We start from the raw sequence: 72,089 nt of genomic DNA on the forward strand, positions 1-72,089 counted from the left end.
TACTGCATTGTCGGAACTAGAAGCACAAGCATTTCGCTACACTCGCATTAACATCTGCTAACCATGTGTATGTGACAAATAAAATTGATTTGATTTGAAAAGGCTCCCTAAACTCTTTTGGCTTTGGTAAACTAATGAGAATGCAGAAATAGCTTGGCTAGAGGGCAGATTCTCTTTATAGTTCACCTGTTAATTAAAGGGCCAAGGATCGGGCTGGAAAAATGTAACCACTCAAATTCATAGATGGAGCTACAGATGCAAGGACTAACCAAAATTATAGTTTTAACCATGCATTGAAGCTATACAATATTTGTTTACAATTATACATTGATTTCAAACAATAAAGTGAAACAACCTTACATGTTGTGTTCTGATGTTGTCAAACAGAGGTTAAGTTATGTTCTTCAAGAATCAATGGTCATATATCATTCAAATTAAAAGTAAAACAATGAATGTACCAATCCCAGATTTCCCCTTTAAGAACTTCTATGTGACAGCAGGTACATTCTGCCTCAGGTAGAAATGTGAATGGAGTCAAATCAGTCAGTAGAAGCATTTGGAGAGCAATGGGGTTGATGAATAATGACTGTTCTGCACTGCTAGACAATACGAATGCTTGGTTGTGGTTCTTTATAGAACATTTTGAGGGCTATATGAAACAAACCATTTAGCACTTTTTGGTTCTATTTAGCACCATTTACTCTAGTAGTGTGATGCCTCCTGTTAGAACCCTGTGTTTAGTTGAGTTTAGTTGGATTTTAGCCAGCCGGCTAATTTTCAACCGCAGTCCCTGGGCAGGTTATTAAAAACAATGACAATATAGACAATCATTGAGCAGTGAGCACACGAAGAGCAACATAGGACAAGCAAGACGTAGCATACAGACAGAGCAACATAGGACAAGCAAGACATAGCATACAGACAGAGCAACATAGAATAAAAAGCAGCAAGACGAAGATGTAGTCAAACAATTTCTTATAAATCGGAAATTAGCTAGGTTGAATTTGGTTATTTGAATGACCTTTTTCACATGCTTTTTAAAAGAGAGGTTGGAATCAAGTATGATGCCAAGGTGGTTAAACATGTTTTAATTGCACCCAAAATGTAATGATAGAGAATTTAATCAATCTCCATTTGTATGTTAACTGTTGATATGCAGTACATACCCATATTTCCATCAGTAAACTATTAAATTACTGTAACGGCGTTCTTCGTTTGTAGAAAGAGAGTCGGACCGAAATGCAGCGTGGTGGTTACTCATGTCTTTAATAAATGAAGAGCGATACATGAAATAACTTAATACAAAAGCAAAACAACAAACGGAACGGGAAACCTAATTACAGCCTATCTGGTGAAACTACACAGAGACAGGAACAATCACCCACAAACTACACAGTGAAACCCAGGCTACCTAAATACGGTTCCCAATCAGAGAACGAGAATCACCTGACTCTGATTGAGAACCGCCTCAGGCAGCCAAGCCTATACAACACCCCTACTCAGCCGCAATCCCAATAACAACAAAACCTCAATACGAAATACAACAAAATAAACCCATGTCACACCCTGGCCTGACCAAATAATTAACGAAAACACAAAATACTAAGACCAAGGCGTGACAGAACCCCCCTAAGGTGCGGAATCCCGGACGCACCTCAAAACCATAGGGAGGGTCCGGGTGGGCGTCTGTCCATGGTGGCGGTTCCGGCTCGGGACGTGGACCCCACTCCATTAAAGTCATAGTTCCTCCCCTTCCCGTCCTGGGATAATCCACCCTCGCCGCCGACCATGGCCTAATAGTCCTCACCCAGAACCCCACTGAACTGAGGAGCAGCTCGCGACTGAGGGGCAGCTCGGGACTGAGGGACAGCTCGGGACTGAGGGGCAGCTCGGGACTGAGGGGCAGCTCGGGACTGAGGGGCAGCTCGGGACTGAGGGGAAGCTCGGGACTGAGGGGCAGCTCGGGACTGAGGGGCAGCCCGGAACTGAGGGGCAGCCCAGTACTGAGAGGAAGCCCAGTACTGAGAGGAAGCCAGTACTGAGAGGAAGCCCAGTACTGAGATGAAGCTCAGGCAGGTAGTAGGCTCCGGTAGATCCTGGCTGGCTGGCGGATCTGGAAGAGACTGGTTGACTGGCAGATCTGGAAGAGACTGGTTGACTGGCAGATCTGGAAGAGACTGGTTGACTGGCAGATCTGGAAGAATCTGGTTGACTAGCAGATCTGGAAGAGACTGGTTGACTGGTAGATCTGGAAGAGACTGGTTGACTGGCAGATCTGGAAGAATCTGGTTGACTGGCAGATCTAGAAGATCATGGCTGACTGGCGGATCTAGCTGTTCTATGCAGACTGGCAGCTCCTTGCAGACTGGCAGCTCTTTGCAGACTGACAGATCCTTGCAGACGGACATCTCTGGCTGCTCCATGCAGGCTGACAGCTTCTTGCAGACTGACAGCTCCTTGCAGACTGGCAGCTCTGGCTGCTTCATACAGACTGACAGCTCTGGCTGCTTCATGCAGACTGACAGCTCTGGCTGCTTCATATAGACTGACAGCTCTGACTGCTCCATGCAGGCTGACAGCTCTGACTGCTTCATACAGACTGACAGCTCTGGCTGCTTTATGCAGACTGACAGCTCTGGCTGCTTCATACAGACTGACAGCTCTGGCTGCTTCATGCAGACTGACAGCTCTGGCTGCTTCATACAGACTGACAGCTCTGACTGCTCCATGCAGGCTGACAGCTCTGACTGCTTCATACAGACTGACAGCTCTGGCTGCTTTATGCAGACTGACAGCTCTGGCTGCTTCATACAGACTGACAGCTCTGACTGCTCCATGCAGGCTGACAGCACCCTGCAGACTGGCAGCTCCTTGCAGACTGACAGCTCCTTGCAGACTGACAGCTCCTTGCAGACTGGCAGCTCTTTGCAGACTGGCAGCTCTGGCTGCTTCATGCAGACTGACAGCTCAGGCTGCTCCGAACAGGCAGGAGGCTCCGGCAGCGCTGTAGAGGAAGGCTCTGATAGCGCTGAACAGGCGGGAGACTCCGACAGCGCAAGAGGGAAGGAAGGCTCTGATAGCGCTGAACAGACAGGAGACTCCGACAACACAGGAGAGGCGAGGCACACTGTAAGCCTGATGCGTGGTGCTGGCACTGGTGATACTGGAGCGAGGACACGCACAGGAAGCCTGGTGCGTGGAGCTGCTACCAGAGGACTGGTGTGTGGAGGTGGCTCTGGATAGACCGGACCGTGCAGGCGCACTGGAGCTCTTGAGCACCGAGCCTGCCCAACCTTACCTGGCTCGATGCCCACTCTAGCCCGGCCAATACGAAGGGCTGGTATGAACCGCACCGGGCTATGCACCCGCACTGGAAACACTGTGCGCTCCATAGCATAACACGGTGCCTGCCCGGTCTCTCTAGCCCCCCGGTAAGCACAGGGAGTTTGCGCAGGTCTCCTACCTGGCATAGCCATACTCCCTGTATGCCCCCCCCAATATTTTTTGGAGGCTGCTTTTCGGGCTTCCATCCGCGTCGCCGTGCTGCCTCCTCATACCAGCGCCTCTCCGCTTTAGCCGCCTCAAATTCCTCCTTGGGGGGCGATATTCACCAGGCTGAGCCCAGGGTCCTTTTCCTTCCAGTTCTTCCTCCCATGTCCAATTCTCCAAGTGGTGCAGCCTCTCCCACTGCAGCTGCTTCTGTTGCCTCTCCTTTGGCTCCTGCCTGTTTACACGCTGCTCGGTCCGTGTGTGGTGGGTGATTCTGTAACGGCGTTCTTCGTTTGTAGAAAGAGAGTCGGACCGAAATGCAGCGTGGTGGTTACTCATGTCTTTAATAAATGAAGAGCGATTACATGAAATAACTTAATACAAAAGCAAAACAACAAACGGAACGGGAAACCTAATTACAGCCTATCTGGTGAAACTACACAGAGACAGGAACAATCACCCACGAACTACACAGTGATACCCAGGCTACCTAAATACGGTTCCCAATCAGAGACAACGAGAATCACCTGACTCTGATTGAGAACCGCCTCAGGCAGCGAAGCCTATACAACACCCCTACTCAGCCGCAATCCCAATAACAACAAAACCCCAATACGAAATACAACAAAATAAACCCATGTCACACCCTGGCCTGACCAAATAATTAACGAAAACACAAAATACTAAGACCAAGGCGTGACAATTACAACAAATTCAAATGCAGCAAATATCTTCATGACTAGGCAATATTGGCTATTACTAATCAAATACCTCTGACACAGGTACAACAAAATCCATGACATGTGCACAATGACCTAGCTTTTATAAGCATATGTGCAGGCACAAATGACTCCAACAAAGACTTTTCTTTCAACACAAATGAAGCAATGAAGTAGTATTGCTTCTAAACCATTCTTCATACTGAACAAGAGGCTGAGTGAAGATTTAGCCATTAGGTAACAGCCAGGGTCAGGGGGTTAGTGAGAGGGAGCTGTATGTCTGTCTCCCTGTCTGAGTCCACACACGCACGCACGCACCCCCCCAGTCCAGGAGTTGGTTAGCGTGTTTATCCCTGAAATATATTTATGACAGCTCAAAGAGGCTCCCTGGATGAAAGGTCTGTTGCTAGGAGACTCTGGCTGTCACATCTGAGAGAGGCCATTATTACAGAGAGCGTGGATACGGATATGTATGTTCCTAGTCTTCCCCATCCTCCACTTTGTGTGTGCAGTGTGAGATTGAATGCATATGAGTGTTTGTTTGTTTGTGTAGCTGATTTAAAATGACTAGCTAGTTAGCGCAAGTAGTTGTTTCCATTACTCTTCAAGGGATGCGGCTTTTGTGGAGCAATAGGTGATGATGCTTCTTGGGTGGCAGTTGTCAGTGTGTTCAGAGGGTCCCTGGTTCAAGTCCAGGTTGGGACAAGGAGCGGGACGGGAGCAATAATGTTACGTGTGTGTGTAGTATTGTAATGAAACAAACAGGTGGCAGGTCTCGAACCCTGGACCTTCTAGCCCGAAGTCCAGAGCGCTACCGACTGTGCCCCAAAAGCATGCTCGAGCGGCAGAGTCGATATCCACACTTATAAACCCAGGTCTTACATGATGCCTGCATGTAAAAGGGCCACTAAAATGGGGGTCTAACCACACTCAGAGGTGGCACCTATTGATGTGTGTTGTTAATTAAATGGAAATGATAATTAAATGGAAATGTTGTGCCATGTTAGCCAGAGTCCTCTCTCAACCCCCTCCCTTCCCCTCCCCTCCCCTCCCCTGCCTTTCATCTCTAGCGCTCCAGGTTCATTAATTGGCTGGAAAGTGAAGTCTATCATGGGCTGTGAGAATTTAAAGAGCAGATTGATCTGTCACCTTTCCACCTCGCCTTGTTATTTCAATCTTCTTCATTATCCAAAGGAAATGGAACAGTTATGAAAAATTGTTCCACTTCCATTTTTAGCTTATCGTATACTAAAGCTGCTTTGATCTGAAGTTTCTGTTCATTCCTTTGTGTAAGTACTTTCAAAAAATATAATTTGTGACACTATAATGACAATAATTGATATTTTTCTTCAAATAGATTGAAAAGAGAGTATCCCTTGAAAGCCTGCCAAAGCTCAAGCTGGCCTTTGAGGTACATTTCTGCTATGGTTTGAGAATGTGTTGCTGGGATGACCTAGTATGGTCATTCCTTGTGGATATATGCATTGAATTCCAATCGAACCTTAGCCAATCCTGTAGATCTGAGAGGATTGGTAGGCGGAAGAAATTTGGCGACATTTCTATCTCGCCAATCAGAATACAAGATGAAGCTATTACTATAATGCCTATCCAATCCTCAAATCGGAAGTAGCTAGGATGTAGGGGCTTGGGGGCGATTTGGAATTCAGTGATCTAATGTATTTAATGACACCTTCTCCTCTGCAGGAATTTGAAATGGGTGTCCAAAGACCACTGGATGTGCTCAACTTTGGACTGATAGTGAAGAAGTGTTTGGGCTTACACAACATAGTACATTTTCATCGGGCGGCAGGGTTGCCTAGTGGTTAGAGTGTTGGACTGGTAACTGGAAGGTTGCAAGTTCAAACCCCTGAGCTGACAAGGTACAAATCTGTTGTTCTGGCCCTGGACAGGCAGTTAACCCACTGTTCCTAGGCCGTCATTGAAAATAAGAATTTGTTCTTAACTGACTTGCCTAGTTAAATAAAGGTAAAAAATATATATTTAAAAAATGGAACCGGAAAAGCAGCCAGAAGAACCAACTTTTAATTATTGGACAGATAGATTAATAAATGATTAGCTCTCCCTCCCTCCCTCCCTCCCTCCCTCCCTCCCTCCCTCCACATAGCCTCTTGTGCTTGCCTCGTTGGTATAACTCCTCGTAATGTCACCTTTCCGCTTTCGCTGCCTCTATCTCCTCCTTAGGACGGCGATACTCCCCGGCCTGCGTCCAGGGTCCTTTTGCGTCCAGGGTCCTTTTCCGTCCAGGGTCCTTTTCCGTCCAGGGTCCTTTTCCGTCCAGGATACTTTTCCGTCCAGGATACTTTTCCGTCCAGGATACTTTTCCGTCCAGGATACTTTTCCGTCCAGGATACTTTTCCGTCCAGGATACTTTTCCGTCCAGGATACTTTTCCGTCCAGGACACTTTTCCATCCAGGATACTTTTCCATCCAGGATACTTTTCCATCCAGGGTCTCCTCCCAAGTCCACTCCTCCTGTACACGCTGCTTGGTCCATTTTTGGTGGGATCTTGTCACGATCGTCGTAATGAGTATACCAAGGCGCAGCATGAGTAGAGATCCACATGTTTTTAATAAATCGAAACACAGCAAAAAAACAAAAAACAAACAAACAAACAAACAAACAAACAAACAAACAAACAAACAAACACAACCGAAACGTGACGCTACTGTTGTGCACTCAGGCAACTAAATGTAGACAAGATCCCACAACAGAAAGTGGGAAAAAGGGCTGCCTAAGTATGATTCTCAATTAGAGACAACGATAGACAGCTGCCTCTGATTGGGAACCACACTCGGCCACAAACAAAGAAATAGACAACATAGAATGTACACAACATAGAATGCACAAAACTAAAGAACCCACCCTGGAACGGTGGACACCCTGGACTGCCTTAGGAAAACAATTGACAAGAACAATTTAATTTCAAAAAAATAATTACAGTTGACATGAAACTGTAATTCAAAATGTTTGGGTGTGATTCCATGTCTAACGAAGATTTTGTTTTAGCCTGAACCCAGGAATTTACTTGGATAGCCCATTTCTAGAGTATGCTATACATTTATGTCACAACTGCTGATGATCTTGAGTTGCATTTCTATCATTACACCACACACCACACATGCTTTTAATAACTAACTACCAATGTCTCAACTGTTGTCTCATGTTATTTGTCATATGTATTGGCACTGCTTGCCTGAATGATTTCCTATAACAGCTAGTAGGATAAATACATTAATATATTGATTTGACATTGCTCTATCTCCTGCAGGATGAGTTACACAGTGGAGGAGGAGTCGGCGCAGTGTGGCCAACAGGTGGCGTTTTCCCTGCCCGCCCCGGTCAGGGACCTGTGCCATGGAGAGCCCGTTGCAGCCCTGATGGCACCATTTTCACCGTTTGCGAGGATGGTGCTGTCTACTACTGGAGCCCCGCGGTCATCCTGAAGAGGAGCAAGAGTGAGTGTGGGTAGGTGTGCGGGTGCGTGTGTCAGTGACTCAGTGAGTAGTTTCGAAGTGTGAGGATGTAGACATGACCTTTCTGATGAAGGATCACACTGCTCAGAGGAGCATGTATGCTGTTATAGTTGGGAAATTAGTTTAGAAGTTTGCATAAATTACATTAAATGAACCATGTAATACCAGATACCAGATCACACAGTGGCAGTCTAAACCATATCTTACTAAAATAAGATATAAGACACCCATGTCTCACTAATACCAGATCACACACTGGCAGTCGAAACCATGTAATACCAGATCACACACTGGCAGTCTAAAACATGTAATACCAGATCACACACTGGCTGTCTAAACCATGTCTTACTAATTAATACCAGATCACACACTGGCTGTCTAAACCATGTCTTACTAATAACAGATCACACACTGGCAGTCTAAACCATGTAATACCAGATCACACACTGGCAGTCTAAAACATGTAATACCAGATCACACACTGGCTGTCTAAACCATGTCTTACTAATTAATACCAGATCACACACTGGCTGTCTAAACCATGTCTTACTAATAACAGATCACACACTGGCAGTCTAAACCATGTAATACCAGATCACACACTGGCTGTCTAAACCATGTCTTACTAATACCAGATCACACACTGGCAGTCTTAACCATGTAATACCAGATCACACACTGGTAGTCTAAACAATGTAATACCAGATCACACACTGGCAGTCTAAACCATGTAATACCAGATCAAACACTGGCAGTCTAAACCATGTAATACCAGATCACACACTGGCAGTTTAAACCATGTAATACCAGATCACACACTGGCAGTCTTAACCATCCATGTAATACCAGATCACACACTGGTAGTCTAAACCATGTAATACCAGATTGTAACAGCGTTCTTCGTTTGTAGAAAGAGAGTCGGACCGAAATGCAGCGTGGTGGTTACTCATGTCTTTAATGAAGAAAAACGGAACGATACATGAAATAACTTCTACAAACACAAAACAACAAACGGAACGTGAGAGGCTGTAATAGGTTAGCTGGTGAACACTACACAGAGACAGGAACAATCACCCACGAAATACAAAGTGAAACACCGGCTACCTAAATACAGTTCCCCATCAGAGACAACAAGAATCACCTGACTCTGATTGAGAACCGCCTCAGGCAGCCAAGCCTATACTAGACACACCCCTAATCAACCACAATCCCAATGCCTACAAAAACCCCAATAAGACAATACAATAATCCCATGTCACACCCTGGCCTGAACAAATAATTAAAGAAAACACAAAATACTAAGACCAAGGGGTGACACAGATCACACACTGGCAGTCTAAACCATGTCTTACTAATACCAGATCACACACTGGCAGTCTAAACAATGTAATACCAGATCACACACTGGCTGTCTAAACCATGTCTTACTAATACCAGATCACACACTGGCAGTCCAAACCATGTCTCACCAATACCAGATCATACACTGGCAGTCTAAACGATGTGTTACTTCTACCAGATCACACACTGGCAGTCTAAACCATGTAATACCAGATCACACACTGGCTGTCTAAACCATGTAATACCAGATCACACACTGGCTGTCTAAACCATGTAATACCAGATCACACACTGGCTGTCTAAACCATGTAATACCAGATCACACACTGGTAGTCTAATCAATGTAATACCAGATCACACACTGGCTGTCTAAACCATGTAATACCAGATCACACACTGGTAGTCTAATCAATGTAATACCAGATCACACACTGGCAGTCTAAACCATGTAATACCAGATCACACACTGGCTGTCTAAACCATGTAATACCAGATCACACACTGGTAGTCTAATCAATGTAATACCAGATCACACACTGGCTGTCTAAACCATGTCTTACTAATACCAGATCACACACTGGCAGTCTAAACCATGTCTTACTAATACCAGATAACACACTGGCTGTCTAAACCATGTCTTACTAATAACAGATCACACACTGGCAGTCAAAAACATGCAATACCAGATCACACACTGGCAGTCTAAACCATGTAATACCAGATCACACACTGGCAGTCTAAACCATGTCTTACTAATACCAGATCACACACTGGCTGTCTAAACCATGTCTTACTAATACCAGATCACACAATGGCAGTCTAAACCATGTCTTACTAATACAAGATCACACACTAGCTGTCTAAACCATGTCTTACTAATACAAGATCACACAATGGCAGTCTAAACCATGTCTTACTAATACAAGATCACACCCTGGCAGTCTAAACCATGTAATACCAGATCACACACTGGCAGTCTAAACCATGTCTTACTAATACCAGATCACACACTGGCAATCTAAACCATGTAATACCAGATCACACACTGACAGTCTAAACCATGTAATACCAGATCACACACTGGCATTCTAAACCATGTAATACCAGATCACACACTAGCTGTCTAAACCATGTCTTACTAATACTAGATCACACACTGGCAGCCTAAACCTTGTCTCACTAATACCAGATCACACACTGGCAATCTAAACCATGTAATACCAGATCACACACTGACAGTCTAAACCATGTAATACCAGATCACACACTGGCATTCTAAACCATGTAATACCAGATCACACACTAGCTGTCTAAACCATGTCTTACTAATACTAGATCACACACTGGCTGTCTAAACCATGTCTTACTAATAACAGATCACATACTTGTAGTCTAAACCATGTCTCACTAATACCTGATCACACAATGGCAGCCTACACCATGTCAAGCTAACATACGGGTTCACACACTGGCAGTCTAAACCTTGTCTCACTAATAGTAGATCACACACTGTCATTCTAAACCATGTCTTACTAATAGTTGGTAACACACTGGCAGTCTAAACCATGTAATACCAGATCACACACTGGCAGTCTAAACCATGTCTTACTAATACCAGATCACACACTGGCAGTCTAAACCTTGTCTTACTAATAGTAGATCACACACTGGTAGCCTAAACCTTGTCTTTCTAATACCATATCACACACTGGCAGTCTAAACCATGTCTTAATAATATCCAGCCTGATTTTAGACCTGCTTTAGTGGTATTCCTGTTCTGTCTCCATCCCTGCAGCTACAGTGGATCTGATGAGTGTTCTAGTCTGTATGACGACTCCCAGGCAGGGTTGGGGAGTAATGGATTACATGTAATCTGTTACATGTAAGGGAATCCAAGAAAGTGGTAGCTGTAACCTGTTACGTTACCAGCAAAAATATTGTAATCAGATTACAGATTCTTTTGAAAAACTAGATGATTACTTTGAGTATTACTTTTTTTATTAAAAAAGGATGTTGGCGAAAAAATAAATACATCTCGAACACATTCTAGTCAGCTTTGAAAAAAGGCACAATTTAAAATTTGTTCCACCAGACCGAGTCTGACCACAAGTCAGTGACCATTATGATGACACCAAATGTGTTTGATGGATTGCGGGAAAAGAGCAGGAATAGGCTTTTGTTGGCTACAGTCCAGGCCATGTCTTCCAATGGTGCGTCTGCTGTCGGCATCCAAAGATTTTCCTATTTGAACATACGCTTGGAGGTAAGGATGGCGGCAGTGGTGTCGTCTACAACGATATGGATACCTCTTATTATTGTTATCTACATAGCGCATTGATGTGAATCACACTGCTGCTCTGTCATTTAGCTATTTGCTCCTTGCAGATTGTGGTTGTTGTGGATGGCTGCTCACAAATCTAAATGTGTATTTGAACCCGATAATGGTTGAATTCAAGAAGTTTAAGTTGCCTATCAATAATTGTTTTTGAAACCAGTGGACAGCCAGTGAAAACAGCTGCGTAGTGCGGATCCCAGCCTATGGAATAAAGGTGGGGCTTTCATTGCTCAATCTAATTCATGCTGATAAAATACATCCATAGGCCTAATGGACACATGCTCAGACTCGCACACCATTGATATACTTATAGGGGCAATCTGTAGTTGCTACTTGCATTTTTGGACTTATAAATTATATATATTCATGTAAAGATATAATTTAATCGTATTATTATATGCATTAGAAAGCAATGGGTTATAATAAGCCTACATTACCAACCCATAAAGTAACATCTCAAACCTTCTCCAACCTATCTCCTGATTCTGCCTCCTCAACCCTCCTCTCCTCCCTTTCTGCATCCTTTGACTCTCTATGCCCCCTATCCTCCAGGCCGGCTCGGTCCTCCCCTCCCGCTCCGTGGCTTGACGACTCATTGCGAGCTCACAGAACAGGGCTCCGGGCAGCCGAGCGGAAATGGAGGAAAACTCGCCTCCCTGCGGACCTGGCATCCTTTCGCTCCCTCCTCTCTACATTTTCCTCTTCTGTCTCTGCTGCTAAAGCCACTTTCTACCACTGTAAATTCCAAGCTTCTGCCTCTAACCCTAGGAAGCTCTTTGCCACCTTCTCCTCCCTCCTGAATCCCCCCTCCTCCCTCTCTGCAGATGACTTCGTCAACCATTTTGAAAAGAAGGTCGACGACATCCGATCCTCGTTTGCTAAGTCAAACGACACCGCTGGTTCTGCTCACACTGCCCTACCCTGTGCTCTGACCTCTTTCTCCCCTCTCTCTCCAGATGAAATCTCGCGTCTTGTGACGGCCGGCCGCCCAACAACCTGCCCGCTTGACCCTATCCCCTCCTCTCTTCTCCAGACCATTTCCGGAGACCTTCTCCCTTACCTCACCTTGCTCATCAACTCATCCCTGACCGCTGGCTACGTCCCTTCAGTCTTCAAGAGAGCGAGAGTTGCACCCCTTCTGAAAAAACCTACACTCGATCCCTCCGATGTCAACAACTACAGACCAGTATCCCTTCTCTCTTTTCTCTCCAAAACTCTTGAACGTGCCGTTCTTGGCCAGCTCTCCCGCTATCTCTCTCAGAATGACCTTCTTGATCCAAATCAGTCAGGTTTCAAGACTAGTCATTCAACTGAGACTGCTCTTCTCTGTATCACGGAGGCGCTCCGCACCGCTAAAGCTAACTCTCTCTCCTCTGCTCTCATCCTTCTAGACCTATCGGCTGCCTTCGATACTGTGAACCATCAGATCCTCCTCTCCACCCTCTCCGAGTTGGGCATCTCCGGCGCGGCCCACGCTTGGATTGTGTCCTACCTGACAGGTCGCTCCTACCAGGTGGCGTGGCGAGAATCTGTCTCCTCACCACGCGCTCTCACCACTGGTGTCCCCCAGGGCTCTGTTCTAGGCCCTCTCCTATTCTCGCTATACACCAAGTCACTTGGCTCTGTCATAACCTCACATGGTCTCTCCTATCATTGCTATGCAGACGACACACAATTAATCTTCTCCTTTCCCCCTTCTGATGACCAGGTGGCGAATCGCATCTCTGCATGTCTGGCAGACATATCAGTGTGGATGACGGATCACCACCTCAAGCTGAACCTCGGCAAGACTGAGCTGCTCTTCCTCCCGGGGAAGGACTGCCCGTTCCATGATCTCGCCATCACGGTTGACAACTCCATTGTGTCCTCCTCCCAGAGCGCTAAGAACCTTGGCGTGATCCTGGACAACACCCTGTCGTTCTGAACTAACATCAAGGCGGTGGCCCGTTCCTGTAGGTTCATGCTCTACAACATCCGCAGAGTACGACCTTGCCTCACACAGGAAACGGCGCAGATCCTAATCCAGGCACTTGTCATCTCCCGTCTGGATTACTGCAACTCGCTGTTGGCTGGGCTCCCTGCCTGTGCCATTAAACCCTACAACTCATCCAGAACGCCGCAGCCCGTCTGGTGTTCAACCTTCCCAAGTTCTCTCACGTCACCCCGCTCCTCCGCTCTCTCCACTGGCTTCCAGTTGAAGCTCGCATCCGCTACAAGACCATGGTGCTTGCCTACGGAGCTGTGAGGGGAACGGCACCTCAGTACCTCCAGGCTCTGATCAGGCCCTACACCCAAACAAGGGCACTGCGTTCATCCACCTCTGGCCTGCTCGCCTCCCTACCACTGAGGAAGTACAGTTCCCGCTCAGCCCAGTCAAAACTGTTCGCTGCTCTGGCCCCCAATGGTGGAACAAACTCCCTCACGACGCCAGGACAGCGGAGTCAATCACCACCTTCCGGAGACACCTGAAACCCCACCTCTTTAAGGAATACCTAGGATAGGATAAGTAATCCTTCTCACCCCCCTTTAAGATTTAGATGCACTATTGTAAAGTGACTGTTCCACTGGATGTCATAAGGTGAATGCACCAATTTGTAAGTCGCTCTGGATAAGAGCGTCTGCTAAATGACTTAAATGTAAATGTAAATGTAACATTTTACATCCATATATGGCCAGCTATGTAAACTTTAACATTGATTTATCCTGCAATAGATGTCATTCAATTGGTACTTCCATATTTGTCTTCTTCCAATGTCTCTTAAGGGGAAAGTAATCTAAAGGTAACTGAATGTAATCAGATTACGTTACTGAGTTTGGGTAATCCAAAAGTTCTGTGACTGATGACAATTTTGGACAGGTAACTAGTAGCTGTAACGGATTACATTTAGAAAGTAACCTACCCAACCCTGCTCCCAGGTAATGTAACCCCTCTCTCTGCTTGACAACAGACTCAATTACCAGACGTTGACAAGTTAAATGCCACTCGGCCGATTAATTATGAAGGGTTATTTTCCTCTTTCTGCTTTCTAGGGCTGCATGAATATCATATTTACTTACCTCCGTAGGGAGACTCTGAGGTAAACATGTTTTTTTTAACGTTAACTTTATGCATCTATTGAACTACCACAGGAACGCAACAGTTAATCATCAAGGCAAATTGTCAAGGCAACAAAAAGCATCAGGAAAAAAGGCAAATATAACTTAAAATGTCTGTCTGCTGTTTCCATGACGATTAAATCGACTATTTCTGTTTTTTGATTATGTTTTTTTTAATGATTTGGAAAATGTGATTCAACCAGCAAAGTTACGTCTACTATATACAGATGACACAGTCATATAATCATGTGCTCCTTTTCTGGTTCAGGCTGTTGAAGAGCTCCAGACTGCTTTTCAGTCACTGCAGGCCCCCCTTTATGGTCTCAAACTGATCTTGAATGTACATAAAACTAAATTCATGACCTTTACCAGAGGTAGAAAGACAGAGAACGTTAACATTGTCACATCTGGTGGCTTATCCATTGAAAGAGTGTCATCCTATAAATACCAATGTATATAGTTGGATGACAAGTTGTCTTTTAAAGTTCATGTGCATAATCTTGTGATAAAGCTTAAATTGAAATGTGGTTTTTATTTTCATAATAAGGCTTGCTTCCCACTTATGGCTAGAAAGAAGCTTGATCAGGCCACTTTTCTCTCTTTAATTGATTATGGTGACTTGTTGTATTTGCATGCAACCTCCTCCATCTTACAGAGACTGGACTCTGTTTATCATGCATCCTTGCTCTTTATTACAAATGCCAAGTCACTGACCCACCATTACACCCTGTACCACCAAATGGTAGGTTGGACCTCTCTTTATAGGCGCAAAAATATACATTTGTTATACGTTCATCTACAAAGCCCTTTTGGGTAAACTCCCTCTTTACCTCTGTAGTCTGGTCTCCTTCACCACCAGCAGTTACCATACCCGGTCAGATGGTGTTTGCTACTTAAAGTCCCCAGGACATTCACAGTATTAGGCAAGACTGCCTACTCTTCATGTGCACCAGAGGCATGGAATAATCATCGATATAAACAACCACTCCCTGCCCGTGCAGGTCCCCGAGAATCTCGTCTACAAAGGATTGGAAAACGGCTGGAGCATTCTTTAACCCATACGGCATGATGCCGTAGACACCTAGACACCTGAAACCCCACCTCTTTAAGGAATACCTAGGATAGGATAAGTAATCCTTCTCACCCCCCTAAAAGATTTAGATGCACTATTGTAAAGTGGCTGTTCCACTGGATGTCATAAGGTGAATGCACCAATTTGTAAGTCGCTCTGGATAAGAGCGTCTGCTAAATGACTTAAATGTAAATGTAAATGATGCAGTACTCATAGTGGCCCGATGTGGTACTAAATGCGGTTTTCCACTCCCTTCCGAATACACACCAGACACACCAGACTATACGCGCTCCTGAGATCCAATTTTGTGAAGAACTGCGCTCCCTGAAATGATTCCACCTCCGTAGCAATGAGAGGTAGAGGGTAGCTGAACCCCACTGTGATGGCATTTAGACCTCTATAATCAATACACGGACGCAAACCGCCCTCCTTTTTCTTCACAAAAAAGAAACTTGAGGAGACGGGTGAAATGGAGCACCCAATGTACCCCTGTCCCAGAGACTCCGTGACATATGTCTCCGTAGCCAACGTCTCCTCTTGGGACAATGCGTACACGTGACTCTTGGGAAGCGCAGCGTTTACCTGGAGATCTATCGCACAATCCCTTCCCGGTCGATGTGGTGGTAATTTAGTCGCCTTCTTTTTACTGAAAGCGATTGCCAAATCGGCATACTCGGGGAGAATGCACACCGTGGGACCCTGGTCTGGACTCTCCACCGACGTGGCACCGATGGAAACTCCCAGACACCTTCCAGAACACTCCTCTGACCACCCCTGGAGAACCCCCTGTCTCCACGAAATTTTAGGATTGTGCCGGGCCAGCCAGGGAATCCCTAGCACCACTGGAAACGCAGGCGAATCAATAATATAGAGACTGATACGCTCCCTATGATTCCCCTGCGTTACCATGTCCAGTGGAACCGTGGTCTCCCTGACCACCCCTGACCCTAATGGCTGGCTATCCAGGGAGTGCACGGGAAAGAGAGAATCTATCGGCACAAGCGGAACACCTAATTTAAGAGCGAGTCCGCGATCCATAAAGTTCCCAGCTGTGCCTGAATCGACTAGCGCCCTATGCTGGGAAGAGAAAAATTGAAGAAAAAAAATCAAGACAAACATGTGACCAACAGGGAGTTCTGGGTGAGTTTGGTGCTGACTCACCTGGGGTGATCAAGAAGTGTTCCGCCTGCCATCTCGACTCCCAGACGGACCCCCCCCAGCACCGATCGGCCGTGTGTCCTCTCCGACCACAGCTGGTGCAGGGGGAGCCTCCTCCTCCGGTACCCCTCGGCACAGCCCCTCCCAACTCCATCATAACGGGAGGTGGATGAACGCAGTGCCCTTGTTTGGGTGTAGGGCCTGATCAGAGCCTGGAGGTACTGAGGTGCCGTTCCCCTCACAGCTCCGTAGGCAAGCACCATGGTCTTGTAGCGGATGCGAGCTTCAACTGGAAGCCAGTGGAGAGAGCGGAGGAGCGGGGTGACATGAGAGAACTTGGGAAGGTTGAACACCAGACGGGCTGCGGCGTTCTGGATGAGTTGTAGGGGTTTAATGGCACAGGCAGGGAGCCCAGCCAACAGCGAGTTGCAGTAATCCAGACGGGAGATGACAAGTGCCTGGATTAGGACCTGCGCCGCTTCCTGTGTGAGGCAGGGTCGTACTCTGCGGATGTTGTAGAGCATGAACCTACAGGAACGGGCCACCGCCTTGATGTTAGTTGAGAACGACAGGGTGTTAAATAATATAATTGTCCAGGATCACGCCAAGGTTCTTAGCGCTCTGGGAGGAGGACACAATGGAGTTGTCAACCGTGATGGCGAGATCATGGAACGGGCAGTCCTTCCCCGGGAGGAAGAGCAGCTCCGTCTTGCCGAGGTTCAGCTTGAGGTGGTGATCCGTCATCCACACTGATATGTCTGCCAGACATGCAGAGATGCGATTCGCCACCTGGTCATCAGAAGGGGGAAAGGAGAAGATTAATTGTGTGTCGTCTGCATAGCAATGATAGGAGAGACCATGTGAGGTTATGACAGAGCCAAGTGACTTGGTGTATAGCGAGAATAGGAGAGGGCCTAGAACCGAGCCCTGGGGGACACCAGTGGTGAGAGCGCGTGGTGAGGAGACAGATTCTCGCCACGCCACCTGGTAGGAGCGACCTGTCAGGTAGGACGCAATCCAAGCGTGGGCCGCGCCGGAGATGCCCAACTCGGAGAGGGTGGAGAGGAGGATCTGATGGTTCACAGTATCGAAGGCAGCCGATAGGTCTAGAAGGATGAGAGCAGAGGAGAGAGAGTTAGCTTTAGCAGTGCGGAGCGCCTCCGTGATACAGAGAAGAGCAGTCTCAGTTGAATGACTAGTCTTGAAACCTGACTGATTTGGATCAAGAAGGTCATTCTGAGAGAGATAGCGGGAGAGCTGGCCAAGGACGGCACGTTCAAGATTTTTGGAGAGAAAAGAAAGAAGGGATACTGGTCTGTAGTTGATGACATCGGAGGGATCGAGTGTAGGTTTTTTCAGAAGGGGTGCAACTCTCGCTCTCTTGAAGACGGAAGGGACGTAGCCAGCGGTCAGGGATGAGTTGATGAGCGAGGTGAGGTAAGGGAGAAGGTCTCCGGAAATGGTCTGGAGAAGAGAGGAGGGGATAGGGTCAAGAGGGCAGGTTGTTGGGCGGCCGGCCGTCACAAGACACGAGATTTCATCTGGAGAGAGAGGGGAGAAAGAGTAATCCTGGGCGCTCCTCTTCTCCTGCCTGAGATGGAATAGTCATTCTCCCGCCGCTCGGGCCATCTGGAGGGTGGTCAAACACGGCGCGGAAACGGCGGGAAAACTCTGGGTAGTGCTCCTTCGCTGAGTCTGGGCTATTTCAGACTGCGTTCGCCCTCTCCGGGGCATGACCCGTGAGGCAGGAGATGAGGACACTCACCCTCTCCGCTCCCGAGGGAGTGAGTCTGACGGTGGCCAGGTACAGTTCCAGCTGGAGTAAGAACCTCTGGCACCCCGCCGCCGCTCCATCATAAACCCTCGGGAGCGTAAGACGGAGAGCGCGGGAGCCGGGGGATGGGGAGTCCTGAGCTGGGAGAGCCGAAGGTGGAGAGAGGAGACCACTTCTCTCCCATCGGTCCATTCTCTCCATCACCTGATCCATAGCCGTTTCAATCCGATGGAGAACGGTGGTATGGTGTAGGACCCGTTGCTCCATCGATGGGAGATGGTTGGCCGCTGCTCCTGCTGACTCTATCTATATCCGGTGCGGGATTCTGTAAGGTCCTGGGTGTCGTGAGGGTGAAATCAGGCGCAGGAAAGCAGAGTTCATTAAAGTGCTACTTTAATGCACACACGGTGAACTACGGTCAACCCACTTACGGGTGCTCAAACCAAATGCTCCAGACACAGGGAAACGAAAACAGTCTTGCACTAAATACACAAACATGTACATCTAATGCAAACAATAATCAATCCCGCACAAAGAACCAGGTGGGCCGGCTGACTAATAAAGCCTCACTAATTATACCCAACTCAAAACAGGTGTACTCAATAAACACATAAGGAGGGGGAGAAAATAATCAGTGGCAGCTAGTAGGCCGGTGACAACGACCGCCGAGCCCCACCCGAACTGGAAGGGGAGCCACCTTCGGTCAGAGTCGTGACAGGTCTAGTTACAGTTTGACTTAAATTGGCTTCCAAAACTATGGCAAGACTTGAACATGGCTGTCTAGCAATGATCAACAACCAACTTAATAGAGCATGAAGAATTTAAAAAAGAATAATGTGTAAATATTGTACAATCCAGGTGTGCAAAGCAGTTATTAGAGACTTATCCAGATAGATTCTAACTCAGGGGTGAGCGTTATGTAAAAGAGAGATTTCGGTATTTCATTTTCAATATATTAGAAATAAATTCTATAAACATGTTTTCACTTGGTCTATTATGGGGCAGTGTGTGTCGATGGGCGAGAAAAACATATATTTAATCCATTTGAATTCAGCCTGTAACACAACAAAATGTGGAATAAGTTAAAGCACTCTATGTATATTTTCATGATATTTACACACAACAATACCTCAAGATTTCTTTTCAATTTTAGGTGAAATATTTTCCATATTTCACATCCATATTCTCATCTCAGCTGGATGTATTCAAGTTCAAATTCACTTCTGGTGTGCAGGCCCTTTGGTCTGGTGGTCTGGGTACATGTATGCTTCGATACCTGTCTTCAACTTTCTTACGTTGTCTCCTCCTAAACTTTCTCCCACGCTGTTTGTAATCTTTTTGAATGAAGCACATTTTTTTTATCTTTAAAAATTCAAATAAATTCACTTCTGGGATTTATGTTGTAGAACACAGGATTTGAAAAGAATATCAATCAATATCAATCATTCCACCTCATTATAACTTGAAAAGAATGTGTTTACCTGAAAAACAGCAATTAATCCAGCATATTTTATATGTGCAGAGGCATAAACAACGGTCTACATGTAATAGAATTTGTCTGTTCTGTATAACTATCTGGAGGGTGATGACTCATCTTTCAAGGTCAACTATCTGTTATGTGTGTGAGTGTCTGTTTCTATGTATGTGTGCTGTGCGTGTATGTTTGTGTGTATGCCTGTCTGTAAGAGTGTAGGTACGCTCATATATTTGTGCTTTTCATGCTTAATTGATATAACCGAATGAGTCACTCATGACTTTGAAACAACACGCCCAGGATGCGTTCTCCCATCCACCAACATTGAGCAGCAGAGGAGGAAGATCAAGGAGGTGTGTTGAGATGGGAAGGCCAGGAGGGTCCTTTCTAATAAGAATGGGCCTCCTCAGCCTCGGGCACCATGTGAACAGACAGTCTTCCCCGTATACAAGTGCATCATGACCTTTGACCTCAGCAAACATCACAACCTGCTGGTGCCCGGAGGGATGGACAGGGTGCTGCGTCTGTGGAACCCATATGTCCCTGGGTGAGGGAACACATAGGAAACTCATGTTTAGGAGAGCTACTGGGTGTGCAAGCTTTTCATCCAGCCCTGCAGTAAAGGCACCGACATTGGTAAAGGGACACTGTTGCTGTTCTCTAACAGGAAGCACACCGGTGTGTTAATTGGGACACTCTGCTCCTGTCGTCTACCTCTTCATCTCCTCAGAGGAACCATATCTTCTCTGTCTCTATGGACAACACTGCCAAGATGGGACACCATTTAATGCTCCTCCAAACTATAAATTATCGGCTGACTTTCCTCATAATTGGTCTTCTGTTGAGGTAAGTCCACATTGTAGGGCATCATTTTGGTAGATGCAGCTATAGGCCAGAATCCAAAATGAATGGAAAAGATGAGCACCATGTAATGTAATCCAGATTTGTGGTGCTCATCTTTTCCATTCATTTGGGGTTGAAAACTTGAGGCATATAGCTGGATCTACACAACCGATAGCGAGGGATATTAACTCATTTTGACCCTAGACTACTTTTGAGGTCAGAAAACATCTGATAAACTTGGACTTAAGTGTAATGTCCCTTTTAATAACTGGTGACTGTCTGTCTATCAGATCTGGGCTATCCAAGACCAATGCTGCCCCATTATAGACCACCCCAAAGCTAGGCTTGTCCATGGAGACATGTCTGCATGCCTGTATTCTCCCCCCACCAGAGCACTGTACATGGCAGCAGACTCTCTAGCGCTGCTGTCTCTCAGGACCAAGTTGGTTACTTTACTTTTGGTCCGTATCTTAAATTACCCCTATTCCGTGCCCTGATGCACTACTTCTCTCTGGTCAAAATTAGTGCACTTTATTGGGAATAATGTGCCATTTGTTACCATTAGGGTTCCACAAATAAGGGAATATACTGTCAAATTTGCCCCTGGGCATTAATAAACCATATTCCTTCAACTAAAGCAGGGATAGGCAACTTTTGTGGTGGGGGCCACAAAAAAACAGAACTCATCATGACGAGCCGCAGTGCCCCCACCCCCCACCTTGTGAGCAAAACATTTTAGCGGCCCCCGTGCGACAGTGAAGATACATCTTGTTTGGGCCCTCGGGTCTAGAGAAAATGTTGCCATTTTAAAGCCAATTTGCTGCAATTCTATACATTTTGCCATAGGTCGGAGAGAAGATTTAGCAGTTTTATAACTAATTTCATGCATTTCAAAAAATTTTGTTATGGGGTGGAGAGAAAATATCGTTTTACAGCTAATTTCCTGCAATTCTAAACATTTTGCTATAGGGTAGAGGCAAATGTTTGCAGTTTTTAATATGATAACTGGCCCCACAAGTTTAGATAGCTGGCCGCTAGACTAATTTATCAATCTAAAAATGTTTTGTTCACATGCGCTAATTCAGTGATGGCTGATGCACAATCTAATTTCGAAATGTCACCTTGTGTATTCTTTTATTCTAGCTCTTCTATTCTAAGTTGAGACCCCGACGGAATTCCAAAAACACATATACAATTGGAGTTTGCTATTTAAAAGAAGCATTGCCTGATGTGAACCATGGCTCGAACAAAAGAGATCTCAGAAGACCTAAGATTAAGAACTGTTGACTTGCATAGAGCTAGAAAGGGTTACAAAAGTATCTCTAAAAGCCTTGATGTTCATCAGTCCAAGGTAAGACAAATTGTCTATAAATGGAGAAAGTTCAGCACTGTTGCTACTCTCCCTAGGAGTGGCCGTCCTGCAAAGATGACTGCAAGAGCACAGCGCAGAATGCTCACTGAGGTTCTGGAACATGCCATCATCTCTCTTGACGAGCATACGATACGTAAAACACTAAACCAAAATGGTATTCATTCAAGTTTATCAAGACATTCCGCCGGAATGCTATCTGCTGTAAAGACATGAAAACGTATAATTGTTGATGTGTTATTAGTTTAAGCAGACTGTACTTACATACACACACATATACATACATACGGTCACGGTTTTCATGTGGTGAAGGAGAGTCGGACCAAACTGCAGCGTGTATATTGCGATCCATGTTTATTTAAACAAACGTAAACACGACTAAACACGAACACTACAAAACAATAAACGAAACAAAAACCGAAAACAGCCAATACTTGTGTCAACTAACATCGAACAAGGACATCAAGACACTCAGGACAATCACCCATAATACAACCAAAGAATATGGCTGCCTAAATATGGTTCCCAATCAGAGACAACGATAAACACCTGCCTCTGATTGAGAACCACTTCAGACAGCCATAGACTAACCTAGAACACCCCACTAAGCTACAATCCCACTATCTACACACCACATACAAAAAACCCATGTCACACCCTGGCCTGACCAAATACATGAAGAAAAACACAAAATACTACGACCAGGGCGTGACAGAACCCCCCTAAGGTGCGGACTCCCGAACGCACCTCAAATCAATAGGGAGGGTCCGGGTGGGCGTCTGTCCATGGTGGCGGCTCCGGCGCGGGACGTGGACCCCACTTCACAATTGTCTTAGTCCGCCTTATTGTCCGCCTCCATGGCTTTCTCACCATGGCCACCCTTATCAATGACCCCTCTGGACAGAGGGGCAGAAGCTCTGGCGCCTCTGGGCTGAGGGGCTCTGGCGCCTCTGGGCTGAGGGGCTCTGGCGCCTCTGGGCTGAGGGGCTCTGGCGCCTCTGGGCTGAGGGGCTCTGGCGCCTCTGGGCTGAGGGGCTCTGGCGCCTCTGGGCTGAGGGGCTCTGGCGCCTCTGGGCTGAGGGGCTCTCGCGCCGGACAGGCGGGAGACTCCGGCAGCAGCGCCGGACAGGCGGGAGACTCCGGCAGCAGCGCCGGACAGGCGGGAGACTCCGGCAGCAGCGCCGGACAGGCGGGAGACTCCGGCAGCAGCGCCGGACAGGCGGGACCACCTGCAGGGAGGAGACAGAGAGACAGCCTGGTGCGTGGGGCTGCCACAGGAACCACCAGGCTGGGGAGACCTTCAGGAGGCTTGGTGTTAGGAGGAGCCTGAAGGACCGGGCTGTGGGGGAGCACTGGAGCTCTGGTGCGCAAACTTGGCACCACTTCCCCAGGCTGGACAACTACTCTAGCCCAGACCCTCCAGAGTGCAGGCACAGGTTGAACCGGGCTGTGGGTAAGCACGGGAGATCTAGTGCTTACTACACGCACCTCTCCCTTAGGCTCCACTCCCACATTTGCCCGGCACGAGCGGAGCGCAGGCAGAGGACGCACTGCACCCTCCCAGCGCCCCGGAGACACAGCACGCAGAGCCGGCACAGGATAACCTGGACCAAAACTGCGTACCAGCGACCAGACCCGCTGAGCAGGCACCATACGCCCTGGCTCAATGCCCACACTCGCATGGCACTTTCGGGTGCTACCCTATAGCGCACCGGGCTATGGGCACGCACTGGCAACACCGTGCGCTTAACCGCATAACACGGTGCCTGACCAGTAATGCGCTGCTTATAAAAAGCACGAGGAGTGAGCTCAGGTCTGCTACCTGGCTTAGTACCACACCTCGTCTGCCCCCCCCCCCCAATTTTTTTTGGGGGGGGCTGCCTCTCGTACCTGTCGCACTGCCGTGCTGCCTCCTCATATTGCCGGCTCCTCTCTCCGGCTGCCTCTGCTCTCCTAGCTGCCTCCACCTGTTCCCATGGAAGGCGATCCTTTCCCGCCAGGATCTCCTCCCAGGTGTAGCAACCCTTGCCGTCCAATACATCCTCCCATGTCCATTCCTCCTGTGATGCTGGCCGCTGTTGTTGCTGCTGCTGCTGCTGCTGTCGTCGCTGCTGTTTACCACGCCACTTGGTCCGAGTTGGGTGGGTGATTCTGTCACGGTTTTCATGTGGTGAAGGAGATTCGGACCAAACTGCAGCGTGTATATTGCGATCCATGTTTATTTAAACAAACGTAAACACGACTAAACACGAACACTACAAAACAATAAACGAAACAAAAACCGAAAACAGCCAATACTTGTGTCAACTAACATCGAACAAGGACATCAAGACACTCAGGACAATCAACCACAATACAACCAAAGAATATGGCTGCCTAAATATGGTTCCCAATCAGAGACAACGATAAACACCTGCCTCTGATTGAGAACCACTTCAGACAGCCATAGACTAACCTAGAACACCCCACTAAGCTACAATCCCACTATCTACACACCACATACAAAAAACCCATGTCACACCCTGGCCTGACCAAATACATGAAGAAAAACACAAAATACTACGACCAGGGCGTGACACATACATACATACACACTGAACAAAAATATAAACACAACATGCAACAATTTTAAAAACTGAGTTACAGTTCATATGGAAATCAATCAAATGAAATAAATTCATTATGCCCTAATCTATGGATTTCATGACTGGGAATACAGATATGCATCTATTGGGTGACAGAAAACCTTTAATAAAGGTATGGATGTGGATCAGAAAACGAGTCACTATGTCATGCATAGGTGTAATAGGTGGCAGGGAAGTCAGGTGCAGGAGAGTCAAATGGAGTCTTTTAATAAAGTCCACGGAGTATGCTCCATAACACTAACTGTACATAAACAAACAAACATGGGTACGAGGACCCGACGCGCACCTATACAACAATCACACTGCACCGCCCGAACAAGGAGAGGCAACGACTTCGGCAGAAGTCGTGACACACTATCTGGTGTGACTACCATTTGCCTCCTGCAGCGCATAGAGTTGATCAGGCTGTTGATTGTGGCCCGTGAAATGTTGTCCCACTCCTCATCGCTGTCGTACACGTCGATCCAGAGCATCCCAAACATGCTCAAAGGGTTACATGTCTGGTGAGTATGCAGGTCATAGAAGAACTGGGACATTTTCAGCTTCCAGGAATTGTATACAGATCCTTATGACACGGGGCTGTGCATTATCATGCTGAAACATGAGGTGATGGCTGTGGATGAATGGCACATTCAATGGGCCTCAGGATCTTGTCACGGTATATGTGCATTCAAATTGCCACCGATAAAATGCACTTGTGTTTGTATCTGCCCAACCATAACCCCACTGCCACCATGGGGCAATCTGTTTACAACATTGACATCAGCAAACCGCTCGCCCACACAATGCCATACACACTGTCTGCATCTGCTAAGTACAGTTGAAAGAGCACAATTATCCAGTGTGTCAGTGGCCATCAAAGGTGAGCATTTGCCCACTGAAGTCAGTTACAACGCCGAACTGCAGTCAGGTCAAGACCCTGGTGAAGACGACGAGCACACAGATAAGCTTCCCTGAGACGGTTTCTGACAATTTGTGCAGAATTCTTCGGTTGTGCAAACCCACAGTTTCATCAGCTGTCCGGATGGCTGGTCTCAGACGGTTTCGCAGGGGAAGAAGCCGGATGTGTAGGTCCTGGGCTGGCGTGGTTACACGTGGTCTGCGGTTGTGAGGCCGGTTGGACATACTGCCAAATTCACTAAAACAACATTGTTGGCGGCATATGGTAGGAAAATGAACATTACATTCTCTAGCAACAGCTGTGATGGACATTCCTGCAGTCAGCATGCCAATTGCACGCACCCTCAAAACTTGAGACATCTGTGGCACGGTGTTGTATGACAAAACTGCACATTTTAGAGTGGCCTTTTATTGTCTCCAGCAGAAGGTGCACCTGTTTAATCATCATGCTGTTTAACCAGCTTCTTGATATGCCACAGCTGTCAAGTAGATGGATTATCTTGGCAGAGGAGAAATGCTCACTAACAGGGAAGTAAACTAATTAGTGGACATTTTTAATGAGAAATAAGCTTTTGTAAGTATGAAACATTTCTGGGATCTTTCATTTCAGTTTATGAAACATGTTGTGTTAATATTTTTGTTCAGTTCTAAAAATATATATACAAATTGGTTTGTGGGCCAACAAAGGGCTGCCAGTTGCCCATCCCTGAACTAGGGCAACATGAGACAGAAATATACTAAGATTAAGTACATAGGGTAATATACTAGGATTAGATACATAGGGTAATATATTAGGATTAAATACATAGGGTAATATACTAGGATTAAGAACTTTGGGTAATATACTATGAGTAAATACATAGGGTAATATACTAGGATTAAGTACATAGGGTAATATACTAGGATTAAGTACATAGGGTAATATACTAGGATGAAATACATTAGGTAATATACTAGGATTAAATATGTAGGGTAATATACTAGGATTAAATACATAGGGTAATATACTAGGATTAAATACATAGGGTAATATACTAGAATTAAGTGCATAGGGTAATATACTAGGATTAAGTACATAGGATAATATACTAGGATTAAGTACATAGGGTAATATACTATAATTAAATATATAGGGCAATATACTAGGATTAAATACGTAGGGTAATATAGCACGATTAAGTATATAGGGTAATATACTAGGATTAAGTACATTGGGTAATTAATATACTAGGATTAAGTACATAGGGTAATATACTAGAATTAAATACATAGGGTAATATACTAGGATTAAGAACATAGGGTAATATACTAGGATTAAGTACATAGGGTAATATACTAGGATTAAGTACATAGGGTAATATACTAGGATTAAATACGTAGGGTAATATAGCACGATTAAGTACATAGGGTAATATACTAGGATTAAGTACATTGGGTAATATACTAGGATTAAGTACATACGGTAATATACTAGGATTAAGTACATTGGGTAATATACTAGGATTAAGTACATAGGGTAATATACTAGGATTAAGTACATAGGGTAATATACTAGGATTTCATACATTGGGTAATATACTAGGATTAAGTACATACGGTAATATACTAGGATTAAGTACATAGGGTAATATACTAGGATTAAGTACATAGGGTAAAATACTAGGATTAAATACATAGGGTAATATACTAGGATTTCATACATAGGGAAAAATATTGACAGATTTAAAAACCCATGTGTTAATCAAAGCAATGTTTCTATTTTAAGTAATTCGCTCTCCTCACTCCTTCTGTCTGTCGTCTCTTCTCTTCAACATCACTTCTCCTCAACATCTCTTTACTCTCTCCTCTTCACCTTTTCTCTCCTTTCTCCTGACCACCTCTCTCATCTCTTTTCCTAACCATCTTCCTCTCCTTTCTCCTCCTCACCATCTCTCTCCTATTTTCTCCTCCAGGCCCCATCCCAAGGAACATCTGATAGTGTCTCAGCTGCACCAAAGGATCCGTGAGTTTCAAGTAATTCTCTCCTCGGAACCCTATCTTTTTTCCCCCTCTTTAAAAAAAAGGGGTGGGGGGGAATGGACTTTAGTTTCGTAGACTTTATTTCAGCAGTTGGGAAGGTAAGTGGGAGACAGGTAGAAGGAGAAGGACAGAATGGAAAGACAGAATGGAGTCGGCTGTATACACTAGGGCCCAGATTCACAAAACATTCCTAATTGTTTTATTAACTGCTATCTTTTTCCTTAACTACAGACCCATGAAAAAAGTTAAGCAAAGTTGTTGTTACACAAAAAGGTTTGTGCTCTATTTCTTATGTTTCTCCTTAAGCAAAAAGTTAATAAAAAATGTGATTCTTGATAGCTAAACCCTGGTCTTAAACTCAGGGCAGTGAGAGAATAAGCTCATGGAAGCAATTGAACATGTTTAATTCACTCATAAACTTCATCTGAAAGTTTCAGTGTTGCTTATTTTAAAATAAAGAACATGTTCTAGAACAGTAATCTCTGTAGAAAATATGTTAACATGATTGCCATTGCTAGCTAGATAGCTGAATTGGTTGCCTAGCAACAAACATCTTATTAAGAAGATTTTTGAAAAGTTCGTAAGACAATCATGAAATGATAGATATTGTTGAGGAATTGCATTTACGAATTATCTTATGTCATTTTTCTCCTTAAGAAGCTTCTTAAGTTTTTGCGTAAGGAGTGTTTTGTGAATCTGGGCCCAGTACTCCAAACTCGGGCGCTGAGGCCCTTTCACCCAGAACATAATTCCTGCAAAATGCTGCAGTAGCTACTGGTCCCACAGACAGAATTACGGACATTTTTATAAGCAAATTCATACTTACTTTTGGTTGCTAGTGACGCGACCCATTCGTTCGTTCCTTTGCTTGCTGCTAGCAAGCCAACCTGTTATGGCTACACAGTCACTACCTCTGCAGTCAGAATAACAGCAATGTTTATTACGTTGCATTTGTTTAAGCTGTTTGTCCCACTTTTATACCACAACATTGTTGAATACTCCTTTTTGATTGGCTGGAAAGGCATTCGAGAATGAATATTAAAACCAGATAAAGCGGCAGTTGAAAGAGATATCGGGACAGTTAGAAAAGATATCGGGACAGTTGGAAAAGATATCGGGACAGTTGGAAAAGATATCGGGACACCTTGCACAGATGATGCAATAATATATACATACACATGCAGACCGTATGTCACGTTCTGACCTTAGTTCCCTTATTATGTCTTTGTGGTAGTTTGGTCAGGGCGTGAGTTGGGGTGGGTAGTCTATGTTCGTTCTTCTATGTAGTATTTATGTGTTTGGCCTGGTATGGTTCTCAATCAGATCAATGTTAATACATTTTCAACATGGACACGTACGAAGCTGCATATTGGTCCGATCCTTCATACTCCTCGTCAGAGGAAGATAAATATCGTCACACCGTACTTGTTACAAAGTTACAGAAAGCTAAACAACATCAACACACACACTGAAATGTGATACATTGTAAATGCAGTTCGAACGAGGAAAAAACATAGCTAGCTAGATTGATTTGTTTTTTCAGAGACATGTTTTTGGGGATCATCTGATGGCCTAACTCGATGAGTGATGAACATTATGAATTTCTCCTGTCGCCTCTGTGGCTAATGCTGTCAAATCCTCCCACGTTTCTAGTTTGACCAGCTGTTTTCAGAAACATATATTTGTTCATTTGGTTGTCATATTGGCAGTTTTGCTAGCAACAAACTATTTAGCTAGCTTCGAGCCTATTTTTTGATATGCGATACTATCTAGTAATTAAAACAGTTGACGTTTGTCCTGACAAGAAGACCGAGGTAAAGACAGATTCAGGTTGGAAATTCAACAGATATTCGCCTGTAGTTTTCCTTACTTCCACTAACAGTAGTTAGGGACCGTCAACATAGTGACAAATCACATTCTTCAAATTTCAAAAGCTCTTTAACCATTAATCCTAAAACTTTCAAAACTGGTTCTTTTCACGAGTGGTGCTCGGCGGTCGTCGTCACCGGCCTATTAGCTGTCACTGATTGTCTTTCCTCCCCCTCCTTGTATGTTTATTGGTAGCACCTGTTTATGTATGATTAGTTTGTCTTTATTAGACACCTGGCCCGCCTGGTTGTTGTGCGGGATTATTTCAGTGTAACCTTCGGCTCTGTTGTAGAGGTACATGTTAGTGCCTGGTCGTGATTTTTCCGTTGTACATTTTCATTCCCTGTGTTTGGGGCCGTTACTATTGTGAGCACCCTGTGGTGCGTTGGTGCTATTAAAGACGCACAGCATTGCACTCTCTGTCTTCTGCGTTTGACTCCACACCCACGACACCCGGAGCATTACAGTTCTAGCTAACCTAATGGCATAGACACACATTGCACACTTTTTTTGTTGGTTTACATCTCACACAATTTTTTATTATTTATTAACATTTTTGAAATTCAATAGCGCCTTGGTCATGTGACTCACACAAATCAAATCAAACTTAATTTGTCACATGCGCCAAATACAACAAGTGTAGACCTTATCGTGAAATGCTTACTTACAAGCCCTTAACCAACAATGCAGTTCAAGAAGTGTTAAGAGGACAGGGGGAAGTATTTTCACTTTGGATGAATTGCGTGCCCATAGTGAACTGCATCCTACTCTGTCCTAGATTGCTAATATATGCATATTATTATTACTATTGGATAGAAAACACTCTGAAGTTTCTAAAACTGTTTGAATTATGTCTGTGAGTATAACAGAACTCACTAGATGTCCTCATTCAGTAGAAAGTGGAGCATTTGCTGTGAACTTTGACCGAATGGGAGGGAATTGTTCTGTCAGTGTCCCGACAGAATGCCATTTTCCTGTGGCGCATTTCTCTGTGGGTGCTACCGCCGTTCCATTTGGCTGCAGCTGAAAACGTATGATCCGGTTGGAACGTTATTGGATATATATGATAATAACATCCTGAAGATTGATTCTCTACTTAGTTTGACAAGTTTATTCGACCTGGAATATATATTTTTGAAGTTTTCGTGAGAGTTATCATGGACCAGCAGTCAGTTTTTGGGCACGTGAGCTGAAAGTGATAGCAAATGCAGCTAATTGGACACTAGTATTGGACATTATGGAACAAAATAACGATTTATTGTGGAACTAGAACTCCTTGCACTACATTCTGGGAAAAGATCATCAAAGGTAAGGGAATATTTATGTTGTAATTTCGTATTTCTGTTGACTCCAACTCAGACTTTTATGTCTGAGCGTTGTCAGGATTTGGCCAGGGTTGTTCCGGTTTTTGGTCACTAGATGCCCCCATTGTGCCTTTTGACATTTTGTTTTCCCTTGATCCCCATTATTATTTGCACCTGTGCCTCGTTTCCCCTGATTGTATTTAAACCCTTTGTTTTCCTCTGTTCTTTGCTCTGTGTTTGTATGTTAGCACCCAGCCCTAGTACTCTGAGAACTCTTGTTGTTCCCGGTGGACTATCTTGTGGAATTCTGTTTTTTTGTTCTTGTTTGTTTTTTGAGTATCTTTTGAGGCTTTTTGTGTCTTGGAGGATTACCTTTGTTCTTGTAGGATTCCTTTTGAGGTTGTGGAGTTACATGTTTTCCTGAAGAACTTCACTTTTTACTTCATTAAATACACCGTCTCAAGTACTGCTGTCTCAGATTATTGCAATGTTAGGCTTTTTCCGTAACGTTTAAAAAAAATCTGACACAGCGGTTGCATTAAGAACCAGTGTATCTTTAATTATATGTAGAACATGTATCTTTAGTCAAAGTTTATGATGAGTATTTCTGTTATCTGGCGTAGCTTTCTATAATTCCTCCGGATATTTTGGAGGCAGTTCTGAACATGGCTTCAATGTAAACCGAGATTTGTGGATATAAATATGCATATTATCGAACAAAACATAAATGTATTGTGTAACATGTCATATGAGTGTCATCTGATGAAGATTTTCAAAAGGTTAGTGATTCATTTTATCTCTAATCCTGCTTTTGTGACTATTTTTGGCAGGAAAAAATGGTTGCGTTATCCCTTTGATTTGGTGGTGGTCTAACATAAATACATGTTGTATTTTCGCTGTAAAATATTTAAAAAATCGGACATGATGGGCAGATTAACAAGATGTTTATCTTTCATTTGAGGTATTGGACTTGTTAATGTGTGAAAGTTAAATATTTCTAAAGAGTATTTTTTAAATTCCCTGCGCCACCTTTTCAGCTGAATGGGGGTCAAGAAAATATGTACCAAGTAGACTAATATAAAAAACAATAATAAAAAGAATGAATAGCAATAGCGAGGCTATATACAAGGGGCACCGGTACCGTGTCAGTGTGCGGGAGTAGAGGTTAGTTGAGGTAATTTGTACATGTAGGTAGAGGTGAAGTGACTATGCATAGATAATAAACAGCGAGTAGCAGCAGTGTAAAAAAAAAAGTGGGTGGGGTGGGGGGGGTCAATGCAAATAGTCCTGGGCTATTGTATTAATTGTTCAGCAGTCTTATGGCTTGGGGGTAGAAGCTGTTGAAGGGCTTCTTGGTCCGAGACCTGGCCCTCCGGTACCGCTTGCCGTACAGTAGCAGAGAAAACAGTCTTGGGTGACTGGAGTCACTGACAATTTTATGGGCTTTCCACTGACACCACCACATATAGGTTCTGGATGGCAGGAAGCTTGGCCCCAGTGATGTACTGGGCCATTTGCACTACCCTCTGTAACGCCTTACGATCAGATGCCGAGCAGTTGCCATACCAGGCAGTGATGCAACCGGTCAGGATGCTCTCGATGGTGCAGCTGTAGAACCTTTTAAGGATCTGGGGACCCATGCCAAATCTTGTCAGTCCCCTGAGGTGGAAAAGGTTTTGTTGTGCCCTCTTCACGACTGTCTTGGTACGTTTGGACCATGATAGTTCGTTGGTGATGTGGACACTCTCAACCCGCTCCACTGCAGCCCATCAATGTTAATGGGAGCCTGTTCGGCCCTCCTTTTCCTGTAGTCCACGATCAGCTCCTTTGTCTTGCTCACATTGAGGGAAAGGTTGTTGTCCTGGTACCACACTGCCAGTTCTCTGACCTCCTCCCTATAGGCCGTCTCATTGTTGTCGGTGATCAGGCCTATCACTGTTGCGTTGTCAGCAAACTTAATGATGGTATTGGAGTCGTGTTTGGCCACGCAGTCGTGGGTGAACAGGGAGTACAGGAAGGGACTAAGCACACACCCCTGAGGGGCCTCAGTGTTCAGGTTCAGTGTGGCAGACGTGTTGTTGCCTACTCTTACCACCTGGGGGCGGCCCGTCAGGAAGTCCAGGATCCAGTTGCAGAGGGAGGTGTTTAGTCCCAGGGTCCTAAGATTAGTGATGAGCTTCATGGGCACTATTTTTTCCCTCTGGTTGCACATGTGACATGCTGGTAAAAATGTTGTAAAACGGATTTAAGTTGGGCTGCATTAAGTCCCCCACCACTAGGAGCGCCACTTCTGGGTGAGCATTTTCTTCTTTGCTTATGGCCTTATAGAGTTGAGAGTTGAGAGTGGTCTTACTGCCAGCTTCGTTCTGTGGTGGTAAATAGATGGCTACGAATGATATAGATGAGACCTCTCTTGGTAGATAGTGTGGTCTACAGCATATCATAAGGTACTATACATCAGGCGAGCAATACCTCAAGACTTCTTTAATATTAGACATCGTGCACCAGCTGTTGTTGACAAATCGACACACCCCTCGTCTTACCAGAGGTAGCGTCTCTGTTCTGCCGGTGCATGGAAAATCCCGCTAGCTCAATATTGCCCGTATCGTCATTCTCGGTCACGTCTCGGTGAAACATAAGCATATAGTTTTTAATATCCCGTTGGTAGGATAATCTTAATTGCAGGTCATCAATTTTATTTTCCAATGATTGCACGTTAGCAAGAAGAACGGATGTCAGTGGGAGTTTACTCACTCACCTACGGATACACAGAAGGCTGCCCGATCTGCGGACCCTTTTCCTGTGTCTTTTCTTCAAGCAAAAGGCGTGGTCCATTTCATCTCACACGATTTCACATACATTTTCAATGTTTTTCAATGATTCCAATTTCAATAGCTCCTTGGTCATGTGACCTACAACCCTCAAACTACTTTCAGAACATCCAGTCACTAGCCTTATATATTGCACATGCTTTATTTCATCCATTTTCATCTCAGATGATTTTACATACATTTTCTGTTTTTCATTGATTTGAATATCAATAGCTCTCTGGTCATGTGACCTACAACCTTCAAACTACTTTCAGAATATCCACCGTCATGCCTTACATATTGTACACCCTTTTGTTTGTCCATTTTCATCTCACATGATTTTACATACATTTTTCATACGTTCTAATTCAATAGCTCCTTGGTCATGTGACCTACTGGACTCAAACAAGGGTCAGAATGTCCATTGACTACTCTTCTATATATTGCACACCCTTTAGTTTGTCCATTTTCATCTCACACGACTTTACATACATTTTTTGAACTTTCTAATTTCATTAGCTTCTTGGTCATGTGACCTACTGACCTCGAACAAGGTTTATAATATGCACTGACTACCCTTCTAAATTGCACACACTTTTGTTTGTCCTTTTTCATCTCAGGTGATTTTAAATTTTTTAATTTCATTTTTCAAAATGTTACATTTCAATAGCTCCTTGGTCATGTGACCTACTGACCTCAGTCAAGGAACAGAATGTACACTAAGTGGGCCTACACATATGTCCATTTTCTCACACGATTTTACGTTAATTTTCCTGCTCTGCCCCCCTGAAGGACAGTGTAACTCACACACCTATTCACTTGGGCCTTCTCCCTGGGGCCTTCCTGACCTTCAGGCAGGCCCACATTGACCTGGTGACCTCTGACTTTTGGCCTCTAGGTCTACACTCCTTGCCCGCCTGCCTGCACCTGGTAACCCGAAACAGGCTCTGTGCACCTGGTGACCCGCACACTTTTATCCGTACTCCAACCTCCACAGCCTGAGCGCTGCCCCCAGCCCCCGAGTCTGGCCGCCCCTGCTCAGAGTTCATGAGGCCTCCTAACCCGTAAGTAAAGATGGAGGATGGTGGAGGAAGATGCCTTCCGTCCCCGACAAATGCTTGGATCAAGGGCTGACTTTCAATAGATCGCAGCAAGTGACCTGCTCTACTACGTACAAAACCTTGACTCAGATTCAGGTCGTCTACGAGTGATTTAGTACCAGGTTCCCCACAAACATGCAGTGCGCATCAGGAGAGGGGCGGCAACTCATCCGACCGCACACCAACCCCGTCACAAATGGCTCTACTCACCTGCCAAAAGAGGCCAACCAAAGATCCGCACCGCTACGGTATCGTTGGGTTTAGGGGTGATTCTGACATAGAGGCATTCAGTCATAATCCCACAGATGTTAGCTTCGCACCATTAGCTCCTCAGCCAAGCACATACACCAAATGTCTGAACCTGTGGTTCCTCTCGTACTGAACAGGATTACTACAGGTGGGTACGCTCCTTTGAATTTCATCAAGTTGACATCCAGTGATCCGTGCCCAGTGGGAACCTAGGCTTCTTCGTCTGTTTTATGGGTCTGCAGTAAATCAATGGGCGTGGATGGTACTACCCACATCAGATGTAGGCCTCCCTCCCCAGACAAGCTGGAGATGCCTCTCCCCACTTCATAGGTCATGAGCCAGATCCATGCAATGCCCTATCAATGGGTTTAGTCTCTGCCTCAAGTCTAGTGAGCGTAGAGGAGACCTCCCCACCTGCAATGTGTGGTGTCTCACACTCAAGCAAGACTGAGGCCTGAGGCCTGGCATGTGCCTAATGGTAAGGCACATGCCATCTCCACTACATGCTCGAAGGAGCGTGGAGGAGAGCTATCACATTGAATGTGTAGAGTCCCGCAGCCAGGCGGACCTGAGACCTGGCAGTGTCCATAACCGCTAAGCACATTCCATCTCAATTTAGTGCTCCACTGTTAGCGGGTCCAGCCCGAAGCCAGCATTCAATTCAAACCTTTGCGGTTTTGAGTTATCTAAGTATACAGGGGACGAGTGTTTAAATGTTTTACCACAGCCGCTCTGCGATCAGATTGTTGCCAGTAGTACACTTTCATCAGCCGTCTCCCAGGATTTAACTCCCACCTCCCAGCCAAAGCCAGGGATGCATTCAAGCCATCATTCTCAGATAGGCTTCCTGTCAAGGTCAGGATTCTTTACAAGAGCACAGCAGCAAATCATTGAGTCTTTTTTTTGTGGAACCGCCCTCACATTTTCATGCTTGACCAAAAGCCCCATATTCCAGGACCGACTGCCGACTGCCCCCTTCCGTAAACGTCACCATCTGCAGGTAACTCCCGTTTGGTTTGCATTGTTAGCGACACCTGAAAACAGCTGACATACAGGGGGGATTGGAAGAGCCCTGATAGAGGGCTGCCTCGTTATCTCCCTTACCCCCCTGTACTAACATCCTAGAGACAGTTTGTCTCCGAGCCATTGGAGAGACACCCTCAAACATGTGACACACAGAGTAGGGGTTGGAAAGAGCCCTCCAAGGGCTATGGTACTATTTATCCTGAAGTTATGGATCTGACTTTGCCGTCTTCCCTTACCTCCCCTGTCTTATCCTATCCGAGGTTGTCACTCTCAGCCGGACCGGGGTTTCGTTCGACCTGAAGGCACCTTTTGCTCCAGTTTGATCGTATTCGACTTTATTTCTGGAAGCATGGACCCCCAATTTCCTGGGCTAACAACTCCTTAAGAGGGTCATAGTTACTCCCTCCGTCTACCTGCACTTCATAGAATTTCTTCATATTCACTGAGCAGAAATCACATCGCGTCAACACCCACCTTGGGCTTTCACAATGCTTTGTTTTAATGAAATTCCCCTGGTCCTCACCAGTTCTAAGTCAGCTACTTGGCGCTGGCCGAGACGACCAGCCGGAGACCCCGCATGAACGTAGCTGGGTAGATCCGCGAGAATGGCCCGGCGTGAGTCCAGAGTTGATGACACTAACAACCGGAACCAACCCCCCACCGGTTCGCCTTCGGCCCGCCGACAGACCCCACCCCGACAAACCCCACATGCAGCCCCTTGCGAGACCACGCACGAGAGACCGTGAGATGGTCCGCACAACAAACTTCCAACGGTGGCGAGAGGAGGGCGAGGGAGCGACAGCCCTGAGAGCCAATCCCATTCCAGGGTGCACTGTCCTTCACAAAGAAAAGAGAACTCTCCCCGGTGCTCCCGTCAGCTTCTCCAAGATCGGTCGTGTTACCGCACTGGACGGCGCCCGTTTCAGCTGGTCCGTGGACATTCTGAAGTAGCTTGAGGTCAGTAGGTCACATGAGGTGTGCAATGTGTAGGGTGTGCAATGTGTAGACCCACTAATTGTTCGGTCTGAACCTTGTTAGAGGTCAGTAGGTCACATGATGAAGGAGCTATTGAAATTCGAAAGATTACAAAATTAATGTAAAATTGCGTGAGATGAAACTGGACAAACTAAAGGGCAATGTGTAGGCCCACCTAGTGCACATTCTGAACCTTCTTTGAGTCCAGTAGGGCACATGACTGTTAAAGGAATTCTAAATTCCTCTGTATTATTTCCCAATCATAATGAATTACTCTGTCAATGCATTCTATGGGATTGTAAGACCCAATATTTTTTATAAGAAATGGACAGAGCCCCGGTCTTAAAAGTCAGGTAACAGCGTTTAATTCAAGAGAGTACTGACCCAAAATACAAAGAACATTCCATTTGAAAGAGAAGATCAAAATGACGTCATCAGTTCTCACACTTTCTCCGATCCACACAATAGCGCAGTGTCTTCAGGTCTGGAGATTTTCTTCTACTCCCCTCATAAAACAAACATTCCAATCTGTCTAAAAGATATACTCTTCTCCACTAATGGAACATCAAAGAACATTCTTATCTGTCTGAAAAGATATACCATCCCTCTTCCTTAATCCCGCAAGGTACAGACAATTAATTCGTTTTAACTGCATTTTCAGTCCTAGTTTAACTAAAAACCCATACATTTCATACCACAACATAATAGTATTAAAATAAATGGTTCTAATTTAAATGTATACATAATTAATAATTTCAACTATAATTTCCTCCAACAATGACCAAGGAGCTTTTGAAATTAGAATGTTTACAAAATTAATGTAAAATCACCTGAGATTAAATTTAAATGTGTACGCCCACCTAGTGTACATTCTGAATCTTGTTAGAGGTCAGTAGGTCTGCCATTACCTGTATGACCTTTGACCCCAAAGGAATAAGGTATGTGATGGTATTTGAGGTATTTTTACTGAATTATTATTGCAATGTGACCTTACTGCTGCCTACCTAATGGAAGTTATTAGTAATAACGAAAAGTAAAATTGATAAAGATTGTGCACTGCAGAAGGTATTTTGTTTGTATTTGTGTGTTTGTATTGTGGTGTTAGTCTTATTTGTTCAAAATAAAACTTCAAAAATAAATGTGTTTGAATAAATGTTTGAAAGAAAGAATTAAGATGAATCTTCCTCATTACAGACTGGTCACTGGGGGGAGAGATGGCTTTCTAAAGATCTGGAGCATTAACAATGGTCAGTGTGTGAAAATATGAACAAGGGTGAGTACATTCTAATTCATATCTCACAGTATAAAGGTGGTGTTAGGAGCATTACAGACTGGTCACCGGGGGGAGAGATGGCTTTCTAAAGATCTGGAACATTAGCAATGGTCAGTGTGTGAAGATATGAACAAGGGTGAGTACATTCTAATTCATATCTCATAGTATAAAGCTGGTGTTAGGAGCATTGCAGTGTTTTTTTGTCTCTGTTATATAAGATAAGATGATTTGGTAACACTTTACTGTAGCCCCCTTATGTATGGATTCATAAAGCTGTTATTACACCCATTTAAGACATTATAACAGCCATCATAGTAATTTTAAACAATGGCATAAGCCATTATAAAGGTAACTATAACTGCCATTATAGATGACGGGCTAGTTTGTTTTTGTCCCTTATGTCAACTGCCTCCATTACACAGGCTATATAACCACTAATGTGCTATAATATAACATTAACATTTCACACAGATGGGGAGTCCAACGAGGTGTGTGACTGCACCTACCTGACAGTCCACAGAAACACGTGAGTAGAACCAATGATGGATGTGACAACTGTTGATTTGAGAGGAATAATGATTCATCTTAACCTTGTTTGTGTAATAAAGTTTTCCAGGTATGTGATGTCTGTTGGACGGGACAGCAGGTTTGACGTCTACTTTGTGAGTATAGATGTGAAGAAAGACTATCTCTACGAGCCAGAAAGGCCACATCTTTTCCAAATGAATGATTTACCCACTCCACTGACCCGTCTTCCCCTTAGAACTTATTCAACTTTATTGCCTCGAGATCCCATTTTCATTACCTTCTGCATTGGCTTCGCCAAAGCAGAGACTGCCTGAGGGTCTGCACCGGTAGCCATGCCAAGTTCAAAGCGTTTCAAGATTATGACTTCACAAAACACATGAGACGATCTTTGAAAATCCTTCAAGAGTATATTCTGAGTTTATTATCAGAGAGGAATATAAACGTCCTAATAAGCTTGCCTGCCTCTTTACACTTCAAAGTGTATTACGTATGTATGGCAGTCTTTGAGTGTTTCCTTGGTTACCAATTTACCATGTAGCCTATCTAACCTCGCGATCACATCTGTTTAAAAAATACCTCTTCTTCTCCTCTGTACCTCTGCATAAGAGACGGGTTTAAAGGAAGATGAGGTCTAGGTGATAGGTTCTGAAGAATTGACTTTCTATTCAATTCCATACTGCATAGCACTTCAATGACACTCACACCCTTCCAGGCCTGTAGTAAGAAAGGACCTGTCCACAGAGCTGTAATTCCTCCCACAGAGCCCTCGAATCCACCTTTGATTCTGAGAGCATCGAGAAAATCTTAGGAGATGGTTTTCAAAGACGGTCCTTTCCCTCTCAATAAGTACCCTCTGTACCCACTGTTTGATAAAATAACAAATGCCACGTGACTATGAGGCATAGTAATCTCGTTCCCAGCCACTTCCATCAACATTGCCTGGGGACAAGGTCAGAGGCACAGAGAACAGAGCCTTAGAGATGGCAGCCCACTTTACTAAGTCACAAAAAGGGCATCAGAGGGATCCCGTTAGAAATGCACACATGCCGCATCTCATTTCTACTCTTCAACAGTAGACGGCTGGTTAAAGATCCTCATTTCAAAATGATGACTGCATGCCCTGTATGTTTGTTTCCATGCTAGGATTCACCAGAAGAGCCTCACTACCTTCAGAAGCCTCGGCCCTCATGGCAGGACGATCTGGTGAATAAGGAATGAATGAGGAACATGAATAGGGAACTAGACATGCAATGCCAATCAGAATATGTAGGGCTAATCTGAGTGCTTATGTCAGGGGCTGACCTCTAGAATCAGGCCCCTCCCTGCCCATAAAATTGTATTAATTGTGATCTAAAAGGCTAAACGGATCCTAAATCAGCTCTCCTACTTTACGGCCCCAGTTGTCTTTGATATACTACTGCAAGTCATGGATAGGGAGCTCCAGTCCATAAGGGTTTTCTCCTTTGCCTCGTACCTAATCATGCCACTGATTCATCCATCATGTCACTGATTCATCCATCATGTCACTGAGCAGTACACATTTGAGTTCTAAGGTCTAATGATTTAAATTTGACACTGATTTGAAAGAACGCAACAAAAGCCTACAGACACTCAGACACTCAGAGGACTGCCCATTCCTGCTGTCGATCATTCAAGCTCTTATTGGCCAATGATGTAGAGCTGGCAGGGACGGATAAAGGTACATTTAATAGAATACAATACAATAAAATGATAGAATAGATAGAAAATAATAATATAATTGAATGGTCTTCCTGTACTGTCCCGAGAGGTGGGGCCACATAGAGGACCAGTGTCTCACGTCCCTCCTGGCCACCAGCAGCTACCACGGGGAGGTCTTTTTGTAGAACCTGGTCTCTGGACACATCCAGTGTCACTTTGCCAGCCCGCTGCCACCTGACTGCTGCCATGCCCAAGGTCAGAACACACTCTCAAACCTGTGTGGTTCACCTGCACGCCATAGAGTGTAGCTCAATTTTTATTGAACCTTTATTTAACTAGGCAAGTCAGTTAAGAACAAATTCTTATTTTCTTATGTCGATATAGGACTTGTTTTACCGTGGATACAGATACTTTTGTACCTGTTTCCGCCAGCATCTTCACAAGGTCCTTTGCTGTTGTTCTGGGATTGATTTGCACCAAAGTACGTTCATCTCTAGGAGACAGGACATATCTACTTCCTGAGTGGTATGACGGCTGTGTGGTCCCATGGATGAACCAGACTTGTGGTCTACATTTTTTTTTCTGAGGTCTTCGCTGATTTCATTTGATTTTCCCATGATGTCAAGCAAAGAGGCACTGAGTTTGCACATAGGCCTTGAAATATATCCACATATATCCACCTCCAATTGACTCAAATAATGTCAATTAGCCTATCAGAATCTTCTAAAGCCATGACATCATCTTCTAGAATTTTTAAGCTGTTTAAAGGCAGAGTCAACTTAGTGTATGTAAACGTCTGACCCACTGGGTGGAATTATTTGGCCATAATGATCATCATTATGTTTGGAGGAAAAAGCGGGAGGCTTGCAAGCTGAAGCACAGGGATGGCAGCATCATGTTGTGGGGGTGCTTTGCTGCAGGAAGGACTGGTGTACTTCACAAAATAGATGGCATCATGAGGCTGGAAAATTATGTGGATATATTGAAGCAACATCTCAAGACATCAGTTAAAGTTAAAGCTTGTTCGCAAATGGGTCTTCCAAATAGATAATGACCCCCAGCATACTTCCAAAGTTGTGGCAAAATGGCTTAAGGACAACAATGTCAAGGTATTTGAGTGGCCATCACAAAGCCCTGACCTCAATCCTATAGAAAATCTGTGGGCAGAACTGAAAAAGTGTGTGCGAGCAAGGAGGCCTACAAACCTGACTCAATGACACCAGCTCTGTCAGGAGGAATGGGCCAAAATTCACCCAACTTATTGTGGGAAGCTTGTGGCTACCCGAAACGTTTGACCCAAGTTAAACAATTAAAGGGAATGCAACCAAATACTAATTGAGTGTATGTAAACTTCTGACCCACTGGGAATGTGATGAAAGAAATAAACGCTGAAATAAATCATTCTCTCTACTATTATTCTGACATTGCACATTCTTAAAATAAAGTGGTGATCCTAACTGACCTAAAACAGGGAATTTTTACTAGGATTAAATGTCAGGAATTGTGAAAACTGAGTTTAAATGTATTTGGCTAAGGTATACGTAAACTTCCGACTTCAACTGCATATGTGTCACGGCTGGCTGAAGGACTGGACCAAGGTGCAGCATGGTAAGGGGACATTTGAACTTTATTTTAAAATGACGCCGACAAAACGAAGAACAAAAATCCAACCGTGAAACAATGAGCATTGGGATTGCAAACAGAGGAAGATCGTCAAAGGTAATCGATTTATTTTATTGCAGTTTGTGATTTTGTTACGCCTGTGCTGGTTGAAAGAGTTGTTTTTTATGGGGCTCTATCCTCAGATAATCGCATCGTATTCTTTCGCAGTAAATCCTTTTTTAAAGCTGACAAAGCAGTTGGATAAGCAAGATGCTAGGCTTTCGAAACATGTGAGACACTTGTTTTTTCATGAATGTTTAATATGACTATTTATGTAGCGATCACCGTATGTTGTCGAATTTCATCCCGCTACCGGGTTCGGTGCGCAGAGGTTAACAAGCTCAGAACAGTGGATCTCGGCCAGCTGGTGGGAGGGGCCACCGCTATAGCACAGGACAAGGCAGTTAAGGCAATTGAGTGCTGAAGATGGCAGCAGTGTTATTTCCCTTGTATGAATATGGAAACGCTACCAAAGTTTGAATAGACCAAAGAGATGACCACACCTTAGACTTGCACAAACAACAAGAAGGATGTCAGCGGTGGGATTCAAACCCACACCTCCAGAGAGACTGGAGCCTAAATCCAGCACCTTAGACCACTCGCCCATACTACCCTGTACCATAAACAACCCCACACTTTGTCACCTGTTAACTAAGCCTGCAAAGCTCCCATTAATTTCGGTCTCTTCTTTTTTTCCTTTTTCCTTTTGTAGTCTTCATTTATATCATGTTGCTTTTTCTTCCTGTCTCAACACATTATTTGTTTTGCTGCTATGTCCGAAGAGCACATTTATAGAGACATTTAACCTCTCTTGGGTAGGGGGCGGTATTTTCACGTCCGGATGAAAGTCGAAACCCCGAGGACAAACCATCCCAAAAACAACTTTTCAGCCTTCCACTGTTTCCAATGGCTTTCATGTTTATTATGAGGCAAAGTCCTCCCAGATTGCAGTTCCTAGGGCTTCCACTAGATGTCAACAGTCTTTAGAAAGAGTTTCAGGCTGGTTTTTGGAAAAATTAGCTAGAAGTTGTAGTTTTTCTAAGTGGCTCCCATTTTAGCTGTAGTGTTTCCATGGGCTTGAGTGAAAGAGCGTTCTTTGTTGTTTATCTCCGGTAATGAACATACTATTCTCCATCTTAAATTTAATTGCTTATTTCAGTATTAGGGTACCTGAGGTTTGAATATAAACTTTGTTTTACTTGTTTGGATAAGTTTATTGGTAACGTTTGGGATTCATCTTGTATGCATTTTGAAGGAGGGAAACAGGTGGATTATTGAATGAAGCGCGCCAGTTAACTGAGTTTTTATGGATATAAAGAAGGACTTTATCAAACAAAAGGACCATTTGTGATATAACTGGGACCTTTAGGAATGCCAACAGAAGAAAATCTTCAAAGGTAAGTCATTTATTATATCCCTATTTCTGAATTTCGTGGTTGAATTTTGTTTTCATGTTTTTGTATGCGGGGCGCTGTCCTCAGATAATTGCATGGTGTGCTTTCGCCGTAAAGTCTTTTGGAAATCTGACATAGCGGCTGAATTAACAAGAAGTTAAGCTTCACTTTGATGTATAATACTTGTACTGTCATGAATGTTAAATATTTATATTTCTGTCTGAAATTCGCTCTCTGCAATTTCACCGGATGTTGGACAGGTGGGACGCTACAGTCCCACCTGCCCATAATAATTAACAAGCTCAGATGGGCAGATCTCAGCCAACTGGTATGCGGGGCCACCTCTATAACAGAGGACGAGGTAGTTAAGGCAATGTACTGCTATCTCATTGGGTTCTGCACTCGTGGGTTTGATGTCACACAACATTTTTTCCTTTTTCCTTTTGTATTCTTCATTTATATCATGTTGCTTTTTCTTCCTGTGTCAACACACCATTTGTTTTTGCTGCTTTGTCTGAAGAGCATATTTGTAGTGCCCTTTAACAAGCTCAGAAAGGTGGATCTGGGCCAACTGGTAGGAGGGCCAACACTATAGCACAGGACGAGGTAGTTAAAACTGACGTCCGACAAAACGAAGAACAAAAAATCAACCCGTGAAGCTTTGGGCTATGTGCCCTGAACAACTACAAAGTTAACTTCCCACAAAACAGGTGGGGAAAAAGGGGACCTAGGTATGGTTCTCAATCAGAGACAACGATAGACAGCTGTCCCTGATTGAGAACCATACCAGGCCAAGACATAAAAAATACAAAACATAGAAAAGAAGGACATAGAATGCCCACCCTAGTCACACCCTGGCCTAACCAAAATAGAGAATAAAAAGCCTCTCTATGGCCAGAGCGTGACAATATGATATATTATAGGAAACAAAATGTATTATAATAATATATTGTGCGGTGCAATTCACAGAGGAATATGTTCTAATGATGTGTTATTTTATGTTTTCAAACAAAGGTCACGTTAATTTCTGGAATGTGCTTCAAGGTAGTATATGTTACCATGGCAACTGTACATGTGCTCCTTTATATTTATTTATTTGAGTATTTTAGTCCCTTTTTCGTGATATCCAATTGTAATCCAATTATGATCTTTACTCATCGTTGCAACTCCCCAACGGGCTCAGAAGAGGTGAAGGTTGAGTCATGCATCCTCCAAAACATGACCCACAAACCGTGCTTCTTAACACCCGCCAGCTTGACCCGGAAGCCAGCTGCACCAATGTGTCGGAGGAAACACCTTTCAACTGACAATCCAAAGTCCACCTGCAAGAGTTGCTAGAGCACAATGAGCCAGGTAAAGCCCCCCCCCCGGTTAAACCCTCCCCTAACCCGGACGATACTGGACCAATTGTCGCCGCCCTATGGGACTCTCGGTCACAGTCAGTTGTGACACAGCCTGGAATCAAACCTGAGTCTGTAGTAATGCCTCAAGCACTGTGATGCAGTGACTTAGACTGCTGCGCCACTCGGGAGGCCCTATGTGCTCCTTTTTATGATTGGGCTTTTTCTAGAAATCATGAAGCATGAAGCAATAACTACAGTTTAATATAGTAACTTTCCTAAATAAGCCATTCTAAATTCTTACACAATGAAACTGTTCAAATGCTTAGAAATGTGTTAGAAACAAGTCAATGCTTAAAATGCATATTATGTAATACATGATTGTGCTTATTTATTAATAGTAGCCTATGTACAGTATTTATAAAATGTTTATTGAGGCTTCTTCGTGAACATTATGAACCAAGTGTAACCAAAGTAATATGTTCCTCAGTCTAGGTTCTAGCAGCAGATCACTAAACTGGCAGTGACAAAGGAAGACACCTCACTGTACGCGCCCAACCAACTTGGCTATGTCTATCTTAAATGACATGAAGACATACGCTCTTGGCTCAGAAAACCCCATGAGAGGTAAGATTGTTTTCTCAACTCGTAAGAACAGGTCTGATAAAAAGAGATAAAAAGAGAGCAGGATTTATTTTTTCTCAGAGCATTATATTGATCTATGAATTCAAAAGGTAAAAATCATTTTTATTTATTCAGCTGAAAACTACTGGCGTGCCCATACCGGCAGCATCACTGGGTACTGTACGTGCAGGACCTGCTAATAGTGAACACCTTCTCAAACGTAAACAACTAAATTGTGCTTCACATTTTGCTCACGCCCTCTCTGCCTTTTACCATCTTGTCCAGGTTGCAGATTGTTGACAATGACCAAGTACTGCTTACCTCGTCTATAGACTGCACTGTGGGCCTGTGGAGTGCCTATGGAGTGTTCTTAGGTAGGGGTCAATTCACACAGGTCATTTGTCCTGTTGTCTCCTCTGTATGCAAGTTTCATGATTTATGTTTTAAGGTTAATGTCCAGTAGATAGTGGTGGGTTTTGGGGATATATGCTTCCCTTGTATCGACTATAATAGCCATTGTTATAGTTATGGTATTTAGATCAGTTGTGTACTAACGTCATCATTTCTCTACATACAGTATACCTGTCTTTTTTCTTACCCTCAACACTGACTAATTTAAAGAAAAACAATGTGAAAGTAACTTACTGTTCTCTCGCTCTGTCTGCCTGTCTCTCTCTCTCTCTCTCGCTCTCTGTTTCTGTCTGTCTCTGTCTTTCTGCCTGTCTCTCTCGCTCTCTGTTTCTGTCTGTCTGTCTGTCTGTCTGTCTGTCTGTCTGTCTCTGACGTTTGGGCAGTGGGACAATTGGAGCATCCACACACCTTCCTTTTGACTTTCCCTATGAGATCCTGATCGACCCTCTGAGCATGCCAGCTCACCCCATCCTGGAGGGAGAAACCAGAGTGTCCGATGTCATTAACGCTAATGAATCTGAGGCCACTAGTGCCGAGGCAAAGGTGCATACAAAAAAATGTTATTTCTGAGCCTCTTTATCGATGCTGCCAAAAGTGCAATGTTCAGGGCAAATGTGCATGTACAGGGCTGATCTCTCTCACACATTCCTTCTCTCTGTCCTTCTCGCTCCTCTCCCTCTGTCTCTGTCCCGCTGTCACTCTCTCCCTCTAGCTCTCCCTCCATCAATCTTTCCCTCTCTCTCTTCCTTTCCTTGTCATCCTCCCTCACCCTCACTGTCTCTCTCTTCTTTATAATATACGCTACACTGATCTCTCTCTCTCTCTCTCTCTCTCTCGCTCTCTCTCTCTCATTGCAGTTCGACTCGCCCAGCAAGCTTAGACACCCTCGACTGTCCATCAGCGACACAGACATCAAGGAGGAGATGAAAACCTCTTGTTACAGAAGAACATGGGAAATGGTGAGTGAGCCACATTACACGCATCATGCAGTAGATAGTAGGCAAGCAGATACAGGTCTAGGCTCAGAACACACAATGGGAATCAATTATTTTCTGCTGGCAGTAAATTGAGTTTGCTATCTCTCACATTTCAGGCTCCGACATTAAATATTCAAGCGTACTAACAAGCCACCCAGTCATGGCGGACCCAAGACCTATCACACTCTCAAGTACTTTCATATCGTCGACACCCCGACCACCTGCGAGAGGCCTGATCTTTCCCTGGCTGGCATAGATCCTTTCATGTCCAGCTTTGTGGAACAGGAGTCGGTCAAATGACAATAAGATCCAAATCGCAACAGGAACGCAAACTGTGACCATAGGTCCTGTGCACCGTGCACTCAACATGCTTCAAGGACAGAGGAGTTACAACACCATCACAAGTAATCAGAACAGCTGAAATGTGAGCTGTTGCACAACTTTAGAGATTTGCACAGTTTTGGATTGTTTAGGGGAAACCGTCGATGGGTGTCACACTTCTTACTCATTTCTCAGCACCAGTATTTCTTGCAATACTATTTTTTAACATTAAGAGAAAGACCCAGATCTTTGGTTCCAACAAGGAGTTATTAGCCATTACAGTTTTTCTCAGTCGCTTTGGTGCATTTTTCACATCATCCCTAACATGTGCAAAATAATAAGTGCATTTCTCAGAACAATTTGTACAAACTGCAATATACTATAGATATGTTTCTAAAGCTAGTCAGTCACTAAAAATCCTTAGTACATCTCTCAAAAGTAAATATTCATGCCAATGATCATGTCAGTGTCATCAGAATGACAAGTCATTGAGGCATTGTTCACGAACAAGGTCGTCAAAATGTTTAGGCATGTTGTCAATGTAACTGTGTACTTTGACAGTATTACCTGATGTAAACTTAGGCTACAGTTTGAATGACAGTTACTGTATTGAAAATGCACAAGGCTTCACTTCTATGGCATATATCAATTTCAACAGTACTATTTACATATTACTGTATGTGGGTTGTTGATTGAAAGAGACTGGACAACCCAAGGGGCACAAAGGAAAAAAAACTAAATTAGAAAGAAACACAGGAAACCACCCCTAAGGCACAACTTTGCCCGTAGCACTGTTGTGCTGTCTCTACACATCCAGACGTTCCTGTCTGTCGGCCCACATATTCTCATCCACATCACACCGGATATTTTCCCTTCCAATGCAACGTGGAAAGAATCTTTTGGAATGCCTTATCCATCCTCTGCAGGCGTCTACTGTGATGTCCTCACATGCTGCATCCATTGCAGCCAGCAGTGTCATCTGTGTGTGTGGCTGACGATCGTACACCTTCCACCTCCATGCTGAAAATAACTCCTCAATTGGGTTAAGGAATGGTGAATAAGGTGGGAGGAATTCTATGAGCATCCTCGGGTGGGTCACAAACCATTGCCTTATGATGTTTGATTGATGGAAACTCACATTATCACTAATGACCACATACTTTGGCAAATCCTCTCTAAACAGACCCCTCTCATCATCAGGGATGAGAGCCCCGTAGAGAGTCTCTAAAAAGTTGAGTAGATGCTGGGTGTTGTATGGCCCTATAAGGGGGATATGGGTTAGGACACCATGCTCCGAAATAGCAGCACACATGGTGATATTTCCTCCCCGTTGGCCTGGCAAATCCACAGTAGCTCTGTGACCGATGATATTCCGACCCCACCTTCTGCATTTGGTCAGGTTGAAGCCAGCCTCATCCATGCATACAAAGTTGTGAGAGGGTTCACTTGATTCCAACTACATTATACGCTATATCTCAGAACACACAGTTGAATTTGTTTTGGTAAGGAAGAGTGACATAAAATGTACATATATTGCATGTTCCTTCCACAGCAATGGAAATGTGTGCAGTTTATGCTTACTGTAGTATGTATCACTACAAAATGTTGCTGTAAAGTAGTTACATAGATATATGTTTTACCTGTACATACTGGTACCGTAGTTCCTTAACTCTGTCCTCATTCCTTTGGAATGGTACACGGTACAGCTGTTTCATACTCATCTGGTTTCTATGCAGCACCCTGTCGATGGTTGAGATGCTAACCGTATGGATGTTTTCAAAGACATCGTTATCTTCTATAATGGTCCTTTGTATTTCCCTGAGTCTCATGGCATTGTTTGCTCGGACCATGGTGCAAATAGCCTCCTCCTGTTGAGGTGTGAAAAGGCGTCCTCTGCCACCGGTTTCAGGTCATCTTGCAGTCCTATGTGGGGAAATGCAGTGATGCATCGCACACTTTCACATAGACAAAAACTATGCGAACACACATTTTACTGTAAAACATACAGGTGGGTGCATGTAAGGTGCAGCATGTATCTGTATAGAGTATATTTCTGTATGCTGTGAAATACAAGTGGACTACTGTAATATGAAGCATTGTAGGAAGTATACAGTATACTGCTTATATACAGTAACAGTGCACTGTACATTGGTGGACATACCTGTTCTCTCTTCGAAACGTTTGAACTATTGAGGACACGGTTGATCTCCTAATATTCGGCTGCACCCTTCGACCCGTCTCAGCCATTGTAAGGCCATGATTGACAACATGGTCTACAATAGTGGCCCTTATGTCATCAGATATGCGCCTATGTCCTCTTCTGCCTCTTCCTCTGTTTTGCCTTCCACCATGCATCCTTGCTCCTCTTCTTCCTCCTCTTGGCTGTTGACCCTGTTTGTTTCCTGGTCCATCCATTATTGGAAAATTGCAACTCTGTGTTGTGGTCTGTCTATATATGCTTGCCAATTGTTTCTTCATGAGATGCAACTTTGAGCAATTTAGACAACTGGTTGATTGTTGGTTGAACTAACACTATTCATTCCTTCATGAGTGAGGGTCAATTTCACCTGCACCATTCATCAATTCACGTTTTTGTACAAAAGGTCTAATAGAAATGTGTAAAACTATGCTTGACAGTTTATGACAAATAGTTCAACAATTTTGCATGTAATGGCTTATGCAAGGAACTAATGCCTAGATGTTTTGAGGGGTAAGACTATTCAACAGAGAACCATCTACTATATTTTGATCAACATGACATGAGCAATTGATCATGTGGAAAAAAGCTGACACTTGTATATTATCAATTGCAATTTGTTTAAAAGGAATAAGAAATTGCTTTAATGATGTGCACAAGTGACTAGATGATTTGGAATTTGTACAAATAGTATCAAGAAGTGCACTTTTGATCTAAGAAATGCACCAAAGCGAGTGAGAAAAACTGTAAACACACTCTGTCCACTTGTGAAAGGGAGCCCCGTCCCGGGGTTGGTTGTAACAGTGTTTTCCATTTGTTTTTCAGCAACAACTTAACAAATGTACTACGTTTTTGAAAAAAGGAAAGCCTTCTTCACCCTGTGTGGGTGGACCAATTCAGTTTGTCCGTGATGTGTACTCCGAGGAACATAAAACTTTCTACCCTCTCCACTTACTGTCCCATCGATGTGGATAGGGGGTTGCTCCCTCTGCTGTTTCCTAAAGTCCACAATCATCTCCTTTGTTTTGTTGACGTTGAGTGTGAGGTTATTTTCCTGACACCACACTCCGGGGATCCTCACCTCCTCCCTGTAGGCCGTCTCGTCGCTGTTGGTAATCAAGCCCAACTTGATGATTGAGTTGGAGGCGTGCATGGTCACGCAGTTGTGGGTGAACGGGGAGTACAGGAGAGGGCTCAGAACGCACCCTTGTGGGGCTCCAGTGTTGAGGATCAGCGAGGTGGAGATGTTGTTACCTACCCTCACCACCTGGGGGCGGCCCATCAGGATGTCCAGTACCCAGTTGCACAGGGTGGGGTTGAGACCCAGGGTCTCGAGCTTGATGACGAGTTTGGAGGGTACTATGGTGTTAAATGCTGAGCTGTAGTCGATGAACAACATTCTCCCATAGGTATTCCTCTTGTCCAGATGGGTTAGGGGAGTGTGCAGTGTGGTTGTGATTGCGTCTTCTGTGGACCTATTGGGGGGGTAAGCAAATTGGAGTGGGTCTAGGGTGTCAGGTAGGGTGGAGGTGATATGGTCCTTGACTAGTCTCTCAAAGCACTTCATGATGACGGAAGTGAGTGCTAGTCGTTTAGCTCAGTTACCTTAGCTTTCTTGGGAACAGGAACAATGGTGGCCCTCTTGAAGCATGTGGGAACAGCAGACTGGGATAAGGATTGATTGAATATGTCCGTAAACACACCAGCCAGCTGGTCTGCGCATGCTCTGAGGACGCGGCTGGGGATGCCGTCTGGGACTGCAGCCCTGCGAGGGTTAACACGTTTAAATGTTTAACTCACGTCGGCTGCAGTGAAGGAGAGTCCGCAGGTTTTGGTAGCGGGCCGTGTCAGTGGCACTGTACTGTCCTCAAAGCGAGCAAAGACGTTGTTTATTCTGTCTGGGAGCAAGACATCCTGGTCCGCGACGGGGCTGGTTTTCTTTTTGTAATCTGTGATTGACTGTAGACCCTGCCACATACCTCTTGTGTCTGAGCCGTTGAATTGCAACTCTACTTCGTCTCTATACTGACGCTTAGCTTGTTTGATTGCCTTGCGGAGGGAATACACTGTTTGCTACACTGTTTGTATTCGGTCATGTTTCCGGTCACCTTGCCCTGCTTAAAAGCAATGGTTCGCGCTTTCAGTTTCGCGCGAATGCTGCCATCAATCCACGGTTTCTGGTTGGGGAATATATTAATAGTTGCTGTGGGTGCGACATCGCTAATTCACTTGCTAATGAACTCGCTCACCAAATCAGCGTATTCGTCAATGTTGTTGTTTGACGCAATGCAGAACATATCCCAATCCACGTGATCGAAGCAATCTTGAAACGTGGAATCAGATTGGTCGGACCAGCATTGAACAGACCTGAGAGCGGGAGCTTCCTGGTATAGTTTCTGTCTATAGGCTGGAAGCAACAAAATGGAGTCGTGGTCAGCTTTTCCGAAAGGAGGGCGGGGCCTTATATGCATCGAAAGGAGGGCGGAGCCTTATATGCGTTGCGAAATTTAGAATAACAATGATCCAGGTTTTTACCAGCCCTGGTAGCACAATCGATATGCTGATAGAATTTAGGGAGTCTTGTTTTCATATTAGCCTTGTTAAAATCCCGAGCTTCAATGAATAGGGCCCCAGGATATGTGGTTTCCAGTTTACATAGAGTCAAATAGAGTTTGTTCAGGGCCATCGATGTGTCTGCTTGGGGGATATATGTGGCTGTGATTATAATCGAAGATAATTCTCTTGGTAGATAATGCGGTCGACATTTGATTGTGAGGAATTCTAAGTCATGTGAACAGAAGGACTTGAGTTCCTGTATGTTGTTATGATCACACCACGTCTCGTTAATCATAAGGCATAGCCCCCCGCCCCTAGCTGGTTATCATAATACTGTATAGGGGAAATCACAATGTATATTAATAATACCCCTTTGTAGCTGGTAATCATAATACTGTATAGGGGAAATCACAATGTATATTAATAATACCCCTTTGTAGCTGGTAATCATAATACTGTATAGGGGGAATCACAGAATTGATATTAATAATACCCCGAACGGACCCGAGAACAAACATTTTCAGCCTCTTCATGCTCACAACCAAAGCCCTGAGACACACACACATACCCCAGGGGGCTGGAAGCAATGGGTCAGTTGCAGTGCAGTGCCGCTGGAGCAATAATATGGGGCTAAGTGCCTTGCTCAAGGGCACAAAGGCAAGTGATGGTGTCTGAGCTTGGATTCGAACTGGCAACCCTCCGGTTGCAAGCTCGTTTCTATAACCACTTGGTGACCTGCCTCCCACCAGATAAAAGCTAAACTGCAGGATACATAGGCCTACATAAGTAAGTAAGTAAATAAATATACACCTAATAAAAATCAAAAATTGAAGTAACTGGTATTTCAGATACAGTACACATTTACTACAATAAAGCAGCCTTAAACAGTCTCTCAAAGTTGGAATATCTGACAGTAATTCAGTATGTCATCTTACTTACAGAAAAAGCTACTTAACCAATTCATATTTGAAGTATAAATGTATTTTATAACATATCCAACAGTTTATCAAACTCCATTTATAGATTGGATTTCCTACTGTTTTATCAGCCGTTGGTTTCCTCCATAGTAACGTCAGTGACTCTGCAGTTGTCCAGTCCTTCTGTCTACATGCTCTCCAAAGTGGGAGACTCCACTCTGGATCTGGGCTTGCTCACCACCATCTCACACACACTCTCCTGGTCAATACGGATAAATCATCAGGCAGAGTGGAGTTTTCCTCATTCCATCTTATTCTGATGGCAGTTTGTTTACCCCATGTGATGTTAATCACTTTGAGCGTAATTTCAATTGATTATTCTCAGTGATTATTATGATAATCAGTGACATAGCCAAAACATTTTTAACAGCATCCCAAAGAGCCCTATGGACCCTGGTCAAAAGAAGTGCACTATAAAGGGAATAGGGTGCCATTTGGGACGGAGGCCTTGTTTTGTCAAATTTATAAGGATCAGAGTGATATTGCCATAAAACCAAGGTAATCTCCTCTCACCTGTCTGGATCTAATGTCATCACTGCGGACAGCAGGGTCCTGATGAGGGCGGAGTCTCTTCTGGGCTGCCTTCCTATTTGCTGTCCACTCCTGTGTGTCCTTCACACACCCACTCAACCTCTCCATATCCTGCTCGTCTATAGGACTGTAGCTCTCAACATTGAAGGACTGTCTCCTACAACATTGAAACAAAATATGGCTCAGACGCAGATTATGTATTAAAATATCATTAATATATATTTCAAATATAAATATTCAAAGATATCTGAATATACTGTATATATAAAATATACAGTATATTATATCAGGGTTGTCATCCCACAACCATAGGTGCCTTTTAACTGGGGCTGAATAAGAGGGTAGTGTAACGCAACAATGCAATATAATCAAATCAAAATCAAATTGTATTGGTCACATACATATATTTAGCAGATGTTATTGTGGGTGTAGCAAAATTATTGTGTTCTGCAGACAATATCAGGACAGGTCAAGTTAAATATATAACGTGTGGGGGAGAGGATATTTGAACTGTTCTAGCATCATACTAAAGGCCTGTGTTCTGGCTGAGAGCTCCTCCAACATCCTGGGTCTCCACTCGGCTTCCTGGTCTGTGCCTTCCACAGGCATACCCACTTTCTGCAGAGAGAGAATTTGATTTAATTTTTTACATCGCTCTTTTTGAGTCATTAAGTAATCCATCGTATGGCTCGGTACAGAAGCAGCCAATTAGTGATTGCTCTCTGCATTAAGTGTATCAGGTGATTTGGTATCAGAGATGGTTTCTAACAGCAAATCATCCACTGATACCCTGTGATGGCCGTGCCTAATACCGCAAGATACCAGCTTAATGCAGGTCAATCATAACACACTGTGTATCCATTGACTGCTAATGAGCTAGAGGAATGGACAGTCAGCTAGACAATAAATTAATTGACAATCAAAACATTCCAAGACAATTAGTAGATGGAATCTGGGGCACATCGTTAATTGGTTCCAAACAGATGTGCTCATGTACTGGTAAATGTTGACTAATGATGTCCTATACTTAGATGTCGATGAGCCAGCTTGTCCAGCTAGGTCAGTCTTTTTTTCGTCCTTGTCCTCTCCTTCGTACAGCCTTTTCTCTGTCACAGTCAGGAGCTCTGAATAGAATAACTTTTTGTCACTTTACCTCTACCTACATGTACGAATTACCTTGACTAACCTGTACCTCTGTACATTGACTCGGTACTGGTATATAGCCTCATAATTTTATTTTCTCCCCAATTGGTAGTTACAGTCTTGTCCCATCGCTGCAACTCCCATACGGACTCATGAGAGGCGAAGATTGAGAGTCGTGCGTCCTCCAAAACACAACCCAGCCTAGCCGCACTGCTTGTTGACACAATGCCCGCTTAACCCAGAAGCACCAATGTGTCAGAGGAAACACTGTGCACCTGGCAACCGTGTCAGTTTGCATTGCACCCGGCCCACCACAAGAGTTGCTAGTGCGCGGTGTAACAAGAACATCCCTGCCTGCGAAACCCTCCCCTAACCCGGACAACGCTGGGCCAATTGTGTACCGCCCAATGGGTCTCCCGGTCTCGGCCGGCTGCAACAGAGCCTAAAATCGAACCAGGATCTCTATTGGCACATCTAACACTGTGATGCACTGTGCCACTCAGGAGGTCTTTATAGCCTCATTAATGTATTTTAATGTATTTTATTGTTAATTTTAAAAATAATTTTAAAATGTATTAAAACAATTAATCATTCTAAAATTAAAATAAATATAAATAAATAAATAAATAGACTATATATATATATATATATTTTTACTTTAGTTAATTTATGAAATATTTCTTAACTCTATTTCTTGAATTGCATGTGATTTGATCGGTTAAATGTAACCCTTCAGAATATCAGTGGACACTTTTTGTTTCCCACCATTTCCTTTTTTCTGTCAAATGTTTTTGTTATGATGTTAGGTAGAGGGCAAGAGATCGATAGAAACATACATAGGAGTACCCACACTGACACAACAGCTGCACAATCGAGAGCATCCTGACTGGTTGCATCACTGCCTGGTATGGCAACTGCTTGGCCCCCGACCGCAAGGCACTACAGAGGATAATGCGTATGGCCCAGTACATCACTGTGGCCAAGCTTCCGGCCAACCAGGACCTCTATACCAGGCGGTTTCAGAGGAAGGCCCTAAAAATTGTCAAAGACTCCACTCACCCTAGTCATAGACTGTTATCACTGCTACCGCACGGCAAGCGATACTAGAGCACCAAGTCTAAGCACCAAAGGCTTCTAAACAGCTTCTACCCCCAAGCCAAAAGACTATTGAACAGCTAATGAAATGGCTACCCAGACTATTTGCATTATCCCCCCCAACCCGCGGCAGGGTAGCCTAGTGGTTAGAGCGTTGGACTAGTAACCGGAAGGTTGCAAGTTGAAACCCCTGAGCCGACAAGGTACAAATCTGTCGTTCTGCCCCTGAACAGGCAGTTAACCCACTGTTCCTAGGCCGTCATTGAAAATAAGAATTTGTTCTTAACTGACTTGCCTGGTTAAATAAAGGTAAAAAAAAAAACTTTTACACTGCTGCTACTATCTGTTTAATATCTATGCATAGTCATTTTAACTATATATAACTATTTATACCTATATATACATTTTACCTGAATTACATCGACTAACCTGTGCCCCCGCATATTGATTCTGTTCCGGTACCCTCTGTATATAGCCTCGCTACTGTTATTTTACTGCTGCTCTTTAATTATTTTACATTTTTATTTTTTACTTATCTATTTTTACTTAATACTTATTTTTCTTAAAACTGCATTGTTGGTTAAGGGCTTGTAAGTAAGAATTTCACTGTAAGGTTTTGTAGTGTCAAATACATTTAGATTTGATTTCATTTGTTTCTCAACAGGACAATGACCCAATACACCTCCAGGCTGTGTAAGGTCTATTTGACAAAGAAGGAGAGTGATGCATCAGATGACCTGGCCTCCACAATCACGCGACCTCAACCCAATTGAATTGGTTTGGGATGAGTTGGACCGCAGAGTGACGGTAAAGCAGCCAGCAAGTGCTCAGCATATGTGGGAACTCCTTCAAGATCGTTGGAAAAGCATTCCAGGTGAAGCTGGTTGAGAAATTGTCAAGAGTGTGCAAAGCTGTCATCAAGGCAAAGGGTGGCTACTTTGAAGAGTCTAAAATATAAAATACATTTAGATTGTTTAACACTTTTTTGCTTACTACATGACTCCACCTGCTATTTCATAGTGTTGATGTCTTCCCTGTTATTCTACAATGTTGAAAATAGTATAAATAAAGAAAAAGCCTTGAATGAGTAGGTGAGTCCAAACTTTTGAGTGGTACTGTATAAATTGTATAATGCATTTCTTATCCCATGGATGTCACGGTCGTCCTCCTCTTCATCTGAAGAGGAGAGGCGAGAAGGATCGGAGGACCAAAATGCAGCGTGATATGTGTTCATGTTGAATGTTTAATTAAAGAAAGAACTGAACACTGAAACACTATACAAAAACAGTAAACAAAATAACAACCGTGAAGCTAAAACGAGCTGCGCTGAAACAAGCCATCAACATAGACAATCACCCACAAACAAACAGTGCAACCCAGGCAACCTAAGTATGATTCTCAATCAGAGACAACTAATGACACCTGCCTCTGATTGAGAACCATTTTTATTTTTAAAGTTTATTTCACCTTTATTTAACCAGGTAGGCTGGTTGAGAACAAGTTCTCATTTGCAACTGCGACCTGTCCAAGATAAAGCATAGCAGTGTGAGCAGACAACACAGAGTTACACATGGAGTAAACAATTAACAAGTCAATAACACAGTAGAAAAAAAGGGGGAGTCTATATACAATGTGTGCAAAAGGCATGAGGAGATAGGCGAATAATTACAATTTTGCAGATTTAACACTGGAGTGATAAATGATCAGATGGTCATGTACAGGTAGAGATATTGGTGTGCAAAAGAGCAGAAAAGTAAATAAATAAAAACAGTATGGGGATGAGGTAGGTGAAAATGGGTGGGCTATTTACCAATAGACTATGGACAGCTGCAGCGATCGGTTAGCTGCTCAGATAGCTGATGTTTGAAGTTGGTGAGGGAGATAAAATTCTCCAGCTTCAGCGATTTTTGCAGTTCGTTCCAGTCACAGGCAGCAGAGTACTGGAACGAAAGGCGGCCAAATGAGGCGTTGGCTTTAGGGATGAACAGTGAGATACACCTGCTGGAGCGCGTGCTTGCCATCGTGACCAGTGAACTGAGATAAGGCGGAGCTTTACCTAGCATGGACTTGTAGATGACCTGGAGCCAGTGGGTCTGGCGACGAATATGTAGCGAGGGCCAGCCGAATAGAGCATACAAGTCGCAGTGGTGGGTGGTATAAGGTGCTTTAGTGACAAAACGGATGGCACTGTGATAGACTGCATCCAGTTTGCTGAGTAGAGTGTTGGAAGCCATTTTGTAGATGACATGGCCAAAGTCGAGGATCGGTAGGATAGTCAGTTTTACTAGGGTAAGCTTGGCGGCGTGAGTGAAGGAGGCTTTGTTGCAGAATAGAAAGCCGACTCTTGATTTGATTTTCGATTGGAGATGTTTGATATGAGTCTGGAAGGAGAGTTTGCAGTCTAGCCAGACACCTAGGTACTTATAGATGTCCACATATTCAAGGTCGGAACCATCGAGGGTGGTGATGCTTGTCGGGCATGCGGGTGCAGGCAGCGATCGGTTGAAAAGCATGCATTTGGTTTTACTAGCGTTTAAGAGCAATTGGAGGCCACGGAAGGAGTGTTGTATGGCATTGAAGCTCGTTTGGAGGTTAGATAGCACAGTGTCCAATGACGGGCCGAAAATATATAGAATGGTGTCGTCTGCGTAGAGGTGGATCAGGGAATCGCCCGCAGCAAGAGCAACATCATTGATATATACAGAGAAAAGAGTCGGCCCGAGAATTGAACCCTGTGGCACCCCCATAGAGACTGCCAGAGGACTGGACAGCATGCCCTCCGATTTGACACACTGAACTCTGTCTTCAAAGTAATTGGTGAACCAGGCAAGGCAGTCATCCGAAAAACCGAGGCGACTGAGTCTGCCGATAAGAATATGGTGATTGACAGAGTCGAAAGCCTTGGCAAGGTCGATGAAGACGGCTGCACAGTACTGTCTTTTATCGGTGGTGGTTATGATATCGTTTAGTACCTTGAGCGTGGCTGAGGTGCACCCGTGACCGGCTCGGAAACCAGATTGCACAGCGGAGAAGGTACGGTGGGATTCGAGATGGTCAGTGACCTGTTTGTTGACTTGGCTTTCGAAGACCTTAGATAGGCAGGGCAGGATGGATATAGGTCTGTAACAATTTGGGTCCAGGGTGTCTCCCCCTTTGAAGAGGGGGATGACTGCGGCAGCTTTCCAATCCTTGGGGATCTCAGACGATATGAAAGAGAGGTTGAACAGGCTGGTAAATAGGGGTTGCGACAATGGCGGCGGATAAGTTTCAGAAATAGAGGGTCCAGATTGTCAAGCCCAGCTGATTTGTACGGGTCCAGGTTTTGCAGCTCTTTCAGAACATCTGCTATCTGGATTTGGGTAAAGGAGAACCTGGAGAGGCTTGGGCGAGGAGCTGCGGGGGGGCCGGAGCTGTTGGCCGAGGTTGGAGTAGCCAGGCGGAAGGCATGGCCAGCCGTTGAGAAATGCTTATTGAAGTTTTCGATAATCATGGATTCATCGGTGGTGACCGTGTTACCTAGCCTCAGTGCAGTGGGCAGCTGGGAGGAGGTGCTCTTGTTCTCCATGGACTTCACAGTGTCCCAGAACTTTTTGGAGTTGGAGCTACAGGATGCAAACTTCTGCCTGAAGAAGCTGGCCTTAGCTTTCCTGACTGACTGTTTGGTTCCTGACTTCCCTGAACAGTTGCATATCACGGGGACTATTCGATGCTATTGCAGTCCGCCACAGGATGTTTTTGTGCTGGTCGAGGGCAGTCAGGTCTGGAGTGAACCAAGGGCTGTATCTGTTCTTAGTTCTGCATTTTTGAACGGAGCATGCTTATCTAAAATGGTGAGGAAGTTACTTTTAAAGAATGACCAGGCATCCTCAACTGACGGGATGAGGTCAATGTCCTTCCAGGATACCCGGGCCAGGTCGATTAGAAAGGCCTGTTCACAGAAGTGTTTTAGGGAGCGTTTGACAGTGATGAGGGGTGGTCGTTTGACTGCGGCTCCGTGGCGGATACAGGCAATGAGGCAGTGATCGCTGAGATCCTGGTTGAAGACAGCGGAGGTGTATTTGGAGGGCCAGTTGGTCAGGATGACGTCTATGAGGGTGCCCTTGTTTACAGAGTTAGGGTTGTACCTGGTGGGTTCCTTGATGATTTGTGTGAGATTGAGGGCATCTAGCTTAGATTGTAGGACTGCCGGGGTGTTAAGCATATCCCAGTTTAGGTCACCTAACAGAACAAACTCTGAAGCTAGATGGGGGGTCGATCAATTCACAAATGGTGTCCAGGGCACAGCTGGGAGCTGAGGGGGGTCGGTAGCAGGCGGCAACAGTGAGAGACTTATTTCTGGAGAGAGTAATTTTCAAAATTAGTAGTTCGAACTGTTTGGGTATGGACCTGGAAAGTATGACATTACTTTGCAGGCTATCTCTGCAGTAGACTGCTACTCCTCCCCCTTACAGAACTGTTTCGTTTCGGTCTCCTTTGTTATTTTGTTTAGTGTTCTCTGTTGAATAAATATAATGATGAACATGCTTTGGTCCTCACCTCATTCCAACGACGAGCGTTACACTAAGTGTTGTGTGTATTTCGTCCTAGAAGCACAGTCCCCTGGGAATTAGCTATTACATTTGAGCACATTACCAGCAGGCAAAACTGGTTGAAATTACATAAATAGGCTAAGATGACATAAATAGTTTGAAATTACATAATTCTGACATCATTTCAACCAGTTTTTCCCTAATCTGCCCGGTGGGTTGCATCTTTTGTCCACAATAAAAAGCCATGGTTCACTAAAGATTGGAAACCTAACAATCCAGTCATCCTACAAATCAGGGTGAGTAAAACCCAGACAGATCAACATGCATTATGAGACAGCAGGTTATAAGTATAGCATTTGGCCTACAGGACCCAAATGGCATTCATTAAACTGTAGCTTATTTCTGCTGTTATTGCCAAGGCTTTAGCTCAACTGGCTAACAAAGTCGTGACGCTCAGGGGACCTGGATTCAAAGCCAGCCAGTCACACTGAGGGTGCATGTCCACCGGCAAACTTTGCACCAGTGTCAACAATGTTTTGTGTATCCACCTATGAGTCCTGGCCCCAAAAAAGTCAAAACGTTTAGGAACATGGACCTACACTGACATGGGGCCAGTGAGGACAACTTTAGAGAGGATGTAGTAGTCGTCATCCAGATCTTCTGATCGGGCTGCTCAACCACTCTAGGAAGTTCTTCTTAGGCCCAGACTCCAGGATCTTGCCTGGAGGGTTGGGGGTCAAATGCTTTTCAATTCAGTAAATTCAGGAATTCCCTTGAATTCACAAAGGGAATTTCCTGAATTGAAAAGTGAATTTACCAACCCAACCATCATCACCTGATATCTCCTGATACGGCTGCCGAGGACACCCACTATTCCATTTGTTGTCAACTGGACTCTCACGTTCACTTTGGAGCCCTCCCCATTCTCCTCATGGTGGACATTCTGCACTCTGAATTCATCTGGGAATGGAGAAGAGACAGATACAAAATCGTATCTTTATCCATGAAGCACATACAGTATCTGTGAATTAACCACATCACTGGGATTTAAATAGAATTAAGGCTCTAAAATCAAATCATACTTAATTTAAAGTAGATTATAAAAATGTATGCACTTTGATGTCAAAATCAACACTACCGTTCAATCATCATGTGATGTCTACCAATCTTTACCCCTGGTTAAGGCAGAGAGGCTGGGTCTGAATCACGTGATCACTTTGTATTTGTATTTTTTTAGGGATGCAGCTACTCTTCCTGAGGTCTACGTTTCCATGTTTGGATGCTTTTCTAGTTTTGTATTGGTCAATGGTCTTCGTCATTAAACCCACTAACTGCACTTTCTTCCTGACGTTACAGAATATTGCCTCTCAGAATGGAAGCAGTAGCCAACCGAGACATCTCCCAGATGGTCGGCGAACAGGGAGACCTACTTTGCCAACATCAAAATCAGCTGGCGCAACTGGGGACGGAGGTGGATGAGGTCCTCTGCGTTCTTCAACATCTTGATCTTCCCCAAGGGACGTCACCAGGTCAGCGATTTCCGTTTGCCCCTTCCAGACAAATATGAGGGGACTTCATTCAAATGCTGTGGCTTCCTCCCCTAGTTTTCTCATAAAACAGGAACCCCCACCACCGAGAGGTCCAAGTTTGCCCCGTTTATTTCCCTGTTGACTGGGCGGGCGTTGGAATGGGTTATGGCCGTCTGGGAGAGAGGAGAGGAAGAGCTGGGTTCCTATGGGCTGGGTTCCAACTACGGCAGGAGGAACAGACCACTATGGAGTAGCTCCTCACCTTTCGTACAAAGGCATCCTTTGGTACAGTGGAATGAACCGGCGCTCTGCACCTTATTCAGAAGAGGATTGCATGAGGAGGCGCTGATGGCGCTGGCAAGCCGAGATGACACCTACTCATTGGCTACACTCATCGAGGTGGCAGTCCGTCTGGATAACCTCCTTCGGGAGCATCGGCACTCCAATCGCCTCTCTACTTCGTTGACTGATCTGAGTCAGAGCCTGAACCCGTGGAGGTAGGGGCCACACGCCTTCCCGTGACTGAGCGACGCTGTCGGAGACAACTGGGGCTCTGTCCCTATTGTGGCCAGGAGGGACACTGGCTTCAACGGTGTCAGCTACATTCTAACCCGAGAGTCACTAGAGCAGAGGGATGGTCTAGTGATCATCCATCTCCTGGGGTAAGTGTGAGTATTTCACCATCTTCAATCTCCACCAAACCCTTAGTACTAATTTCACTAGCTGGCTGTCCCACATGGGGTGTTTCCACAGCTCTAGTGGACTCTGGAGCCGTAGGGAATTTTATTGAACAGGCCCTTGCCTCCTCCCTGAACATATCATACTCCCTCTCCTTTTTCGGTTCAAGCAATGTATAACCGACCACTGGGACCTGGCACAGTCACACACATCACAGCACCACTCTCCAAGAAAGCCTCCCCTTCCTCATCATCCAGGCACCTGTACACAAAGTCTTCCTCGGCCTCCCGTGGCTCCAATGCCACAACCCCACCGTCTCCTGGCCGGGGCACCCAGATGCTGGAAGATCTGCTTTCCCTTATTTTGTGGTTCCACATCGGTTGAGAGTGTTGTGGTTGCTGTCCAGGCCGACATCCCAGAGGTTTACCAGGATCTCCAAGAGGTTTTCTCCAAAACTTGCGCCATCTGTCTCCCTTGACCCTGGGACTGTGCCATCGGCCTGCTAACACTCTACGCCTCTGCGTCTGTACCCCCTGTTGGTGGCTGAAACCAAGGCTATGGAGGAGTATATCCAGGAGGCTCTCCAACAGGGTTTCATCCACTCATCCACCTCCCTTGCGTCGGCTGGTTTCTTCTTTGTGCCAAGGGGGGGGGGCTCATCTTCTGTATATTGACTACAGATGTCTCAATGCCATCACCAAATACTGCTACCCCTTCCCGTTAGTCCCGGCCACCGTTAAACAGCTCCGTTTTACCAAGCTGGACCTGCGGAGTGCCTACAATTTTATTCGCATCTTGGAGGGGGATGAATGGAAGACGGCCGGAGCGCACCTATGTTCCCACAGTGGTAAGGGATCGGCTTTTGACCTGGGTGCGCATCCCTTGCTGCTGGACGCCCAGGTATCACCTGCACCACTCCATCCATCTACATTAAGTACAGGTGGCCCACCTTGGTGCAGGACATCTCCCGCTATGTCCACTCCTGCTCCGTATGTGCCCAAACCAAGTCCCCCCAGAACGCACCTCCTCTCCCTGTGCCTCAGCAGCCTTGGACCCATTTGTTGATGTATTTTGTCACTGATCCTCCCCCTCTGATGGTTTCACCACTGTTTTGGTTGTTGTGGACAGATTCTCCAAATCCTGATGTTTTACCCCACTCTCTGGTCTCACTACTGCTCTCCAGGTTGCCAAGGTACTGTTTCAGCATGTCTTCCGGCACTATGGCCTTCCAGAAGATATCGTCTCCAACCAAGGTCCCCAATTCACGTCACATGTATGGAGAAGCTGGGGTCACGGTCATCCTCACATCCGGGTACCAGCCTCAGTCCAACGGGCAGGTGGAGAGAACCAACCAGGAGCTGGGGAGTTTCCTGAGGAGTCACTGACCGGCAGAGTGAGTGGGCCCTGTTTCATTCCTGTGCATCCTGGGGTACCAGCTGACCCTGGCTCTGTGGACCCCCAGCCAGACTGAAGCCCCTGCGGTGGATGAGTGGTTTTGGTGCGTAGGAGAGGTTTGGGACACTGCCCATGTGAGGCTCCAATGTGCCGCCCAGCACCAGAAGGAGCAGCTGTACTGCCACAGTAGTGAGGCACCTGTTTTCCATCCTGGTGATCACGTCTGGCTCTCCACCAGGAACCTTCCGCACCGCCTGCCCTGCCGGAAGCTGAGTCCCCGTTTGTAGGTCCATTCAATGTCCTCCAGAGAGTCAATGAGGTAACTTACCGACTACTGCTTCCCAATGACTACCAGATCTCATCCTCTTTTCACATATCCCTCAGGCCAGTGGTTCCTGATCCACTGGCTGATGCCATCCCCCACGACACCCTTCCTCCTCCCCTGGACGTCAGGTCCCTCCTGAACCCCAGACGTCATGGGAGTCAAATCCAATACCTGGTGGACTGAGAGGGGTACGGTCCAAAGGAGCGGTTTTTGGTTCTGTTGGACAACATTCTAGATCCCAACATCATCCGAGGCTTCTACCTCCACCGTCAGGACCGGCCTCGTCCTCAGGGCCATCCTCTTGGCCGGCGTCATCCTGCGGCTGTAGCCGCGGTGGATTTCTACACGTTGGTAGCTGAGTGTCTGGAACCCAGAATCGCTGTTCGACACGTATCGGAAGAGGTTAAGGACGAACTAGCAGCCCGGGAACTACTGACGGATCTCAACTCACTCATTGCCTTAACCATCCAGATCGATGGGTGGCTACGGGAACGCAAGAAGGAGAGGGGGTCCAATTCCACTCATCCGCCCAAGGATTACACCTCGCCTCAGGAGGTCCGTACTTCAACAAATTTGGCTGACAAAACATTACGATGGAACCAAATGTAAGTAGTTTAACGTCATAATGAGTCAAGAATAAAATGTACAATTGAGAGGAATATGTTAGTTAATGTAAAGAAATGATTGTGCATATTTTCTTGTCATAAAGTTAATTTACAAAAAATCGCGATTTAGTAAGTTATGACTAGAATGCATTAGCTAGTGTTAGAAGGAATTTGTGTTGTTTTAGGGACTCCTGAGAACCAGCAAACCAAGCTGTCGTCTTGTGAAACAGTGGATGTAAAGAATCTAGCTAGCTAAAGCATTTACTGCAAATTGAATGTACAATTGTGTAAATTGCCTTGCAATGCAGCTGAAGTAACATAGCTTGCTAACTATTTACTTGCTTATTGTATAGTGGAGGATAAAAATAACTGTATGCCTATGGATGTGTAGCTAGCTACAGTGTGTAGCCGATCTTTGTATGGACCCTAAAATGGATCTGAACTAATATTCATACCAATTTATGACTCTTAGCCATCATAGTTGTATCAACTTCAAGTCTTAATAGCATTAATGAAACCTATGGGTAGAATAGAATAGAATAACTTTTTTGTACCAAGGATGCAAGTCCTATATACACACATACTGTAGTTATTACCACACATGAGATTCCCAAATTGTAGCCTGTATGTTGAATATATTCACTGATCATGTACTCTTCCTTGGCAAATAAAGGTGCGGTTCAGGTTTGAATCTCGGAGACATTCTTTTTCAGTCATATCAAAGTCCATTATTTGAAATATGCTGTGTCTGCATGTATGTATTGCAATTATACACTTCAACAGTGTTTACCACTCCTGCTCCTGGGACATCAATGATTACACATTGTAACTATGTAATAGAATAGAAACATGATTGATTTGTAATTCATATACAGTGGGGAGAACAAGTATTTGATACACTGCCGATTTTGCAGGTTTTCCTACTTACAAAGCATGTAGAGGTCTGTCATTTTTAACATAGGTACACTTCAACTATGAGAGACGGAATCCAGAAAATCACATTGTATGATTTTTAAGTAATTCATTTGCATTTTATTGCATGACATAACTATTTGATACATCAGAAAAGCAGAACTTAATATTTGGTACAGAAAACTTTGTTTGCAATTACAGAGATCATGTGTTTTCTGTAGTTCTTGACCAGGTTTGCACACACTGGCCCTCTCCTCCATACAGACCTTCTCCAGATCCTTCAGGTTTCGGGGTTGTCGCTGGGCAATACAGACTTTCAGCTCCCTCCAAAGATTTTCTATTGGGTTCAGGTCTGGAGACTGGCTAGGCCACTCCAGGACCTTGAGATGCTTCTTACGGAGCCACTCCTTCGTTGCCCTGGCTGTGTGTTTTGGGTCGTTGTCATGCTGGAAGACCCAGCCACGACCCATCTTCAATGCGCTTACTGAGGGAAGGAGGTTGTTGGCCAAGATCTCGCAATACATGGCCCCATCCATCCTCCCCCCAATACGGTGCAGTCGTCCTGTCCCCTTTGCAGAAAAGCATCCCCAAAGATTTTCACCTCCATGCTTCATGGTTGGGATGGTGTTCTTGGGGTTGTACTCATCCTTCTTCTTCCTCCAAACACGACGAGTGGAATTTAGACCAAAAAGCTCTATTTCTGTCTCATCAGACCATATGACCTTCTCCCATTCCTCCTCTGGATCATCCATATGGTCATTGGCAAACTTCAGACAGGCCTGAACATGTGCTGGCTTGAGCAGGGGGACCTTGCGTGCTCTGCAGGATTTTAATCCATGACAGCATGGTGTGTTACTAATGGTTTTCTTTGAGACTGTGGTCTCAGCTCTCTTCAGGTCATTGACCAGGTCCTGCCGTGTAGTTCTGGACTGATTCCTCACCTTCCTCATGATCATTGATGCCCCACGAGGTGAGATCTTGCATGGAGCCCCAGACCGAGGGTGATTGACCGTCATCTTGAACTTCTTCCATTTTCTAATAATTGCGCCAACAGTTGTTGCCTTCTCACCAAGCTGCTTGTCCTGTAGCCCATCCCAGCCTTTTGCAGGTCTACAATTTAACCCTGATGTCCTTACACAGCTCTCTGGTCTTGGCCATTGTGGAGAGGTTGTAGTCTGTTTGATTGAGTGTGTGGACAAGTGTCTTTTATATAGGTAACGAGTTCAAACAGGTGCAGTTAATACAGGTAATGAGTGGAGAACAGTGGGCTTCTTAAAGAAAAACGAACAGGTCTGTGAGAGCCGGAATTCTTACTGGTTGGTAGGTGATCAAATACTTATGTCATGCAATAAAATGCAAATGAATTACTTAAAAATCATACAATGTGATTTTCTGGATTTTTGTTTTAGATTCCGTCTCTCACAGTTGAAGTGTACCTATGATAAAAATTACAGACCTCTACATGCTTTGTAAGTAGGAAAACCTGCAAAATTGGCAGTGTATCAAATACTTTTTCCCCACTGTATACAGAAAAAAAACTGTGCATATCTATCTCCCTTCAGCTGCATTAATCTGGGGACACAGGACAGTATTTCAATGAGATACTTAATTTCAACCAGTGGAGAATGTGAAACGCTTTATTGAAAGAAGTTCATTATCCAGGAGTTATAAATACATAATTGTAATATTAAAAACACAAGTTTAATCTGTACTTCATGCACATATGGTGTGCATTATAAAAAGAGGAAGAAAGACGAGGTGGGGAGAGAGGTATGGAAGAGAGCATATGATTCATGAATTACAGTGCTACCCTAATATTCTCTCAGTTCATCACAATTGCGGTGTCTCCTGATCAGCCTTGGGCCCCCAGTTGGCCCGAAGGTCATCTTAAGAGCGGGTGAGGTGGCGATGACGGGACTGACTTCCTCTCACATAAAAACATACCAGCAGATGAGTGACAGATGGATAGAGAGAGAGCATGATTAAGCCTTGTTTTTTAAAACCAAGGTCAGTCATCATAATAACCATCAGGAGGTGAAATGCAAATCTGACCTTGGATCATTAACTCTGGGACTACTACATCTGTCTGTATTTTAATGCAAAGCATCTCTTTAATAATACTCCCTGTTGACCCGACCAAGTGACCTCTCACCTATGATCATGCTGTGCCCTCTCTGTCAGCCTGTTCAGATGCGGGAGGGGTTCACCAAAATAGCTGATATAACAGAGTATTTAGGGAGAAGGGGGAGAGGGATGAAGTGAAGAGAGACTGTTATTGTGTGTGTGTGTGTGTGTGTGTGGTCTCACCTGGTGTCCACAATAAGTGGCTACAGAGTACTTTATGCTGAAAAACAGACACATGAGGACAAACAATAGAAGATAATGTTAATAGAAGATACTGTATGTGACGCAGATACCGATCGGAGTGTACCTGAAACACTTAAATATAGAGGGCTATGTGTCTCACAACTTGGTTATTACAAGTGTCATGTCTTTACTATCATTAAACTGAAGACTTCATTTTTTATCAAAGATTCTCTGTAATTAGTTACTAGATTAAACTGAATAATCATGTAACTGTAATTAACTAGGAATTTGGGGCACCAAGGAAAGTAGTCAAGTTATAATTTCCCAATATAACCTTTCAGATATTTTCATATCTGATCAATAGTCTTCTGATTATTGATTGATTTATTTTACCTCACGTTAGTCTCATTCCAAACGTCGTAAATTGTTGCTTATCTGCACAAACCCAGTCTTCACTATGAGTCATCCATACATCAATTGTCTTAAATCATGTATTTATTACTAACTAAGTAATTCACAGAAATGCATAAACAAACAAACAAACTTGGTAAATGTGGTTACATGAAATGATACGAGAATGTGCCCTGGTGGGCTGAACCGGCATGTTTTGGTTAGAGGGGATAGTTCAAAGTGACATTCATTATAGAATGGATGTACCGAATTCCTAGCTGCAGACTAGTAATTAGTATCAAAGACTTGTTCTTATTCTGTCGGTATCGATAGTCTAAGAGTTTAACCACGTGGTATGGTTAAAAGATTCTACAACCTTTAGCCATCTCTAATTGAGGTAAGCTTGGTCTACAACCTTTGTCCTCTCCTAATGGAGAAAAACATGGTCTGGTGATAATTTCTCAAAGTTGGGTTTTATTCGGAATGGCAGAAAAGGGCAGTCCCAGGATGTCTGACCCTAACTGACCCTTTTTGAGTTTTCCTTCATTAAACAGTCCAACATAACATTGTAAAATAGTGTAAACAGTATCATACTCACTCATTCATCTTATACAACAGATAGATGTAAACCTTATATCTGGGGCTATTATATAAACAGCGTTATGGTAATGTGGCCACACCGTCTCTCTTGAGCTTCCCAAGTTGTGACAAACGGACAAGTTCGTAGTTGGATTCTTCATCGATCTTTTACACTTTCTCTGGAACATGAAATTTGTTAGTACCTCAAGTTCTGTGAGGTGTAAGGATTTCCTTTGTCTCCATGAAAAACTACTCTCTATAACTGTGTGTCCATGAGGTCTTCTCGGGAATTTATGACCTCTGACCACAGCAGCCTAGTTGAAGGAGGCAAGGGGGGGATGGGGTTTCTATATGCAAAGAGGCAAACGTCATGACACAAGGCTAACCCCCAGGGAATTCATGACTTCGCAGCAACAGATAGTGCAGTGAAAATGCCTGTGTTGATGTGGTGTAAATCTGAAAATTAGCAGCTCTCATCTTAAGTTTTTAAAAAAATTAATGCATGTGAGACAGGTTCCATGTACAACAAGACAGGCAAAGACGAAGACAGAAAAAGTGTAACAATTGTCGTTGGTGGAAGAAGGTGAGGACCAAGGTGCAGCGTGGTACGTGTTCGGCATTTTATTGAATATAACTGAACACTAAATACAAAGTAAGAAAAGGCACAACCGAAACAGCTCCGTCAGGTGCAACACACACTAAACAGAAAATAACTACCCACAACCCATAGTGGGAAAACAGGCTGCCTAATTATGGTTCTCAATCAGAGACAACGACAGACAGCTGTCTCTGATAGAGAACCATGCCCGGCCAAAAACAAAGAAATACAAAAACATAGAAAAAAGAACATAGAACGCCCACCCTAGTCACACCCTGGCCTAACCAAAATAGAGAATAAAAAGCCTATATGGCCAGGGCATGACCAAAAGAACACAGAACAGTTTAATTATCTCTGGTTATGGACACATTTACCAGCAATAAAGCTTCCATGGCCTGTACCTCGGACAGCGAACATCTGGAAAAAAATCTACATTTTCAACCCCTTTATCAGCTCGCTCTCTGAAAGTAAAACAATATCTGAGATATGACCATTCAACAGATGTCAATTTCAGGATCCAACACAAAGAAAGTCAAAGCGAACACCTACGAAGAAGGACAGTGTGATGATAGTATCTCAGGTAAGCAGCACTGGGCTGTATAGACAGATCCTGAAATTGACATCTGTTGCTGGGAAACTAAATGCAGCTCTTTGTTGAGTTGCTGACTTGGCGGTGACCTAACATAATCGTTTGTGGTGCTTTCACCGTAAAACCTATTTGAAATCGGACACTTTGGTGGGATTAACAAGAAGTGTATCTTTAAAATGGTGTCAAATACTTGTATGTTTGAGGAATGTTAATTATGGGATTTCTGTTGTTTTGAATTTGGCGCCCTGCACTTTCACTGGCTGTTGTCATATCGATCCTGTTGGCGGGATCTCAGCCCAAAGAAGTTAACCAAAAGTGGACACCTTCCAATCAGTTTCTGAGACAATTGCCCAGACTTTGTAGACAGTTTAATAATGCTTAAACCTCATCTTTATCAAATTGTCCATTAAAAATACCAACTCAAAACCTACATACGTCTATGTATCTAATTATATTCCCAGTATTACTTTGATCAAATCTCTAGTAATCGATTATATACATACAATTCATCATATGTTCATATCTTTACAGAATCCATATAAAACGTAAGAAATTCTTAGGTACTCACGACAACCATTCCATTTGCTTTTTCAAGGACTCTCCACAGCTACGAAGCAGCTCTCCAAACATACTCCCAGTGGAACCAAATTTGTTTTACTTTTGTTTCCCGGACAATGACCGACACGTCATGGGATCGTCAATGGTTCTCTAACCTCCCAGAGACCACAGCAAAATCAAGCCTCCCAGGAACTATAGACCTTCAGCTGCTTTCTAAAATATCATCCCACTCTCAATACCACAATGTGATATTCTATGATGGGCAGTGAAGTAACGGAACCCCAAGATAATGTTATATCAAAGCTTATTATCAAAATTTCAATCATCTGATTAAGCATTTTTCTATATGTTACTATCCAAACTTCAGATTAAAACTAATTTCCACAACTCTCATATCACAGTCACACAATGCTATTCCCAAACATACCTAATCAATTAGTTGTTTTTCGACAATATTTTAACCTCACACAGGAATACACACTCAGAGCATACGTAACAGAGGCTTTTCTTAAAAACTCAAATTAGCGTGTTTCATTCACCTCTTTCATTAAAAAAAACGAAGTTTGAGATGTGGTATCCACTCGGGTCGCTGCCTTTCAGATCAAAGGTGGATCCATCTGTTTAGTTCCTGAAGTGTGTTCTCCCTGAGATCCTACTTTGAGGGATCCCTCGTGCATGATTTACCCAGGTCGTCAGGAGTGGTCACCAAGTGAAGATTCCTATCCCTGTCGCCAAATGTGGTGGTTAATTTCTTTACTATCAAATAAGGAGAGACAAACTTTTCATACAAGTCAGAGTTATACTTAAACTAAATCTTTATTCACTTATTTATAAGGGAGCAGGTCAATACAACGCACACATGTCAATTTAATCGACTGAGTGCTCTACGATGGCTTGTCGACGAATCACCCTCAGATGATTTGTAGAGAGCCCCGAGACAATAGTACAAAGGTATTTTATAGCCAAGATACACCCCTTTCAACCTACATGACGAACAACAGATGTATAGAATGGGTCACAAGGTTAAGATTTGTATGAAAGATACTTATAATTCACAGCAGACAGTATCTGCTGTAAAAACAGTTATCTTTGTGTCGAGACCAGCGTCTGGCTGGTCATCTGGGGTCATCCCTCCCTGGTACTTTATAGAACAGAAACATTAACTCATGCTCTGGAATGCGATCTCTTTAGGTTTTATTACCCAAAAGACATCATAAAACTCTTGTCGGCGTTATCTCCCAGAGGGCCATCCTGAGTAGAACACACACATATGAGCGTTCTATCAACCCCTTATTCTGTTGCATAAAACAACAATTTGATGCAA

The sequence above is a fragment of the Oncorhynchus keta genome, chromosome 33, assembly GCF_023373465.1.
Source record: "Oncorhynchus keta strain PuntledgeMale-10-30-2019 chromosome 33, Oket_V2, whole genome shotgun sequence".
NCBI lineage: Eukaryota > Metazoa > Chordata > Actinopteri > Salmoniformes > Salmonidae > Oncorhynchus > Oncorhynchus keta.